Genomic DNA, 72,089 nt, shown 5'->3' with positions numbered 1-72,089 from the left:
TAAACAAATGTGGAGAAATCACATACACTATCTACTACTGTTCTTAGGAATACACAGGGCATATTACCATGTTCTAGGTTCTGAGAATTTGTGCAGTAAACAAAGCTTATCAAATGTGATTAACTCTGCATTTCCCAAACTTTTTTGAATGTGGAAACCCATATCTTATTTATTTACTTATTTTTAGGAGTATCTATTCACATCTCACAGGGTGCTAGAATTCTATGGAACTCTAATTTGGTTAATGCTGAATTAGTCTCTGCTAAGAAGCAGTGCATCTGGAATTAGGGGACATGGTTCCAGTCCTGGCTTTGTCAAGCTGTAGGACATCAGATGAGTGCACGACCTGTTGAAGCCCAGTTTCTTCCTTTATGAAGAGGTTGAGGGAACTGATTTCTAGAGTGTTTTCCAGCTCTGCCATTCTCTCCTCTCAGTCAGCAGAATCAGCAATGCTTCCTCGCATGGTTCAGGACAAGTGCCTTGGAATAGTGCTAGAAGGGTGTGTTCACTGCTTCCCAGGCTTCCCATGCTCCTCGCCTCCCCAGCACCCGCCTCGTGTGCTCCCCACTGCAGAGGACCTGCCTTTCTTGGAATTTCCAGAGCCAACATCCCTTTGAACTCAGATTAAGCATTTCTTCTCAGAGCTGGTTTTTGTGTTTCTAATCACTGTCACAACCAGCTAGGCCAATGATGTGACTGCAGTGAGAAGAACTCACCAGTCATTGTGCCTTCTCTGCCTGTGCTCGTTAGACAGACTGACCTTGAGCAACACGGATTCCCTTAGTTCTTGTTCTATTTTCCTGGATTTATTGCCTCAAAGTGAAAAGAGCACTGAATGTGGAGCCAGAACACTGGGTTTGAGGGCCAGTTGAACCATCTTGGGTCTCCATTTCCACCTATTTGAGACTCAGTTTCCCCACTCTAAAATAGTGGTGATGTTACTTGTCCCGTCACTACAGGGCTCCTGTGTGGATCCAGGGTGATGATAAACAGGAAATTGCGCTGTGTCCTGCAAAAGCCTTGCAAATGAAAGATGCTGTGAAAGGCAAACAATGAGTTTTGTGATTGAGGTTACTTGCAGTTTACAGAAGAGTAGGTTGAAACAATAACTACAGACGCACATGCTGAGGCTATTTATGAAAAAACAATTTCAGGAGATGAAGTTTAAATGTTCGTTCAATCCCAGACCTTGTCTGCCTTCTCTCTCCTGGTGTCTTTTTATATAAGAAGGAAAGACATAGGAATCTAATTTAAAAAAAGTGCAACAGTCATGGGGCTTTCCAGGTAAATAAAGATTAAAGAAAATATGGGGCCAATTTAGCTTAAGACATACTCATAAGCCAAAGTTTACTTTCAGTCAAAAATCTTGTTAGTTTTATTCAACTCAGAAAAATGAAAACTGATGACCTAGAAGCAAAAATTTGTATATTCTCCTACTTAGTCTTGTAATTCACTCATTTCTAAGTCCTTTGTGGATTCATATAATCCTGTGCCAATGAATTAATGAATAATATTCTGCTAAGTGGGTCCTTTGAGAATGGGTTTTTGTGTGTATAGCTTATTAAATCCTTGTTCATATCTATGGTTTTACCATATTAATGAAACTGCCAAACTTATGCCCTTAAAATGCAGAGGAAAAGTTACAAGATTATTATTTCAAAATTCAATAATGTTTCTTGCAAAAGCCCCATGCTACAATATTCTTTATTATGAAAATAATGAGATACAAATCTACCCCATTAAGCTATTGGAACTTGGCTTGGTGGGCAAAGAAGCTTTTGAAATTCTCATAATTGTTACTGCTTTATAACATTCTCTCTGTTTTGAGAAATAGGACTAAAGCAAAATAAAGAGAACCTACCCTAATAGGACTGAGCCACAGCCTGGAGCATCTCGCACTGACGTGATCTGGAATGACAGGTGAGAGTCTCTGATTAATGGGACTGCAGGATAAGAGCCCAAGGAGACTTTGTGCTGTGTGACGCAGCGCAGCATCCCTGTGGCAGAGGCCAAAGAGCGTCAGGACGAGGACGGGCGTGTCCTCTTGTCGTCCCATGGCCCATTTCCACCCTGGGCTCCCAGGCACTTTGGTTTAATAGTCCAGTTCTTTGAGGGTGGAACTTCAGTACCAAATGTTTGATCTGGAAGAGTCACGCTAGAAAATAGCTAAGAAACATCTTGCCTCTGCCTCTAAGGTCCCATTTCCTCTCTTTGCCTGCCTATTTCTCAGTTAACTTTCTTCATCTTGCCTTAGAGGTTACCTACAATGGAAAGCATTTCTAGATCCTGTGGCCTGACTCAGGTCCCCTTTTCTGTGCTCTGAGGGTGCCCTGCCACCCTACATAGTTCTTATACAAGGCTATTAAATTTCCCTGTTTACTTGTCCTCCCCAACTCCCACCCAAACACAACTTGCACTGTCCAGTAGAACCTTCCGCAATGACAGAACTGTTCTAATCTGTGTTGTCCAATATGGTAGCCAGTAGTCACATGTGACTATTCAGCTCTCAAATATGAGTAACTGATGAACAGAATTTTAAATTTTATTTAATTTTAATTATTCATATTTATTTAAATTATTTAAATTTAGTTTATTAAAAATACATAAATTCTACATATAAATTATTAGGTACTTTATTTAAACTGTTTATTAGAATTATTTAAATTTAAATTTAAAGAGGCACCTAGTGGCTTTTGGCTGCCATATTAGACAGCACGGCAATAGACAGTAAGCTTCTCGAGAGCAGGGACTGCATCTTATTCACCTTTATATTTCCAGCACCAGAAGACGGAATCCAGCACTTAGTATGTGCTCAAGAAATACTTGCTGACATTTGAGTGGATGTCAGTATCCTATCTTTATGTCACTATCGTCTCATTGCATGTGACAGCTGAGACTCAGAAGCCTGACATTGGAGCTCATTCACATTTAAGCCAAGGGCGACTGACTCTTTCTGTGCCTCAGTTTCCTCATCTTTAAAATGAGGTATCCTTAGTACCTCCTTCATAGGGTTGTAATGAGCATTAAATGAATTAATACATTTATTAATTCATTAATGTAATAAATGTGTTTATTAGTGCTGAGTGCAGTAATTGGCAGATAGTAAGTTGTACTATATACTATCAATTTTTCAGTGTTGTCTTTTATTGAGAGAATGAATGAGAGAGAGAAAGAAAAAGAAGAGAATGGGGGAAAAAGCAGTACTTTTGTAGAAAGTATTGAATTTTGTGAAGATCATTTAAACTAAACATTTCTGGGCTCTTTATGTATACATTATTTTGTCTGAGATTTTTAACCATCAAAAGGGCTGCTGCTCTGATGTGTCTCATATGGGACAGACTATGGTGTGTGGTTGAGACAGCACAATAAACAAGGGCAAGAAAATGGAGCAATTTTACAATACAGATGGAGTGACAATTTTTAAGACAACTGCCTTACTATCATTTATAATATAAATTAAATTTAATGCAATGGTAGCAAAACGTGTCTTATAAAGAATGTCAGTAAGGATGCTGTCAGGAATGACTTTATCCAAGAGCACTCTTCCATTGCTGTCACTCTGAGCCAGCATGGTTGGCAACCAGGCTGGGTCTCTCCTCTGAAATGACAAAATAAATCACATTTTTCTTTCCTGGTTTGACATCTTTTTCAATACACAGTTGATGACTGAAATTAAAAAATGTCTTAACCCTGAAAATGACTTCCTCCTTTACATTCGGATTGTTATTTTGATTTATTGATACATCTATCTCCCTCCAGGAGAGGGGAATCAGATGATGGCTCTGGGCTTTGGATAACTCAGGCCACGCCCTCCCCATTGTGGGGGAAACTTAGGGCATTACTATCCATCTTTTAGAATAAGAAAACTAAATCTCAGATACTTGCCGTTTGCCCAAAGCCACATGGCTCATAGTAAGTAGGACAATTGGAAGGAGAGTCTGGGTTTTGTGATTTTTATTTCAGTGAGTTTCTGATAAATTTTGAGTTTAGAAGACACTGGAGGAAAAGAAAGGACAGAAAGAAGAATGCCCATAGCGGGCGCTCCTTCTCTCAGTGGAATTTAGCCTTTTATTAGTCACAACGAAAATTTGGTATAAGCTATGGATCCTCTCCCCAGAAAAATGCACATAAAAATTTTTTTGCTGACAATTTTGGGTAACACTAGTCCCTGAAATTCACTGATGGACCCTTATTTAAAAATGCTTACTGTGGAAAGAGTCTAGCTTCATTTCAAGGAATTATAAATAATGCCTCAAAATTTCTCAGACATGGTAATTGACGTTCTGAAACATCTGCTGGAAAAGGGCACACTCTCAGGGGATGCAAATAGACTCTGAAGAGATTTTATCATTCTCTATTATTGAAAACAATAATTGTAGCTTGTGTAGCTAATCCTACTTTTAAATTTGATGTGGTCACAATGACAAACTATGAAGTTAGTGTAATGCCTTGCTTTTCTTTAATAAGGAAACAGTGTAACATGTTCCTCCCGACCAATAACCTCGGAAGTTAGGTAATGTTACTGATTATTACCAAAATGTATACATTTCAAAGGCATTTGTTTCCTAGGTAGTAAAAGTATTCTAATTCTAAGAAGTAAAAGAAGAAGATATATGAGCTATTTGGTCCTTTCAAGTTTATAAAATTGTTCTAGAAAAAAAACAAGATGAGAATATTTGAGATGCTTTTAACAACGCCAGTATTTTAAGAATTTAAATTAGTTACTAAAAGGAATAAAGAAATTGTGTTAGGTAACCATAGATCTCTTTAAATGTGGATATTAATGTTAGACATGCAATCTATTAACCGTGAATTGCTGGTGGGGACAGTATAAAAATTTAAAGAGACATTGTGAAGGTTTCATTTCTGGTTTAAGACCTCATTTTTATTTCTCATTGGGAAAATGTGAAACCACTCCTCAGAACAGTAATTTTAAATTGTGTAACTGAAGAATGAAACAGTCATAGGAAATCATGATGAAGAAATACATGTGTTCAATATCTTTTTAGAAAATACAGTAAGCTATGTAATTATTTATTTCACATCCTCCAAAATGTAGGAAATAGCTCCAGGACAATTTGGATACAATTTATCTTATCTGTCTTTGGAGGGGCTTTCTGTCCATCTTAAAAGCACTGTTAGGGTCTAATGAAGAATTTCATTTTCATTAATAAACTCAGACTACCTTTCCTTGAAGGACAAGCTATTTTCATGCTGAGGGCGGACTGGACATTCATGGGTGGTCCACGTGAGCACACCCGCAGCAGTGTAGTGCAGCACCACTGCTGCCTCCTTAGGAACCGTTCATGGGTGGTCCACGTGAGCACACCCCCAGCAGTGAAGTGCAGCACCACTGCTGCCTCCTTAGGGACCATTCATGGGTGGCCCACGTGAGCATGCCCGCAGCAGTGTAGTGCAGCACCACTGCTGCCTCCTTAGGGACCATTCATGGGTGGTCCACGTGAGCACGCCCGCAGCAGTGTAGTGCAGCACCATTGCTGTCCTCCTTAGGGACCAAACCCACGCCCAGACTCATCCACTGTGTCTACAGAGGGCCACACCCTGGCACCCTGATCATGGTCGAGTACTCTTTCTACGGCCTGATTCAATCCTAAGAAAACAACCTCATAAAACAGATGGACTCACATGTGAAAATACCTGGTAAGGCTTTAATTGTAGTGGTTTTATTTTTGCAAAAGAATGGGGGAAGCCATGTTTTGTTACACTAGTTTTTCTCAGAGCCTAATACAGTCAGTGCAATTACCAGCTCCGTTCAACACCTGCTTGTTGAGCACTTCTAACATGGCAGACCTTGTGCTTTGTGAGGGGGGTACCAAGATGAATAAGACTCAACACCTGCCCTCAGGAACCTCACAGATGAAGGGCAGGAACTGATTCATAAGGACATGATTTTGACACAATGCAGTCAATGCTTTGAGAGATGTGTGCACAGAGTAGAGTGAGTATGTAAGTATGTAAGGCACCGAGCACAGCCTGAAGGGAAAAGAGCGCATAGTCAGTCAAAGTCAAGGATGCAGCGGGTGAGTGAGGGTGTTAGAAGCATAACGGCCAGCCTGGGCCTAAGCATGGGCTAGAAACAGCACAGTGTGATGGGAGCTGCAGGAAGAAGGAAGAGCTTTGTGGCTGGAGAGACGAGCAGGGTCCGTAGCCCATTCCAGAGAGGACCTCATGTGCCATGCTAACCAGGGAGCCTGGGCTTCATTCCATGCCATTATCCATTTATAAGAAAGCAACACGTGGGAGAGCTCTGGGACAGGATTAGAGATTTGGAGGTCAGCGACATGTAGGTAGAAACTGTAAATGGATGTGACCAGTCACAGAGGGTCCATAAAACAGCAGACTGAAGAGAGACCCCTGGAGAACTCTGACACTTAAGAGAGTCCTTGGAAAAGATGAGAAGGAAAGGTGGGGAAGTTGGAGGACAGCAGGACAGCATCACGTCACAGAGGCTGTGAAGAGCCCCAGAAAGTCCGGTGAGATTAGAACCAGAAACTGAGTCTAACCATTAGGAGACAATAGCGGGTTAGTTTCAGACTTTAGTGGGTCAGCGGGAGCAAGAGCCGTAGCGCAGTCCGTGGAGGAGTGAATGGGAGTTAAGTCAGTCGTCTCTCACAAGACACTCGATGAGCACGGACGGAGAGGAGAGGGCGGCACCAGGGAGTTCTTGGTTTTCTCTGAAGGAGAGTCCCAAGCATATGCAAGGCAATTTAGAACTGAAGTGTTCATATTGTTGAATACTTTACAAAAACAACCAGAAGAGGGTGGCCTAGAGACATTAAATTGGAAAAATTATTGTAAGCCAAGTGTCCTGTATAAAAGTTCAGAAATCTAACTTCATGCAAAAATGAGCAACAGAAAAGGAGAGACTTCCAATCGCACTGAAGTTTCTTACGGGAGAAAAGGAAAGGATAAGGAGTAGGGTCTCTACAGACAAGGAAGGCCCGTCAGATCAGACGCGTTCTCACAAAAATGAAAACTGCAAGTTCGTATTTCAAAGTAAGCTAAAACGTGACATGAAAGATAAATCGGAGTGAAGAAAACTCAGTAATAAAGCAGTAGAAATCAAGTGAGAATCAGACAAAATAAAGAATCATTTCAGAAATTAAGACTAACTAGACGCATAACACAAGAGCAAACAGCACAGGTAATGCCTTATAATCAAGGGAAGAGGAAGAGGACGGAACATATAAAGATTAAGAAGGAAGGAAGGTGCCAGGGGCTGGGGGCCTGGAGTTCTGTTTGATGGAGACAGGGATTCAATTTTGTAAGATGAAAAGAGTTCTGGAGACGGGTGGTGGTGACGGCTGCACAGCAACGTGAATGTCCTGGATGCCACCGGACTGCACACTTAGAAATGGTTAAGATGGTAAGTTTTATGTTATGTGTATTTTACCACAGTAAAAAAATTGAAAGAAAAATAAAGCAACAAAGAAAGAGATGAAAAGTATGAGCAAGAGTGTGATACATTCAGAAAATCCAACATGTGCATATACACAGATATTTACATATCCTCCAAGAATAAGAAATCAAAAAAAGTTAGAAGTACGTAATCATGATTTTATAATTCAAGAAAACGTTCATAAAATAAAAAATATTGAAAGAGCATGCTATACACCTGAGAAAACTGACTCAGAACAAGCGTCCAAGCAGCAGACCACGTGATTACGAGGGAAAGAAAGTAGACTGTCATCAATCAAGCTTTCCAATAACACTGCCTTATCCAGAAGAAAACAAAGTAGGACATTTAAGATGTTGAAGGAAAGAAACTGTGAGCCAAGGATTTCCTACTTGACCAAACTGACTTTCACATGTAAAAGCAGCAAACTGCCATCAACATGCAAGAACTTGGGGAACACTGTTTCCATGAGCCTTTCCTTGGACATGGCTCCATGCTCCCACAATGTAGATACAGTGTAATTCTTGAAAATTAGGAGACAATGGGAATAGCATATGAAAAACATTTACAACAGTTTTCCCGTAATTATACTCATAGTAGCTTTGGTATTGTTATTCTGAGAATGTTTTATGTGACATCCCCATTCATTCATCCCCGTTGTCCTTGAGATCCAAGATTCTTGCCATGGACAAAAGGAAATTGGGATGAAAGATACAAGAGTTTGAGTACATGTGAAATTTGAATTGGAAGCATCAGTGTGAACACATAAAGTACTTAATCTTTAAATTAATGTACATATTTACATCTATAGTTGCGTGTATTATGTAATTATATGTTTGTCATATAAGCAATTGTTCACATATTGTATTGTACATATAATTATGCAGAACTATTACAGATCTACTGGACCAAGTCAGGAAAGCGGTATGTGTTCTAAAGGGAAGAATGATAGATATAGGCACATCTACCATTGGATGCTGTCAGAGGCCCGTCCTTCTAAGTGTCTGAGTTCCCTCCTTGTTTGCTCAGCCCTCGGGATATTAGCTGCTTTCTGAGGTCACTACCTTTTACACTTTAGAGTTCCTTTAACGCCTTTTAGTAGCTAACCATCTTTACTTTGTTACCATCTTTACCTACTTAACAATTCTTAATATTGAACCCAGCTCAAATGACGGTGTTTCTGTCCGCTGACTGGACGCTGGCTGATGCCGTCAGTGTTTGTACCTGAGACTACGGGACAGACTCAAACACCGACACGCACTGTGGCAAACTGCTGCAGGCTTCTGAGGAAGCTAACGAAGTCCCTAAAACACTGTGGCAGAACGCTAAGTGTGGCTGACTTATTTGGAAGAGGGAAAGCCAGGAGGCAAGACGTGCCAATGAGAGATGAAAAGAGTGATTCAGAGTGCTGCCAGAGGACATGAAAAGGAGAGAAGAAAGCTGCAAAAATTTAAGGAAAGTACTAAGAGGATTTAGGACTGCTCAGAGAGAGAAGCAAAGGAGATGCTGATAATTTCAAGCCTTAGAATTTCAACGTTATTGGAAATGCTGATAATTTTAAGCCACAGGTGCTGATAAGGACATCTGGAGAAGAACCTGGTGTTGGGAGGGAGGTGGTGATTTGGGTCTTAGACATTTTGGGTTTTCAATGAAAATGAGATATCTGGGTGAGAATGTCTGAGACATTTGCGTACAAAGGTGGGGAGCTCTGGGAGAGGCCGTCAGCCCAGCCTAACGGTGAGCTAAGACTAAGTCTTCCTCTGCTCCTTGGAGGCACATTCAGTGCGTGTTTGCTGTGTTCTGGGTGTTAGGATTTCGAGTTGGCTCAGCACATATGTGGTCTCTGCTTCCGGGAGCACACAGTGGCGTGGGATGTGTCCTATAACTGGGAAGATGCCCTGTACCTCATTCACTCTAACGTCTGCCTTGTGCAGCTCACACTGAGGTCCTGAGGGCCTAATTGGCTGCCCAAAGTTTCTCAAGTTTATTTTCAAGGTTAGAAATTGCATTCAGGCGTTCTCAGATGCTTTCATTTTACCATGCCAGGCTGCCTCTCTAGACACATCAGGCCCTCCTTTCTACTCCACCTAATTGAAATAAAACCTCAGCTCTCAAGTGAGATGACTCTGCATCAGGCTTCTCCTTCTGTGGGAATTTAACTTTCAACAGACATCAAAACCTTACTCTTGGGTTCAAACCAAATAAAAGTGAGTTTGTCAAATGCAGAAGTGCCTCAGTACATCAGGGTAAATTCCAATTCGAATTCTCCTTTCACTCATGGAAAGCTAAAATTCTGATGACAAGGAAACGAGACCCCCAGTGTGTTTGTGATTATCTGGCCAACTAAACGTTTTCTTATTTTATCAGATGTTGAAAATGTAATGAAAGGGAGTGGAAAATACCTCAGTGTGTTTGGAGGTGGACAGTCTGAACACTCGTTCTTTGGTTGCATAAGAACACAGGCGTTGGAATGAGACAGGCTGGTTCAAATCTTGACCCTACCTACTAGCTTTGTGACCTTGGGAAAGTCACTCAACCTTTCTGCGCCTTAGTCCCCTCACCAGTGAAACACCAATATATAATACTAAGCACTTCTTGTGGTTGCTGTGAATGTGTCTAAAGTGCTTAGAGTGGCGTCTGGCCCCTAGTAAACACCAGGGGAGTGTTCACAGGATGACTACTGCAGAGTTGATTGCCTCCCACATTCGTGACTCATTTGCCTGTCTGGGCCCCTGGGTGAGGGCTTGCGGAGGAGATGGCCCTCCTCTCAAGGAGTTTCACTTTGTTTGCAAAGACGAGGTTTGTGCCTAGCAAGAGATAACCAGCAGCCAGCATCAGTAAGAATCGCACTGGCTCAGTCATGTCGGAGCTTGCTGGGCGTGCGGGTGGTGGGTGAGCTCTGGGGTGGGGATTACCAAGGACCAGGCAGTCAGGAAGCAGGTGTGTGTATGCGGGCCAAGGAGAGAGCACAGAGAGGAAGTGAGCCGTGTAGAGGGCACTTTGGGCTACACACCAGAAGCACTGAGAGAGAAAAGAGGAGGCCAGGGGAGAAGGTATGAGCAAGGGAAGGGAACTAGAAAGCCTACATGAGGGATACTGTCCAGGAGGGACAGTCCCTGAATCTCTCTGGCCATGAGGCCGCACATCTGGGAAGAACAAGCAGGCTCTCAGGCCTAGGTAGCAAGCAAAGTGATGGTACCTCTTACCAAAACAGCAAGACCAGAGGCGGAAGCTGGCTTTGAGGGCAACCTGTGTCACTGCTTCCCAGATTTGGTGGCTGGGAGGCCTGGATGAGACACTACATGTGACTCATTTAGCACAGTGCCTGGCGCAGTCAGCGCTCTGTCTGTGCTGGCTACATCATCTCTGCACGGTGGACGGTGAGCTGCAGTAACGCAAGTGCAACGCCGAGCAACGACGGCCACGACTGCATACAGAAATGTGCATGTTGTATTTTCTAACTTTTGTTTGCACACTTGGGTGCTTTGTCCTGAAATAAACAGAATATATGTTTATAGTTGCAGGATTTAACTTGAATCCTCACCATGATTTTAGCTGTGATTAGAAAAACTGGGATAATAAAACAGACTGAACGAGGACTTCCAAGAGGCCTTAGGGAGGAAAATTAGCCGACATTCTGTCACTTTTTCCCCTGATTACAAGTCTCCCTTAGAGTCATTTTTTTCCACCTAGAATAAAGGAAAAGGAAAATCTTGACAGCTTTTGGTTCAGAAACAGTTGATGGCATTGTTAGAACAAGCACATTCATTATGTGCTATAAAGCTTGCTGCCAGTGCTGATGGCATTTATAGAGACGTGGGGGAGCCTCTGAGGAGTCTGGGATGCATTAGAATCCTGTGTATACAGTGCAATGAGCTTAATTTATGAAAAATAAATTTAATAATTTGTTGACTTTTGTTTTCTTTCCAGACTCACTCTTCTGCATTTTACTAAAAAAAACATTTACTTAAATGCTGCATGAGCTTTGAAAGCAAGCATTGTAACTCAAGCATCACACCACTGACTGCAAAATTACAAGCTATGGTGGGGATGATGAGGTGTGAAGGAGGAGGCAATTAACACTATTTGTTTTAAGATGTTTTCATTGAGAGCTGGTCTCCTTCTTAAAACAGTACATCAGCTGTGCGTTTGTCTGTTTTCACTGTCAAAGCAAATGAGACCATAGGCTCAAGATTGCTAGAGCCAAGAGGCGGCTTGTGGTGGGCCAGCACAACCCCACACTTCATAGATGAGGATGCTGAGGGGTTCTAAGACCTGTTCCTGGTCACAGCAGAGCCCAGAATCAGGACGAGAATCTAGATCCTGCTGTCTGCTTGCCTCCTGCCCGCCCCCTCCCACCTCTGAAGCCAATGAATGCTCATTACTGGTCACCAGGTGAGGATGCCTTAACGCTTTAAAGGACTTCAGAATTGGAAGAGGCCTTTGAAAGTATCAACCTCAAAGCTGTGAAGATCTGGGACTTTCTCAGGGTCAGGGAGAAGCGTGAGACAGGAGGGCCTGGACCCTGCTCCCTTGACCGGAGTCTTGGGCCACATCCCTCCCTTTAAACCTCTCCAGATGCAGAGGGCTCAAGATTCAGAGAGTGCCTATCAAAGTGACCGTGACGGGGCCCGTCCTCCCGGAGACTGTGTGCTGCATGCTTCCACCGCCTCCACTCCTCTGGGCCTCGAGGTCTTCTCTGCAGGCTGGAGGGCCCAGGGCAGACGGTCTCCAGTTCTTCTAGCGCAACCACAGGGCACTGGTGATTCTGGAAACGGTGCATGACTGAATTTCCTGGATTCCTTCCTTAACCTTTTGCTGCAACCAGACCAGTTGATTCTCTGTCGAACAATCCGTGACATTTCCTGCCTCTGACCTTTGCAAAGTCATTCTCTTTTCCTAGAACACTCTTTTGCCTCATCTTATTTTATTTAATTATGCTCCCTCTGGAATGTGAGTGCCAAGGGAGCAAAGACTCGTCTGTTTTGTTTGCTGCTGTCCTCCCCCACTTGGAACAGTGCCTGGTGCGTAGCAGGCACTCAGTAAATATGTGCTAAAAGGTGACTGCACATGATGATGGGTGCTGCTTGGTTCCTATCTTGTGAAGCCTGATTAAACCACACGAGGGGTCCTCCATCCTTGCTTGTGGACTCAGTCCCATCTTAGACTCTGCTCAATTCTGACCCAGAGAGAAGAGTCGTCAGGACTCTTGCCAGGAGAAGACATAACTGGGCATCGAGTCAGTTTTGTTAGTCGGGCTGTCTGGGGCCTGGGATCTGGACTCCAGCTTCTCCCCTGCTATGGCCTCTGGACCGGATCAGATACCGGTGACAATCCAGCGCCCTTCCCCACCAGGGGGCTGTTTGGTGCACTTGTCTGACATTTTGTTTAAAAGGTCATGCCATACTTCTGGATATCAAATTCTGCTTGCCAGGCTGACCGTCCTTTGACTCTGTCCCCACAGTGCCTGTCCTACCCTGATGGTGGGTGACCCCAGGTGCCCACCCGCCCTGTCCTGCTCTAGTTAAACCTGTTACCGTGGGATCCATGTCATGCTCTGATTGGGAGTCACCCTCTTGGTACCTTGGTACATCACTGTCTGTTAAGATGTTGGCCTTGCCCTGTCCATGACCCAGAGCTCTCTCCCAAACTCCAGTCTGCTGTCTGACACGTGTCCTGGAGGATGCTGCCTTCTTGACTTTTTGTTGTGGCTGCCTCAGGGTTCCTCTCTTGGTGCTGTGTCTCATCTGAGTCAGCCCTGCCACCTGGAGTTGGACTGGCAAAGACCTGGATGGCCTCTACAGTGTTTCCGCATAAACTCCAGTTAGCAGAGTCCAGCGGCTACACTGGCCTTTCTCCCTGAGCAGGCCGATGGGCTCCTTTCCCAGTCTCCTTCACCTTCAGAGAAGGGTGCTGGCTTCCTTATCCAGGATGGTGGTTAACAGCTAGTGTTCTGGTGTCAGGGTGCCTGGACACCAGTGTGTGGCTTAGGCAAGTTACTTAACTCCAAGCCTCAATTTCCTCATCTGCAAAATGGGGGAGGAGTGCAGGCAACAATAGCATTTTGTCTTGTATGGTCGTACAAGACAAATTAGATGTAAATGTAGACAGTAGGTTCCACAGCCCAGAGTTATTGGGCTCCCCTGCCTGCCTCAGCCCTGCAAACCGCTTTACCCCATGAGCTCCCAGAATGGTAAGTCTCCACTCCACTCACTTTGGATTTAAAGGTGGTATATCGCAACTGTAATTTCCACTTTTAGATTCATTTCTTACATCTCCAGCTTTATCGTCAGTTCCTTTAGGTAAAAATCTGTGTCGGGTACCACCTTATATCTCCTAAGTCTAGCTCAGTGCCCCACATATGCCAGACACACAGTAAACGCTTATTTCTGTTGCTAGTATAAATAATGATCTCACTTATTTTAGAATCAAACACTACCATCCCACAAACCCTGATGAGTTTGCTCACCCTGGAGTGCATTTCCCTTGTCGATAGTGTGTTGGCAAGGACAAAAACCAAGGCAGACAAATGCACTTATTAACCATCCTAGGGACTATGCATGTGGCAGCTGTCCTGGGACCATGTTCCTTGTTAATGACATTCTTAGACTCACTCGCAGCAGTGGTGAGAAGTAACAGTGGTCATGCTAAAAATCCACCTTCTGATTAGCTCAGGAAAAAAGATGGCATCTGGGGCTCAGCCAGTTGGAAACTAAGAAGCTCACTCCATGGTATTGCAGAATACTGCCTCATTTGTGATGGCAGGCTCTTTCCCTCACTAGATGTTTTCAGATTGGGCCATTTAATGGACTGATAATTTTCCTGACACTATACACTTTGACTTTATCTACAGTTACCAGTAATAGAATGAAAGCTGCCATAAGTGTCATCAATAAGTTCAATAACATCACATCAACTTTCTTGGAGAAAGAAATTCAACACAATTAACAACTTGACCCCCAGGAATAATTTTTTTAAAAAAAGGTTATTTGGGTTCTGAGTTGAAAAGCAGCTGGCGTTTGTGCTCTGACACTATAAGGTATCTGCAATGAAAGGATTATAAGAGAGGAGTGAATGAAACAAGTGGAGTGGTCGTGGGATACGCCAGGATTTGGATTGGGGGCTACAGAGTGAGGCTGAGAGCGAGGACCTGGATGCAGACGGAGGAGAGGTAGGCCCCACGTGTCACCCACCAAACTGTGACGGCGACAGTGTCTTTGTCTTCTATAAAATAAGGGGGGAAAAATATTCCTGTCCTGACTTCCAACAGAAGGTTGTAAAGATCATAACGTGGTAATATTTGTGCCAGATTCTTATGAGCTTAAAAGCTGAGTAAGTGTAAGGCAAAGAAGAAGTTTTTGTCGACCACATACCCCTTCTGGACCCGGAGCTCCCAGTCCTGGCATGGTGGCCTGGACAGAGCAGGCAGTGGGCGCAGGGTGTGTCGTGCTGACGGCTGCCATCGCTCAACTCGAGGCCGGCTGATCTGGAGCAGGGCAGGAAGTTCTTATGGGGTAACCCTTGCTTTTCCCTTAGATTGAATTTGCAAGTTCTGATCTAAGGACCTACAGACTTTGTTCCAGATCTTGAGGAAAGGGTCCAGAGGAAACACGGCCAGGGATAGGACTTCTCCTGTCTGAGTCTCTCTCCAGAGAAGAAATCTCTAGACACACTAAGAAATGAATGCTTGTTTTTCTATGGGTCAGTCGTCTTTTGAAGGAGGGAACTTGAGAAAAATGGACTTAACATTACAAAAGAGAAATTGTCTGGCAAAGAGGGGAGAAGGTGATTTTTCCCAAGGAAAGAAAGGTGACAGTAGAGAGCAAGAGGAGTTTTATGTCTGCTTGAGGGTTGGAGGTAACGCAGTCCATTACCAGCAGAGGCCTGAGTAGACTCCTGGATGTTTTTAAGAAAAAGAGTGGTAATTACCTCTCTGAGATGACTTAAGGGCATTTCTTTTCAAGGCCTCTTCAATTTCTTGGCTGAGTCTATAAACTTCATGAGGGAAAATAGAAATCTATGTCCACTTCAAGAATAACGTGACAGGAAAATAGATTGGATCAAGATAGCAGAGCAGGAAGGTCCTTAGCTCCCCTCCTCCCATGGACACACCAAAACCACAACACATATGCAACAACTGTCACCGAGAACGACCTGAAGACCAGCAGAATAGATTTTCCACAACTAGGAATGTAAAGGAAAAGCCACATCGAGATGGGTAGGGGGGGCAGAGATGTGGTCTAGTCAGGAGCCACACCTCTGGCATGGTGGCCCGCAGCGAGGAGGGACATCAGAACCATGGAGGGTGACAAGCGAGGGGCTGAGCCCCACAATAGGCTCCCCAGCCTGGGGGACGTGTGTGGGAAAGGCGAGCCCCTATAACGTCTGGCTGTGAAAACCAGCAGGGCTTATGTCCGGGATAGTGGAGGGCTGCCGCAAACCGAGTCTCTCTGCTCTTAGAGGGTGTGCACCAGCTCATTCACTTCAAGTCCTGGCGCGGCACGGAGGCAGCAGTTTGAAAAGTGCTGGAGTTACAGGTGAAAGAGACTCACTGACTAACTTTAGGGCACGTGCTGGAGGAGCAGGGATCTGTTGGAACTTTCTCTGGGGACGGAAGCACTGGCGGGCACCTTTTTTTTTTTTTTTTACTTTCCTTCTACCTAACTGCCTGGCCCTGGTGGGCACCATTTTTGACACTCTCCATCTACCTTGCTAGCATCGCTTCCCTGCCCTATTGTTCCCCTGTGGACCCGATCTGGCTGACACCCCTCCAACATGGCTTGTGTCCCACCCTACCGTGTGGGGAGCCCTGGCTGGCCACAGAGCCCCTATAAAGCAGCTCCCACACCACCCCACCTCACAGGCAGCCCTGGAGCCCCTCCAAAGTAGCTCCTGCCCCAGGGGCCAGCCCCACACACCAGCACAGCTGCAGCAATCATGGCCCAGGAACAACAGGAGGGCACACACAGCCTACACAGGGGACACACCTGGAGCACCTTACTCTGCTGATTGGGGGGATTGTGTTACTCAGCCCCACACGACACTTTCTACATAAGGCCACCCCTTCAAGACCAGGACACATAACTGATCTACCCAATACATGAAACAAACACAGATAGTTAAGCAAAATGAAGAGACAAAGGAATATGTTCCCAATGAAAGAACAAGACAAAACCTCAGAAAAGGAACTAAATGAAATGGAGACAAGCAATCTACCAGACAAAGAGTTCAAAGTAATGGTCATAAAGATGCTCACTAAACTCAGGAGAAAGATGGTTGAAAAAGTGAGAACTTCAACAAAGAGACAGAAAATGTAAAAAGAACCAACCAGAGCTGAAGAATACAATGACTGAAATGGAAAGCACACTAGAAGGACTCAATAGTAGGTTAGATGGTGCAGAACAAACCAACAATCTGGAAGCCAGGGTAGTGAAATCATCCAAGGGAAACAGGAAGAAGTAAAAAGAATTAAAAAAATGATGATAGCCTAAGGCACCTATGGGACAATGTCAAGCATACTAGCCTTTGCATTATAGGGGTCCCAGAAAGACAAGAGAAAGAGACAGAGATAGAAAACATATTTAAAAAAATAATGGCTGAACCTGATAAAGGAAACAGATCATCCACGTCCAGGGAGAACAGTGAGTCCCAAACAAGAAGAACTCAAAGAAACACACACCAAGACACATTAAAATTAAAATGTCAAAAGTTAAAGAGAGAATCTAAAGGCAGCAGGAGAAAAACAACTAGTTCTGTAAAAGGGAACTCCCACAAGACTATCAGCTGACTTTTCAGCAGAAACTTTGCAGGGCACAAGGGAGTGGCATGATATATTCAAAGTGCTGAAAGCACAAACCTTACAATCAAGAATACTCTACCCAGGGGCTGGCCTGGTGGCATACTGGTTAAGTTTGTGTGCTCTGCTTTGGTGGCCCAGGGTTCACAGGTTTGGATCCTGGGTGTGGACCTACACACCGCTAACCAAGCCATGTTGTGGTGGCATCCCACATACAAAATAGAAGAAGGCTGGCACAGATGTTAGCTCAGACAATCTTCCTTAAGCAAAAAGAGGATGATTGGCAACAGATGTTAGTTCAGGGCCAACCTCTCACACCAAGGAAAAAAAAAGAATACTCTTTGCAGCAAGGTTACCATTCAGAATCAAAGGAGAGATAGAGTTTCTGGGACAAGCAAAAGCTAAAGGAGTTCATTACCACTAAACCAGCTTTACAAGAAATGTTAAAGGGACTTCTTTAAATGGAAAAGAAAAGGCCCTAACAAGAAATAAGAAAATTACTTAAAAATCCTCACTGGTCATGGCAAACATATAGTAAAGTCAGTTGACCAACCATCTATGTAGCTAGTTTGAAGGTTAAAAGAAAAATAGTAAAGTCATCTATAGCTACAATAATTAGTTAAAGGATACACAAAATAAAAAGATTTAAAATGTGATATCAAAAACATAACACATAGTGAGAAGAGTGAAAATGTAGTACTTTTAGAACTTTCTTAAACTTAAGTAACCATCAACTTAAAACAGACTGCTGTATCCAGAGCTGCTCTATATGAACCTCATGGTAACCACACACCAAAAACCTATAAGAGATAAACAAAAATAAAGAGAAAGGAACACAACACTAAAGAAAGTCACCAAATCACAAGAGAAGAGAGCAAGAGAAAAAGAAAGAAACAGAGAAGAACTACAAAAACAACCAGAAAAACAATTAACAAAGTGGCAGTAAGTACATATCTATCAATAATTACTTTAAATGTAAACGGACTAAACACTCTAATCAAAATACATAGTGTGGCTGAATGGATAAAAAACAAGACCCATCTGGGGCTGGCCAGGTGGTGTAGTGGTTACATTAGCATGCTCTGCTTCTGTGGCCTGGGGTTCACGGGTTCAGGTCCTGGGCCCAGACCTACACACTGCTCATCAAGCCACACTGTGGTGGCATCCTGCATACAAAATAGAGGAAGATTGGCATGGATGTTCGCTCAGTGACAATCTTCCTCAAGGAAAAAGAGGAAGATTGGCAACAGACGTTAGTTCAGGGCCAATCTTCCTCACCAAAAAAACCCCAAAAAACCAAAAAACAAGACCCAAGACCCAGCTATATGCTGCCTATAAAAGACTCACTTCATATTTAAAGACATAGAAAGACGGAAAGTGAAGAGATGGAAAAAGATACTCCATGCAAATGGAAATGAAAAGAAAGCTGGGGTAAGAATATTTATATCGAATATTTATAAAACAAAAATTGTAGCAAGAGACAAAGAAGGGAATTATATAAAGATGAGGGGGGAGCCACCCCTGTGGCTGAGTGGTTAAGTTCATGTGCTCTGCTTCAGTGGCCCAGGATTTCACCAGTTCAGGTCCTGGACGTGGACACGGCACCACTCAACAAGCCATGCTGAGGTGGTGTCCCACATAGCACAACAAGAATGACCTACAACTAGAATATACAACTATGTACTGGGGGACTTTGGCAAGAAGAAGAAGGACAGAGGAAGAAAAAAGAAGATTGGCAACAGTTGTTAGCTCAGGTGCCAATCTTTAAAAAAAAAATAATTGATGGTTCATAGGGTGTGGAACTTCATTATATATATAAAAAATAAAGATAAAGGGGTCAATCCAAGAAAAAGACATAACATTTGTAAATATTTATGCAGCCAATGTAGGAATACCTAAATATGTAAGCAAATATCAACAGACTTAAAGGGAGAAATTGATAGTAATACAATAATAGTAGGGGACTTTAATACCCCACTCACGTCAATGGATAGATCATCCAGACAGAAAAAGAGTATGGAAACATTGGCTTTAAATGACACATTAGACCAGCTGGACTTAGTAGATATATACAGAACATTCCATCCCAAAACAGCAGAATAGACATTCTTTTCAAGCACACATGGAACATTCTCCAAGGTAGACCACATGTTAGGCCACAAAACAAGTCTCAATAAACTTAATAAGACTGAAATCACACCAAGCATCTTTTCTAATGACAACAGTATGAAACTAGAAATCAATTACAAGAAGAAAACTGGAAAAAACACAAACATACAGAGGCTAAACAACATGCTACCAAACAACCAATGGGTCAATAAAGAATCAAAGAGGAAATAAAAGAATATCTTGAGACAAATGAAAATGGAGACACAACATTCCAAAATCAATGGGACATAGCAAAAGTGGTTCTAAGAGGGAAGCTCATAGTGATGCAGGCCTATCTCAGGAAACAAGAAAAATCTTAAAACAATCTAACCTTACACCTGAAGGAACTCAAAAAAGGAGAACAAATGAAGCCAAAAGTTAGGAGAAGAAAAGAAATAATAAAGAGCAGAGCAGAAATAAATGAAATAGAGACAAAAAAAAAAAAAAAAAGAACAATGAAACTAAGAGCTGGTTCTTTGAAAAGAGAAACAAAATTGATAAACCTTTAGCCAGACTCATCAAGAAAAAAAGAGAGAGGGACCAAATAAATGAAATCAGAAACGAAAGAGGAGATGTTACAACCGACACCACAGAAACTCAAAGGATCATAAGAGACTACCATGAACAATTATATACCAACAAATTGGACCACCTGAGAGAAATGAATAAATTCCTAACAACAAACAATCTTTGAAGACTGAATCAGAAGAAATAGAAATCTGAACAGATCAATTACTACTAGTGAAATTGAGTCAATAATCAAAAACTCCTGATAAACAGAAATCCAGGACCAGAAGGCTTCACAGGTGAATTCTACCAAACATTTAAAGAAGAGTTAATAGCTAGCCTACTCAAACTCTTCCAAAAAATTAGAGAGGAAAGAATGCTTCAAACTCATCCTACAAGGTCAACATTATCCTGATCCCAAACAGACAAAAATATTGCAAAAACAAAAAAACTTACAGGCCAATATCCCTGATGAACATAGATGCAAAAATCCTCAACAAAATATTGGTAAGCTGAAGCAAAACAGTCACCATTGCAGGCAACATGATTTTATATATAGAAAACCCTACAGACTCTACCAAAAATATTAGAACTAATAAATGAATTCAGTAAATTTGCAGGATACAAAATCAATATACAGAAATCTGTTCTGTTTCTATACACTAATAATGAAAAATCAGAAAGAGAAATTAAGAAAACAATCCCATTTACAATTGCATCAAAAATAATAAAATATCTAGGAACAAATTTAACCAACGAGGCGAAAGATATTACTCTGAAAACTACAAGCCACTGACAAAAGAAATGACACAAATAAATAGAAAGATGTACTGTACTCATGGATTGGAAGAATTAATATTGTTAAAATGTCCATAGTACCCAAAGCAATCTACAGATTCAATACAATCTCTATCAAAATACCAATGGCATTTTTCACAGAACTAGAGCAATTAATCTTAAAATTTGTGTGGAACCACAAATGACCTCGAATAGTCAAAGCAATCTTGAGAAAAAAAGAACAAAGCTGGAGGTATCATGCTCCCTGATTTTGAACTATATTACAAAGCTATAGTAATCAAAACTGTATAGCACAAAAACAGACACATAGATTAATGGAACAGAATAGAGGGACCAGAAATAATCCATGCTTACATGGCAATTATTGCCTCCACGAAAAAGGAGGCAAGAATATACAACGGGGAATAGACAGTCTCTTTAATAAATGCTGTTGGGAAAACTGTACAGTGAAATGCAATAGAATGAAATTGAACCACTTTCTTACACCATATACAAAATTAAATTCAAAATGAATTAAAGACTTAACTGGAAAACATGAAACCATGAAACTCCTAGAAGAAAGTCAGCTCTTTGACATTGGTCTTAGCAATAATGTTTTGAATCTGTCTCCTCAGGCAAGGGCAACAAAAGCAAAAATAAACAAATAGGACTACATCAAAATAAAAAGCTTTTGCACAGTGGAGGAAACCACCAGTAAAATGAAACGGCAACCTACTGAATGGGAGAAGATATTTGCAAATGATATATCAAAAAAGAGTTAATATCCAAAATATATAAGGAACTCATACAACTCAATATCAAAAAAACAAACAATCCAATTAAAAAATGGGCAGAAGATCTGAACAGACATTTTTCCAGAGAAGACATACAGAAAGCCAAGAGGCACATGAAAAGATGTTCAACATCACTACTCATCAGGCAAATGCAAATTAAAACTACAATGAGATATCACCTCACACCTGTCAGAATGGCTGTTATCAAAAAGAACAAATAACAAGTGTGAGGATATGGAGAAAAGGGAACTCTCATACACTGTTGGTGGAAATATAAATTGGTGCAGCCACTATGGAAAACAGTATGAAGGGTCTTCAAAAAATTGAATATAGAACTACCATATGATCCAGCAATCCCACTTCTGGGTATTTATCCAAAGAAACCAAAAAACTGATTCAAAAAGATATATGTATCCCTTTGTTCACTGCAGCATTATTTACAATACCCAAGTCTTGGAAAAACCTGTGTCCATTGATGGGCGAATAGATAAAGAAGATGGGGTATATGTACACACACACACAACGGAATCCTACTCAGCCATAAACAGAGGGAAATCTTGCCATTTGCGATGACATGGGTGGACCTTGAGGGTATAATGCTAAGTGAAATAAGCCAGACAAAGACAAATATCATATGATTTCACTTACATGTGAAATCTGAAAAACAAAACAAACAGGCAAATAAAACTAAACAGGAATAGACTCACAGATAAAAGAACAAACCAGTGGTCACCAGAGAGATGGGGGGATGGGAAAAATAAGGTAAGGGGATTAAGAGGTACAAACTTCCAGTTATAAAATAAATAAGTCACGGAGATGTAATGTATGTTTTGGGAATATACTCAATAATATTTTAATAACTTAGTTTGGTGACAGATGGTTACTAGACTTGTCATGGTGATTATTTTGTAATGTATATAAATGTTGAATCGCTATGTTGTACACCTGAAACTAATATAATATTGTATGTCAACTATACTTCTATAAAAGACAAATAAATAAATAAAAGCAAAAGAACAACCTGACAAGCTATGTTTTACAGTGAATTCTTGCCTTTTAGGACTTTTTATTTTTTAGTACTGAGAATTCCAAGAAATGAGGAATAATATTGAAATTTGAAAGAAAGACATCATGAAAACACATTAGTAACTAATTTGTTAAGCATATCATGTACTTTCCCATCAGATTGGTTGCCCTAAGAGTTAACTCACAGAAATGTAGCCCCCAAATGCTAGCTCTAAAGAGGATGAAAAGCCAAAAGCTAAATATCTCTGAGAGATAGATAATTTTAAAATAGAAGAGATCCATTGTCCAAATTCTCAGGTGCTCAGAGACAGAAACTGCCAACATCAGATGGTCCACCTTTCACCAAGAGAAAGTAACAGGAGCAACAAAGAAGACATACAAATAACTGACCCAAACGACAGCTTCACAGGGTCTCCAAAGGGGCTTCCTTAGGCAGAGATGTCTGTAACACTTTTTCAGGAAAATTCGTCTTTCTCGATGGTATTAACAACAGCAAGGCTTCAAGAAGTACTTTCCATCTTTTCAACTTTGGGAGAAGAACTGTTGCTCGCCACTTATCCAGAGGCAAGAAACAGTCCATGCTGAGTGATCCACTAATCCCTGAACCAGACTTGTAAATGAAATGGTTTATAGAGAAAAGAATTAAAGAATTTACAATCTTTGTCAAAAACTCAAAATAACTGCTGTTATTTCTCTATTTCAAATAAAGATTCATAGGCAGATCTAAAAGAGTAATGATTTTTAAATTAAAATGTTTTTATGAGATTTTCAAGTAGAGAAATAAAGCTAGAGCGTCAGGTTCTTTCTCTGAAGTAAAAAAGGAATGAGGTGGGAAGAAGAACACAAAAACCAAGGAGGAGACAAGGAAAATATTTTGAGGCACACCCTCTAAAAAATATTTACAGAGTATGGTAAAACTATTTAATTTCAACCTTTTATCGCTAAGAGAATGGTTCCCTAAGCAAATTAATAGCATAAAGAAGATTCAGGTAGGATCCAGAACTTAATTATGAGAATAAGTCATGCTTGTCATTAACAGCACAGTTTGCAAACCAAAATCACCTCCCTTAATGCTTAAGTACTAACAACAAAAGGGCTAGGAAGAATCCTGCTTGACCACACTTCGGAAAATCATCAGTTGGGGTTAAATGTTAATAACTATAATCTTAGACTTTTAGAGAGTCAGGGACATTGGAGAAAATCTGAATTGATTCCACCTCTCAATGTATATATGAGAAAATGGAGTCCCTTACAGATGGGATGTTTGGTTAAAGATCAACAGCTAGTTGGTTAAAGGATTTTAAATTTTAGGATCATGTTTTAAAATTTCCTGTTCAGATTTCTTTTCTCTACCATAATGCTTTACTTAAAACAGTCACAGAATGGTAGAATTTCACTCAGGTTGAGAAGAGGCACTAAAATTCATCTTCCTGGGAATCTTTTCATTGAAGTATAACATCTCTCCTGAAAAGTGCATGTCATAAGCATACAGTAAACACTTCCACCCCAGTAGGGAAATAAAACATCACCCAAACTCCAGAAGACCCCTTGAGCCCCTTCAAGTCATGCACCGCCCACCCCATCCCTCAGGGTCAGATACTTCTATACCCAGCTGAAGAATGAAAAAACTGAGGTCCATGTTAGTAAATGATTTTATTTGCCCAAAAGCAAATTATTAGCAAGAACATGAAACACAGTCTTGTGCCGCCTACTTCAGTATTCTTCCATTGATTTAGTTCCATCTAATTTAACTAACAATCTAAGGCTCAGCATGATGGAAAACTGCAGTAAGAGTCCCCTAAAGGATGGTTGAATGAATTAATGGAATTGTTCCTGAAGTTCCTCCTGTTTCATACATTATTTCTGTAATAAATTTTCTGTTTTCTTGGTCTCTCACTCACATTGCAAGGTCTCCTCATACCTCGCTGATGATTCCGTGCTGAGTATTTCTGAGTGAGGTGCTATGGAGCTGTGTGCATGGCTGGTGCTGCCCTTTGTAGGGCTTTCTCCAGGGGAGTTGAATGTAAGCCCATTTCACTGAGTGAACTCTCAAGTCTGCATTTAAAGACCTTTTTCCCGGGTTATTTATTTTAATGGAAAAGAATTCTTCAGTTGCCTGGGGGAACCTGAAGACTGCCAGTACTCCACAGGCAGCACGGGAGGAGTTTTGTGACCCACTCCTTATTGCAGACTTTCACTAAATCCCGTTTTCATTTCCACATCTCACTTCCATTCTCCTCTGGGGATGACCAAAGGTCGATCTGCTTTTTATTGTCGCCATGCAATAGCAGTTCTAAATAATAGCAGTAATAAAATGCTCTTCTACCCTCAAATATTAAGTTGGTCTGATTCTAAACAATTGTTGTGATTGCTTTTAATTTTTTCAGCTTTATTGAGATTTAGTTCACATACCATGGAAGTCATCTACTTTAAGTGTACATTTGACGACTGTTGGTGACTGTGTTCAAGCTCTGGAACAGCTCCGTCACTCTGGAAGGCTGTCTGCACTCCTCTGCCGTTGATCCCCTGCTCCAGCTTCCAGTCCTAGGCAACCACTGACCTGCTTTCTCTAAGATTTTCACCATCCTAGAATTTCATACAATGAATCAAATGGTATGTAGTCTTTTGTGTTTGTTTTATTTCACTTAACATATTTTTGAGATTCACCCATTTTGTTGTGTGTATTAGTATTTTATTCCTTTTTATTGCTGAGCAGTATTCCATTATATGGATATGTCACAATTTGTTTATCCATTCACATGTTGGTGAACATTTGGGTTGTTTCCAATTTTTAGCAATCGTAGATAATGCTGCTGTGAACATTTGGTACATGTCTTCATGTGGACACATATTTTCATTTCTTTTGGATAAATGCCTAAAGGTAGGATTTATGGAACTTATGTTTAACCTTGTAAGATATTGCTATACCAACTTGAAAGTGGCTGTGCCATTTTGCACTTGACCAGCAATGGATGAGAGTTGACATGGTACCACATCATAACACTTGGTATTGTCAACATTTTAAATTAAAGCTATTTTAGAGGTGTGTAGTATTACCTCATCATGGTTTATTTCACTTCCCTGATGTCTTGTGATGTTGAGAATCTTTTCATGTTCTTATTCACCATTTGTTTATCTTCTTTTGTAAAGTGTCTGTTCAAATCTTTTTTGTTTTCCTATTGATGGGCCGTTTGTCTTCTTATTGAGTTCAACGAGTTCTTTTTATATTTTGGATACAAGCCTTTGTCAGAGGTATTTTGGAAATATTCTTTCTTAGTCTAGGCTTACCTTTTTTTGTTTCCCTCAACTGTGTCTTTCTAAGAATAAAAGTTTTAAATTTTGATAAAATACATTTTATCAGCTTTTTCTTTTATATGTTTACCGTGTTCTATTTAAGAAATTTTTGACCCAGGTCACAAAGATATTCTGTTTTCTTCTAGGTGTTTTACAGTTTTACTTCTTATGATTAGGTCTATGATCCCAATTTTGAGTTCATTTTTATATATGGTGTGATTGCGGACAGAGGTTAATTTTTTTATACAGATATCCAGCTGTTGCTGCAAAATTTAAGGTTATTTTTTCCCCACAGAATTACCTTGGTGTGGGAAAGGACTTGGCATATTCCAGGAGTAGAAAGGAGGTCAGTGTGGCCTGAACATAGTGAGAGAGAAGGAAAGTATTGTGTAGTGATGTTGGAGAGAAAAGTAGGGGCCAAACCCTGGGTCTAATGGGCCTTGATAAGAAGTTTGGATTTTATTCTGAAAGCAATATAATTGCTTCAAGTATTTTAAGCAGGGCACTGGATAATCTGATTTATATTTAAAAGATAATTCTTTAGCCAGCCCTGCTGGCCTCATGGTTAAAGTTCTGTGTGCTCCGCTTCAGTGGCCTAGGCTCACTTCCTGGTTGCAGAACCACAGCAGCCATCTGTCCATAGCCATGTTGTGGTGGTGGCTCACATAGAAGAACAAGAAGGACTTACAACTATGATATACAACCATGCTTGGGGCTTTGGGGAGAAGAAAAAAAAAGGAGGAAGGATTGGCAACAGATGTTAGCTCAGGGCAAATCCTTCTCTGCAAAAAAAATAAATAACTAAAGATAATTCTTCATCTGTTTGTACCAATCCAGTGGGACCACTCTGATGAAGGCCACCGCTGAGCATGCAATAGTAAGCTGGTTTGATGGAGTTTTGTTATTTATGTGGTGGGGCAAAATCTGACCCACAGCTCAGCACTTCTTAAGCTGCCAACCACACACTTGCCTTTCCCCCTTCCATGCAGGAGTCTGTATAAAACCAGAGCTAATACACTTTTTTGGATGCTAGCTTATATGCTGCTACTGCCAGGAATTTTTGCCAAGGATATTAAAAATGCTACCTGGTGCTTTATGTCATTTTGGCTTCTCTTCCTTTCACTATTTCTTCATTGCCAAGGTAAACACTGTGCTACTGCCAACAGGAAAAAGCTTAAGAATACTTCTTAGTTATTAGAGATTGCATACCCCTTGGTGATTATTGCCTGCTTAATTTGAAGTATATGAAGTTAACTAAACATGAGGAATCTAGATAGCATTTTTATAATGAAGAAAATTTATAATACATTGTGATCATCCACTGAACTTGAAAATGATTAAATTATCTTAAATAAAAAGAAAGACTGATACAGAAAAACAAATTGTAGAGCTCTCTAATAATAGAATGGCTTTGTTTTGGCAAAATTTTGTTGAAGAACGGTTAACTGATTAAGTTGTACCTAGATTATATTTTCAGCTCAATTCCAAAAGGCTCTTTATTTAAATATATATTTGTGTTTAAACTACAGTAGTTTTAGTAGATGCCTTAACTTTCAGAACATTATATATATTGAAGTTAAGAGATGAGGAAATGAAAGTTAAATCAAGTTACATAAATAGGTTTTTATTACTTTTGCTTCCACTGAATGAATTCTATATGATTAATATTACCTGTTTGGCTGACCAGTTCTACAGATAAATCTCAAAATTTGAATCATAACCATACAATTTTTCTAAAATTGTGCAAGTGTTGGCTAGGAAGATAGACACTTTATTAAGTAAAATGTTGGTACCAGTCTTAATTATCTTGACATTCCTTAATTGTAATTTCTTGATATTAATCCACAATAATCCAAATTTCATTTTAAAGATTATGTTTAGGCTTTTAAATATAGAATTTAGTTTAGTCTTCTAAAGTTTTAACATTTATTAAAATAGCCTTGCTAGAATGGAGTCGGGAAACTTTTTAATTTAAAGAGATGTAGAGAAACTTCCATTACTGTTGGACTAGATATTGTGAAAAGTCTCCCACTCATAGCACCTAGAAATTATGAGATGAATATATTCAAAACAAAGAGAACACGGAAACTGGAGTGGGAACCTGGCACCACAGCCCTGATCTCCCTAGAGGTGTCTACCATGCTAGAAACAGAAGCCAGGGCTTTGACAGCCTCACAGAGGAACAGGAGATAGACCTTTTGTCAAGCAAAATGGGCAGATAACTAAGACTCATGCATAAAGCTGGATGCTCAAAGGGCTTTCCCTCAGTGAAGGTTGAGCTAGGAAAAAATTCCATAATTTGGCGAAAGGATTGACAAGGAAACTTGTAAAATCTTAGTCTTTGGCCTATGGTAGGGGAAAATATCTCCCCTGAAAATTAATTACAAACCTATCTACACATGAGCTCAGGGTTTGAATTTACAACACCTGCTCAGTTCAAGAAACCCCCATGCTGACAATTTAATTTAATGTACTCCCAGGGGGTAGTGCACCAGATTGGCAGAGCACCTACCAGAAGCGTAACCTACTCCTTTGGAGGAAGGCATTCTCAACTTGTTTCCTTCAAATTAAGGTCAGCCAAACACGAGCTCTCACACACAAGGAAACAAACCACAAGGAGTAGAGTCAACAAAAACAGCAAATAGTGAATTAGATAGACATGACTAAGACCTGACACAGGGACATGAGATGTTGAAATTACCTATTGCAGAAGACCATAAAATAAACACGCGTAAAATATTTCTGTAAATAAAAAAAGAATATTGTAAAGATAACCAAGGACTAAGACTAAGAGAATATTTTAACAACTCTGTAAGTTTGGAAATAGAATTTATAGTAATAAAATGTATTTATTTACATTAAAACTCTGGGGATGGGTTAAACATTAGACCAGACACAGCTGAAGAGAAATTAGTAAACTGGAAAATAGATCTGAAGAACTATGTCGAATTTAGTACAGAGAGATTACAAAAATATGGAGAACAGGTTAAGAGGTACAGAAGACAGAATGAAAAGGTTTAACGCACACCCAATTGGAGTTCAAGAATAAAAGAGTACTGATAAGAGGGAGAGAAAATATTTTTAAAAACATTAATAGTTTTTTAAGTGAGAATTTTCCATAATGGAGGAAAGACACAGTTCTTAGATTTAGGAAAACAACAAATCCCAAGCAGAATAAATAGAAGCTAATCTTAATCCTGTCACCTTGTAGTCAAAGTGAAACCATCAATGACAAGAGAAGATTAAAAGCAATTTGTGAAAACAGACAACCTACTTATGAATAAAAATTAGATTGACATCACAGCAGCAAAAATGGAGCCAGAGAGAACAGAAATACCTCTTCAATGTGCTGAGAGAAGAAAAAGTTCATCTAAAATTGGAGACAGTTAAACTGTCTTTCAAGAATGAGGTTAAAATAAAGACGCTTTCAGGCAAACACAAATTAAGAGTCAACCACCAACTTCACCTTAGACTTCACTAGAGGAGTTTCAAAAGGATGTGCTCAAGACAGAAGTAAAACGATCCCAGAAGGAAGATCTTAAACTCAAGAAAGAATGGTATACAAAAAATTGGTAAGCATGAGGGTAAATATACTAAGATTGACTGTATAAAAAAAAGTAGTAACATTTCTATTGGGATAAATGTATAAAAATAACTTTTAAGATAAGAGGGGAGTTGATATGTGTTGAATTGTATCCCCTTAAAGAAGCTATGTCAGAGTCCTAACCCAAAATTTCTCAGGATGGCACTTCCTTTGAAGAGAGGGCTTTACTGAGGTAAGTAAGTTAGACTGAGGTCACTGCATGGGCCCTAATCCAGTGAGGTTTCCTTATAAAAATGAGAAATGTAGACACAAACAACACACAGCAAGAAAGCCATGTGAGGATAAAGGCAGAGGTCATGGTATGCTTCTACAAGACAAAGAACACCAAAGATTGCCAGCAAACCACCTGAGGCATGTGAGGCAGGCACAGGTTCTCCGTCACAGCCCAGGGAAGGAACCACCCTACTGGCACCTTGAGCTCTGACTTCTGGCCACCAGGACTGTGAGAGATTTAAGTCACCCAGCTTGTGTACTTTGTTACAGCAGCCCTAGCAAACTAATACACAAGTGTTTAGAGTACAATTTCCAATGTGATGAGAATTCTAATATCTTTATATTATTTGCAAAGATAGGACTATATATTTTAAGCAAATTATGTATGTTAAAATTTTTCTTGGAAGTCACTAAAAAATGGAAATATAATATATCTATCTTCCACTGCAGGAGAGAATAAATGGAATAAAAAACGAATTCCCTTTGGAAGTACGGCTGATTCCACACCTGGGATGGGAAATGTACAAGATGATCCTGGAACATCTTCATACCAGAAAGCAAGGAAGCTGCCAAAGACTGCTAATAAGGACTCATAAACTAACCTGATTAGGCTGCACCGGCCAAAGATGGGGAAATTTATGCATTAAAAAGATAACTGCAATGGATTGACACATATCAAATACATTTAATTTTGGAAGTTCAAAATGATACTAATTATTTATGATTTATAGAAATAAATAAATTCATTGGTTACCTTTGGAATGTGTGAGAAACGATCTCATCTTGGAAACTAATAAAAAAAGAAAAAACATCAAGAATTAATCCTATACTTCCCAAAAGATTTCCTGTGCAAATACTTGTTGTGAGAGTTTCTCTTTACAGACTTATTCCAGAAAATAATGTAGAAATTTAAAAAATTCAAACATCACCATTTTAAAAACTCCTAGTGAATTAATGGACCTGGGTAATGATCATCAATGGCAGATAAGACATAAAAGAGAGAGAAACCAAATGTTCTGTATGTCCTGGTAGAAGTGCAATACACCATCTATGTGATAGCCTTGGCAAAAAACCCACAGAAAACAAAAGGAACCCTGAACCTAAGTCTGGTCAAGGCTTTAAGTCTAGTTAACAATTTTTAGGAAATACAAGGAGATGGAGGAATATGTCAGACAACACCATGTGGAGGCACTAACAAAAACCAGATCATAGGAAGGCATAGGACAGATGCCAGCTTATCTAACACGCTAAATTAAATGAAAACTAGTTACGACAAGCGAAATTTAAAAATGAATAAAATAAAAAATATAAAATAAAATCAATAAAATGGAATGAAAAATAAAAGTAAGATAAATAAAAAATAAAATAAAAATAGATGGAAGGCGAACATACAGATTAAGAGACTTAGGAGACATACCAACCAAGAGGTATAGATCTTATTTGAATATTTTTTTAAAGTAAAAAAATGTATAAAGTCTTGAGGGAAATAGGAACATTGACTGGCTATTTTGTGATATTAAAGATTCATTTTTAATTTTCAAAGATGCAATGATGGTGTTGTGGTTCTGCTAAGAGAAGAGCACTTTAAAGTAGTCTAGGAGAGGTGGTGGTGGAGATGATGCTGATTGGGGAAAATGAGTAAAGGTCTAGAGAGAGAATAATTGGCCACGTATTGGTCATTATTAAAGCTGGGTGATGGGTACATTGGGTTAACTATATTATTCTGTCCAGTTTTATATATGTTTGAAAATTCTGTGATAAAAATTAAAACAATAACAATCCTTACTTCACAGGGTGATAGAGTCAAAATTAATTATTGTATTTACTAGCAAAGAGGATCCCATGTATTTATACTCAATTTTTTAAAAGCCTCAATCAATAATAAACAAGGGAGAAAAGAAGGAAAAATGTAGAAAATTCAGGGAAACACAGCATAAAATAAGAGAGAAAAATTCAAACTTATTAATAAAAATCCAGTTCAAAAATTTATATGGAAGAATAAAGAGTCCAAGAGCATTTGGGCAATTTAAAAAAGAAGAGGAAGAAAAAAGAGAAAGTACTCTATGGAGTACTTTTTATGAAACTCAAATTGTTAAGACAGTATGGAATTGGTGCAGGAACAGACAAAATAGTGGAACAGACTAGAGTGAAGAAACAAACATATATCTTACTTAATATATGATAAAGATGTCATTGTAGATCAGTGAGGAAATGACGGACTATTCCACGAAGGATAGGCTATTTAGGAAATTACCAAGTTGGAAAAATAAAATAAAATCAGATTTCAGATCCCTATTTCATATAAAAAATATGATAAAAATACCACATAAAAAGTAAACTCCAAGTGGATTAAAGACCTGAAAGGAATATCATGCCATGTCACATAATATATACATTATGAATTCTGGGTAGAAAGGACTTCTTAAGACCTACAAGGTAGGAACCAAAAAGGAGAAAGATTGATTAGATTTAACAATTGTATCTTTTACCAAAGTAAAAGAAGATTATATTTACAATACATAACTGATAACTGAATCGATAAAATGGCTAACTCAATCAATTAAAAAAGACCGATTATGTATAAATGAAATCGGCAAAAGAGACAAACCAGTAACTCACAGAAGACAAAACTAAATGGTCAATAAATACATAAGAACAAAACCTCAAGAATAATTCAGTAAACTCAACGTAAAATAATGAGGCACCATTTAAACATACAAAGTTACCAGAAATTAAACAGGGCTGCAATTCCAAGAGTCAGTGAGGAGGCTGAGCAACACTGATCAGCAGATCCACTTCCAACGTACACCTATGTACAAAACTCTCTCACGTACACGACGGCCATATTCAAGAACATTTATAGCATCATTGTTTATAGGAACAAAGTACTGGAAACAAATGTCCATCATAAGAAAAACTGATAAAGAGAGAGAGTGAATAGTCACACAACAGACTATAGGACTATCAAGCAATCAAAGTTAATTAACTATAGTCAGAAATATCAATGTGGATGAATCTCATAAACGTAATGTTGAGGAAAGAAGCCAAACCACAGGTTAAACAAACATTATGATAATATTTACATAAAGTTTAAGCACCTCCATAAATAAATATAACAAAACTACAAAGAAATGCACTGGAATGCTAAATAAAAATTCAAAATGGTAGATATGGGTTGGGGAGAAGTGGGCCTGTTCTGTAAATGGATTGGCAATATTTTGTTTCTTAATCTAGGTAGTGGGTGCATGGTTACTATCATACAGAACTTTTACATAACATAACTTTTATTAATTATTAAAAAGTAATTTAAAACTTATTACAATTAATAACTTAATAATAAAATATTAATAAAAACAGGTAGAAAAATATAACTACTTTCACTGAGTTTCTTAAAAGTGCTAGGCACTGCTAGGCACTGGAAAGGAATATCACGTTGAACTGTTACTGAACCTGAAGTGAGTTCGCTCACCCGTCGCGCAGCAAGCCAATCTCTGACACCGGGTGTGGTGGAAGAAAGTAGGAACTTTATTTTTGCACAGCGCTGAGCAAGGAGAGAGAGCAGCTAACGCTCAAATCCCAAACTCCCCGAAAAGCTAAAAGGAAGGGTTTTTATTTGGGGTTTTAGGTAGGGGAGGGGGAGCATATGGCCTTGCTGGTCAGAGCTTTCCCACTAGCCTGTCTTTGGCCTTGAGACACTTGCAGAGAGGAGGGAGCTCATGACCTTGCGGGTCAGCAGCTTTCCCACCAGTCTGTATCTCTTTGTGGGGAGGAGATAGTCCAGGCGCTTGTCCTTGATGGTGTCTGTCTCCATGGAGGATAGTGGATTCTGGAGCCAGGAAGCCAGGGAGTAAGCAGGGAATGAGTGTTTTGGTTTTAACCCCATATATGCTGGGTTTAATGTGGGGAAACTGATATCAGGGTCGATATCAGAACAAGAAGCACGTAATCCTTAGCTGTACAGACCTGGAAACCTGTCCAGGAAGAGAGACTTTAAACAAATGCCACCATTCTAGAAGATTCACCATTCTGAAACGTATGACTTTTTATGAATTCCTGCTTTCTCCTGACCCATCTTCCACCATGAGGTCTTTGTGACTACAGTTTCCTCTGCTGTCCCCCTGCAGGATTGGTCCTGCCTTCCTCTCTGAGATCACTGTGCTCTCCTTTGTAACCTCTGAGTTACAATGATTAGTTTACCATTTGTCCCTGCCAGTAGTCTGTGAGCTCCTTGAAAGCAGGAACCACTTTCTATCTATCACCATGGTGGCACATAACAAATGTTTAAAAGCTGTGTTGACATGGAAAGTGAAGTTCTGAGGCAATTAAGTAGGTAAATACAAGCTTAACATGAAAGAAACATATGAAGTCCTTTGCCTCATAAATTAAAACATTATTGGGCAAAAATTTATTTTGACATAGCAAATATAAACACAATGGTACCATTAAACCACTAACGGTTTTTTAAGTTGTAACAAAAAAACCTATTTTATTTTATCCTATTCTCTTTTTGGTGTTTTCTTTGTTGAAACATTGACTTTCTCCTGTGCATGGAACTTCTTTTATATGCCATCAAAATAAGTAGGTAAATTTAATGGAGACTTCAGGACATTTTGATGAAAAAATTCCCATTTGAGGATATTTTTTCTATATTTAACTCATGCAGAACTTTGTTCATTATTGACCAATTTCCTGGAAAAATACTTTTCCTTTATAGCAGTAAGAAAAACATTAGGATTTTTTAGCTAGTGTTTTCCTTGAATCGTTACAGTGTTAGAACTTCTCTTTGAGTTGCTTTATATGTATAAGTGTCAATATCTTGTTATAGCATAATTTGTTTTACTATAAATTTGATTACTACTTTGGAGAATGTGCTACCTTGATGTAACACAACTTTTTTCAAACTACTCCCAAGGGTTAAGTCTTATTAAAAAAATTTTTCAGAAAATCTATTAAGTAGTTATATTGGAGTCCTTGTGATGAAAAAGATACCAATATGTTATTATTTATGTTCATTTGTATGCAACAGCAACTCGAAATTGAAATGATGGCCTTGGTATTACACGCATTTGGCCAGAACATGTTATAAAAGATACACTCTCTGCTGCTCTGTGACTAAAAATCTTTTTCAAGGTTTCCCACACCAAATAATCTCCTATCACATACACATTCAAGAAGAGAGTGAATCCAATACCTTAAAATCATAAAAACACAGATGAATTTAGTTTTCCATTATCCTACCAGTAACTGGAATCTGGCTTTTGCCCTCGGACTTGCTCTCACAGGGCATATCCTATTTCTGTTCCCAGGACCTCTATGGCTTTTATTAGATGACCTCATCAACACAGAAGAAGGAAGACAGCCATTTGGTACAGGTAATTCAAAAGAATTTCTCCAAGACTTCTTTGAGGTAATATCAGAAAGTTCCCTTGATTCTACCTTAAAAGAAAATTGGATCTTAAATTTAACTCCACAGAAACACATCTTTTGAACCATCACAAATGACACAGGTTTCCTGCCTGGGGACACTTGCTCCGGCAGACTGCACTCACTCTCCTATGGAAAATGGAACATCGCTACATTTACCTGTCTCAAAAACTGCCCTAGGAAAGATGTCCACTGTCTTCACTGTTATTTCAGGTTGAACTGGGAGTATTGGACAGTGCATTCAGACATGACAAAAGTGGTAGACGCATGAGAATTAGGACAAATAACGGAATAAAACTGTCTTTATTTGCAACTGATGAAATAATATTCTTGGAACACCTGAGAGAATCGATAATAAAATTAACACATACATAAGTTCTGTGATGTAACAAGATATAATTTTAACATACAAAAATCAATAACCCCATATAAATAAACAATAACCAGATAGAAGATATAATGGAAGAAAAACTCCACTTATGACAACAAAAAATATAAAATACTTAAGCATAAACCTAAAAATAAATGTGCAAACTCTTATGAGGAAAACTTTAAAATACACTTAAAAGGCACAAAAGCAGATTTTAATAAAAGGAAAGACATTCTTCATTCTTAGATAGAGTGATGACATTAAAGAGTTAATTTTCCCCAAGTTAATATATAAAGTAAATGTGATCAAACAAAATCTAAGTTTTATTTCTAGAATTGGTAAGTTGATTTTAGGGTTAATATTGAAAAATAAACATAGAAGAGAAGCCAGGAAAATTCTGAAAAGAACAGTAATTATTTTTACCAACTATTAAGCACATACACACTTCCATAATTAACATAGAGAGTACCATTGAGTGAAGAGACAGATCAGTAAAAGGAATAGCACAACAATTTCAGAAATAAACCCAAATACACACAAAAACTTAATATATGACAAAGGTGCCATCTCAGACCACTAGGAAAAACCTGGGCTTCTTAATAAACGATGTTGAAACAGCTGGAAGGCCACCCATACGTCACATCATACCAGAATAAAGTCAAAATGGTCAGAGATATAAAGTAAAATACAAAACCATGCAAGGACTGGAAGAGAACTGGTGAAGTTTTTAAAAAGCCTGTGGGTGAGTTATGACTTGAATTCCAAATACAAAAAAAGATTGATGCATTCAAGTATATAAAAAAACCTTGTATGACCAAAAACACCATAAACAAAAGCAAATGACAAATGGCAGATAAGAAGAAAATATTTGCTATATTACCATCAATAAAGGACTAATATCTCTAATATATAAACATGGCTTAAAACAGGTTTTTAAAAAGACCCACAACCTAATACAAAATGAGCAAAAGATACAAACAATCAGATAATGGAAAAAAGATATACGGAATGCCCTCAATATATAAAAAGGTTGATAACTTCTCTCATAATAAGAGAAATGCAAATTGAAACTACAGTGAGACACTATTTCTCACCTGTTAGAAGGACAAAAATTTAAAAGATCAGTAACATATTTTGTATGCGGGGCTACGAGAAACAGGTTCCCAAAGAATTCAAAATGCTTCAACTTCTACGGAAGGGGTTTGGTAATATCCAGCAAAATCATGCAGGCATTTACCCTTGACACCACAGCAATTCACTCTGGAAGGGATTTACTGAAGATACACTTCCACAAGTGTGAGAAAAAGACCAAAATACGCACAAGGTTATTCATTGAAACATTATTTTTAACAGAAAACTACTAGAAACAACCCAAATGCCCAACCACAGGAAACTGGTGGAGTAAATTATGATGCATTCCCACATGGAATACTATTCACTATAGAAAAAGATGGAGCTAGAGCTCTATGAATTGATAGGAAGTGATTTCCAGTACCTATGGTATACTATCTTTGTTTTAAGAAAGAGAAATGAGACTACATACATATATTTTTATATAGATATAGATAGGGTGTGGTGTGTGTGTGTGCATGTATTGCAAAATAGAAATACAGGAAGGATAAACCAAAAACTACTAAAAATTTTTACCCATAGCAGGTTGGCGGGAATGGAGAAGTGGCAGGGAGAGTGCTGGGTATGAGCCTCGTAGGAGTATATAGTTTTAACTTTTGAAGAATATAAATGGTTTGCATGTTCAGAAATAAAATTAAATTAAAAAGAATGAAAAAAATAACACAATTGGATACCAAAGGAAATAAATGAATCTAACTGTATATCAAATTGATGATATAATCATACAGAAAAAAGAAATTCATTCAGGTAAATTTTGAACATAGTCCCCTGACAGTATATCATTAATAGGTTTTTTTTAAGTACAAGAAAAACTGCAAAGAAATTTTGAACTTTATTACTGGTTTTGTTGTGGGTATGGTATTGATGCAGTAATACTGAACCTATTTTGTATCTGTCATAGAAAAGAGAAAATTAGTGAATATATTGGTGTTGTTGGGAACCAACGTTTGCACTGTGAGAGAAAGCAGATACCAACTGGGAATGAGTGAAAGTGATTTGAAATTTATTTATTAAAATAGTTTACAGCTATCAGTGTAAACTCCTGATTTAAATATATGCATATTTCTTAGCTTTGTTCACTGACTGGGTTTAGAACGACATCTCACCAGCAATCAACACATCGCCATGCTCATCTCAGTTTCTAAAGACATTCCCCGCTAAAAGGAATCGGGGAGGTTCCTTGCAGAAATGCCTGGTTCTGAGAAGGGATCAGGAAAGTGGAAGGCGAGCCTGGGACGTTTGTTTGTCAGAAGTATGGGGACGCATCAAAAGGATCCAAGAGCTGTCTTAACTGAATCCCCACTTGCCATGTTTGTGACAATTTGAGCATCAAAAAGAATAATGTAAGTAATGACTTACAACATAGTGAACAAAAGAAGAACCCATAAAACCACAGTGATACTCATAAAAAGGCAGAAAGGTATGAAAAGTACTTCTTTATAAAAGAATGCCAGCTAATGAATGTAGAAATAATAATAGCATTAGAAATTTCCATTTTTCAAACACCAATAATTTATTCAGGCAAAAATCATCAATGGATGAAAAAACTATTGAGTGAAAAGTTGTTGGGCATAGAATATTCACACAGACCCCCCCAAAGTATTGCCCCACAGATTCCATATTAATTTCAAAATATAAAAGGTTCCTTTACAATGTGAGATCTGGGGAACAGCACCATAACCATGTGATCAATGTTAGCATTACCAATAAGGGAACAAACCAGCACCTATACCTGCCGACGTGAAGCAGTGCAAGTACACCTATGCAGTATTCTTGCCCAAAATGTTTAACACTAACTTAATCATAAAGAAACAATCTAATTAAAATTTGTGACACTATATAAGACAATTGGCCTGAACTGTTAAAAAAAAAAAAGTCAGTGGCATAAAAGGCAAAAAAATGGCGAGGGGGAATATTCTAGATTAAAGGAAATTAAGGAGAAATGAACACTACTGCAATGAGTGATTCTTGATTAGATCCTGGAAAAATAAGAGGGATATAAGAGACATTCTTGAATAACTGAAGGCATTTGAATACAGATTTCAAACTTGATGGTATTACTGTGTCAGTGTGAACGTCCTTGTGAGTGATAATCTAATGGTATTGTGGTGGGAAGACGCTGTGATTATGAAGGACGATGTCCTTGTGACACGTGCTAAAGTGCTCAGTGCTGAAGCGCCATGATGTCAGTAACTTGTTCTCAAACGGTTCTGCAGGCCTTGGAGTGGGGGGAGGGAGGGAAGGAAATACGGAGAAAAAATGAAAGTGAATGGGTGAGTCTAGGAGAAGAGTGCGTGGATATTTATTGTACTATGCTTTAAACATTTTTTACTGTTTTGACTTTTTTTAAAATAAAAAATCGAAGCAAAACAAATCAGACTGCAAAAATAATATTTTTTTCTGAGTGTGTTTCTCCTCTGTTGAGCATCCTAAGACAATTTCAGATTGTTTTCAAGTAGTTTATGGCAACTTTCCCTTAGAGACTGCAATCAGATTGACCCCATCTCAAATTACAGGAGTGGAAATTTATATTCTCATTTTTCTGTTTCCTTTTCTCAACCCTTCACCTCCCCCTTCATCCACAGCAACACCCTCTTTGACCTCAAATGCCCAGTTCTAGATGAGGAGAAAAATTATGTGGTAGAATTTCCCTAAAGTCACAGAGGCTTTATTTCTTGTCATACCTCCTTAAAGTTTTACATTTTCATGAAAACCGTGGAAAAGATAATAAAGGGCTCTTAGATTAGGAACATATTTTTGAGTGGGTCCAGCTCTTCTCAGTGTGCCTTAAAATAAAATATCTGTATTTGAAGACTCTTGTTTGTAAGGCCACCATTGACGGAAATAACCTTGCCTCTTTGACTCACATTATTTCTTACCATTTGGTTTCCATTAAAGGTGACTAGATTAGTAGTTTGCACTTCAAAAAATCATGAGCTGCTCCATGGCAATTTGTGATCCCTGAACAGTTTATTTCCCTAAACATATTTTTTTAGGGTTTTTCCTTAAATGCACTCACCACTTCTCCAAATGGCAAATATACGACTTAAGGTATCAAAGCCCACCTAAGCCTATGTAACTCATGACCGGGGCCAACTCACCTGCCGGGGAGAAGAGAGCCATTGTTTTCCAAATAGTGGCCACTAGCCTGGCCCAGAGAGATCACCCTTCAAAGCTTTTTCCTTCACCAATCTTCTGAGAATCAATTCTGATCACCTTCCTTGAGAGAAATGAGACAAAATTCAAAGCATCATTACCTTGGAACAATGTTTTTATTCTGTTAAAGCTCAGAACTTCCATTTCTGTAGATGACATACAGTCACAAAGCATGGTGGAGGAGGGGGGAATCTCCCCTCGTCTCCCTTCTAATTCTTGTCTTTTTGTCCAGGATTGGGCCTAGCGCAAATTAGAATGTCTATCAAAGCTAGTGGAGCTGTGTAGTCACCAAGGGACCCTGGGTTTCTGGAGCCTGAAGGTTATATAACTTTCATGACTCATTTTAAGAAAAATAGTAAAAAGTTATGAATGGAAAGTCAGGTACAAATATGAACGTTTATTTAGAATGAGAAAGGAGTCACATCTAAGTATAACATTTAAGAGCTAATACCACAAACAGAAAAATCCTGAAAAATAATATATCTTTTATATTAATCAACTGCATAATACATATTTTATTTTTTGTCTGTAATCTCTTGATCACCTTTTCGTGGAATGTCAATTCTGTAGTATTTTTATAAAGAAAATAGGAAGGTCACTCAGTCCTTCATCAACCACTGATCAGAATTTATAGAATTCAATTTTTCAGAAACTTTCTGCGACCACAACTTGTTATTGGTAATGCCATGAAATTTTAGGATTGGTTTCAAATTTGGAAAAATCTCTACCAAGTTTCTTTCATGTATGACTTGTAAGACCTCAGGTCATTGTTGAGCAGACTTTAGATAGGAGGGGACTGCTGTTTTGATTGAGAGCTAATAAAAACCAAACCTCACTCACATTTTGTGCAGCTGATTATTGGAAGAATCTTCCACAGACTAACTTAGTTTCCAGATATTTCAACCTTCATTCCTCCCTCAGTACCCACAGATTCTGGGACTAGGAGTAGTGGCACCTTTGTGTAACATGCTGGGTGAACTGTGGCAGGAAATGGGAGGAGTTTTTTCTGGAAGCACATCCTATGCAGGGTAGCTGGCAGTGATGTGCCTACGCACGAAATGGACTGTGAACCACGTACACATATTCCCCTCAACGTAAGACTGCACAGCTGCTCCAGGACCTCCTGCCAGGAGGGGAAGTATGATGGAGGAGAAGCTGCAGCAGAAAATGACAATAGTTTTAACCGATTGCAATAAAAATATATTGCCTTGCAAAATTTTCTAAATAATATAACCATGTGACCATACTACTAGGGATTGATCTTCATTAGTTTCATGCTAAGTCTCTTCTGGCTCTTACATACAAAGCCTTCTTTTTCCAAGTCTTCAGCAGAATCTGCTGGAGAGCCAGGAATACAGGGACCACGCTTCGTGGCCCTCTCCATCCACCCCACGCCACACACATCTGAGTAAGAGGAGGAGGAAAAAGTATGTTTACTCTCTATTAGTGCTTCTCCAAGTGTGCCCACATGAAGAGAGGTAGGGATGAATAAAATTAGAAGCTTTTTTGGGTACCTGGTGATTATATGGCCTAACAATATTGTTCAAAAACTTTTAATTACAGAATCACTTGTGTGCCTCATAATTGTAGAGAAAAATATTTCAAAAAACATTTTCGAAAGTAATAAAGGTTTAGTATTCAACTGAAAATTTATTAGGTGGAAGGGACTAATTATAATCTCAAAGGAAAATGGGAGGGATTAAATATAATATCCACAAAAGCAAAACTATATTAGTATAACACTACAAAATCCAACAGAAATACTTGTAAAAAGTAAGGGTAAATACCACTCCGTGCATTTTCACTTCCCCTAGGGAAGAAGATATTTATGTAGAGTAGAAACTCTGATGCGATATTTCCTTTATGAAGGAGGTGGCAGGTGGCTGTCTGTTGGAGAGTGAAAAACAAGTAGAATCATTTGGACATAATTTGAAAAAAATTAATCACAGAACAAAAATGAAAGTGGGGAATAATTTCCCCCTCTTCCTGAAAATATTTGTATACAGACATTTAGGAAGACTTTGGAATCAGGGGAGACAAAAAGATACGTATCTCAGAAATCATAATTGCCAACAAAAAAGATGAATTATTTGGTAACATAGAAAAGATTATCTTTCAAAATATACTCAATATGGTTTTCTTCTTTACCTGTGATTTTAAAAATTATTTACGCACAAGTCTTCCAAAGTACAACACATGCCATACTGCAGTGCATTCTCCCATCACAACCTGAAGAAACTGACGAAGATCCATTTTTTAACTTGACTTCAGTAGAGTCTAATAAACCAGCCTATTTGATTTTGTTTTCACGCAGAGGGTGTTTGTATGAGAGCCTTCATACCATTAGATTGAGAATCTGAAAACTTATGTTTTATTTCTACTTCTGTCACCAACTAGTTCTTTCATTTCAGGAAAATTACTTAAACTCAGCCTCAGTTTTCTTATCTGTGTAATGAGGATTAGAGTATATAAAATCTAAGATTTCTTTAAGTTCCCACATTCTATGAGTCCCTGTATATCTGACCAAATATTAGGACTCTTTTACTCAGGGAAATGCATGAAACAGAATTCAGGCTACTGAAAAATGAACATAATTAAACAAAATCAATTAAGATTACTGATCTAATAACTAAAGTAACTAGTTGGTGAGTATTGACTTGAGATTATTTTGGGCTTTCACCCAATGCTGTCATAGTCTATTTTCTGACAAATCCCAAATTTATACACCCAGCGTGGACTTATCTGAGCTCCAACTTGAGTAAGCAACTGACTACGCAGTTATTGTATGTTTCTCAGATATTCAGATTTAGGCCGTACAAGCCAAACTCCCTACCCTGCCTCTACGCCTCGACCTGGAAATGGCACATTCCATTCTACCTCTCTAGGCCTCCATGCTCCCAGCTGTGCGAGTGAGAAACCTCAGCATCACCCTGGATCCTTCCGTTCACCACCAATGTTCAAGCCGACGAGTCCTGTTTTCTCTCCCTCCAAATTATGTCGTGAATCAGCCCTCCTCTCTTCATTTCCAGTGTACACATCCTGGTCCACACCACTCTATCTTTCCACTTGGGTTTTTTGCAAGTTTAGTGGCCTCCTGCTTCCACTTTTATCCCTGTATAGCCAATTACCCTCCCAGCATTCAGACTACACACTAAAGACGTCCTTGTTATAAAGTAATATAAAGACATAAACTATCCGAGGAATACAGAAAGGTACAAAGAACAGTGTAAAAGGTTTCCTCAAATCACACCATTTGGAAACATTGATGAATATTATTGTAAACATCGCTTCATACGTTTCTTTGATATGTGACTAGACTGCAGAAATTATTCTGTAAAAAGAGATACTATTTAATATGATTATATTTTTCTATTTTTAGGTTGTTAAAAAACTCTGACTTGATTAGCCATGATTTCTGGATTATCTGATTGAAACATGGCCTGTTGACTTCCTGCCGTGGTAAAGAAGATTCAGCTGGCTTAGACTTCCCCTCTCTCTCCCGCCACAGTAATTATTTCACTACTCTTTGTTCCTCTTTTGGACACTTTTGTACCCCCAGGAATATATACTTTCCCTTGATCTCTGTTCCAGCAGTGACAGACAGTCTGCCGTGACCCCCTACCTTGCAGGGGAGGCCCTCACGTCCTCGCCTCTTTCAGTCTCTTAATTTGAAAGCTTTGTTTTTACGTTCATGTTGGCAAAATGAAAACTTGCCTTCTGTTCCATAACCACAGTTAAGTTTTCTATGCTTTCCCTTTGTTTAGATTTTAGAAGTCGAAAAAATCAACAAGGGTTGCTTTACATCATCCTAACTATGCAAATACGGTCCACCACTGATTACAAGATCACCTGTGCCTGTGGTGTGCAGGGCCCTCCCCTTCGAATCTCTAATTGCCTTTTTCTTTAGCCAGTCCTTAAGTTTGTTCTTCACTTCCAAGGATACTACCAAGTCTATGGAATATTCCCCACATATGTCTTCTTTTAACTATGTATTTACTTCTGGACCTACTTCGGGACTGATCTTGCTGCACAGCAGTCATCTTAGGTCTTCCCTTCATTACTGTCCCAGGTTAGACTGTTTCCTACATCCTATGCCTTTCTCCTTCTTGGTTACTTTCTTGTTTTCTCTGACTCATCCTAAGGAACCTTGTAAAGAAGGATGCATGGGAGATAAATTTTCTGAGTCCTTAGATATTGGAAATACTTTTATTCTATCATCACACATGATTAATAATTTGGCTAGGTAAAGACTTTTAACTTTAGGGTCAGTTTTCATCAGAATTTTGAAGTGATGCTCCTTGCAAGCTAGCTAGTCAGTACTGCTGTTTCTTCCCTCTGAAAACTTCTAGGATCGCCTCTTTAACCTTGGTGTTCTCAAATCTCTCCATATTAGGTTTAGAAATGGGTGTTTATTGCACTTGGGCTGGATATTTCCTGAGTCCTTTCGATCTGAATACATATTTCCGCTCTCCAGCTGTGGGATGTTCCTATTATTTCTTTGATATTTTTCTTCTCCCTAATTTGTTTTCAATAGTCTTATACTAATTTTTTAAGTGTTCTTTCTTGCTATTTCACTTTCCTTTTTCTTACATCCTATTCTTGCTATATGCCTGTAACATCTCCTAGCAAATCTCTAGTATAATAATTAGAATATTTAATTTATTTTTAACTGATTTCTTTTTTAAAGATTGGCCCTGAGCCAACATCTGTTGCCATCTCCTTTTTTTCCTTCTTCTTCTCTCCAAAGCTCCCCAGTACATGGTTGTATATTCTAGTTGTGGGTCCTTCTAGTTCTGCTGTGTGGGATGCTGCCTCAGCATGGCTTGATGAGCAGGGCTGGGTCCGCACCCAGGAGCTGAACTGGTGAAACCCTGGGCCGCCGAAGCTGTGTGCGAACTTAACCACTCAACCATGGGGTGGCTCCAGAATATTTTAAAAGTTCTTTTCCATTGCTTAAATTGTCTTTTGTTCTCTGGGGAATTTTATCATGTTTATCTTGGTCTTATTCTTTAACTAATTTCCTTGAACTGTCAGATAATCCATAGTTGTTCACTGCTTTAGAATAATGGAAAAGTGGACTGAAAATTATGTGTAAGTGGCTTCCTTAAAGGCGAATATGTGGTAATCTGGCCCTTAAACTGAATAACCTCTAAATGAGAAGACAGAATAGGTTTTATCCAAAGTGTCAACATCTCTACTTTGCTTTGTCAGATTATTTAATTTCTTTGGAAAAGAACTGTCTTGTTTAGTTTTGATTTGGTTTTGGGTCTAAGGGTAGGTGAGGGATACGGGGTAGCTACTGCATCTTTACAATTTTAATGAATTCTTTTTATTTTTATCAGCCCTAGTCTCCACAACTGCCCCCACTCCCACCACATCTGCTTTCTCCACATCCAGAGCCCTTCGGATGCTTCCACCTTGCCATCTGCTTTTTGGATTTCCAGAAACTCTCTGAACTTTTGTCAACTACTAGCCCTTACCTTGTTCTCCTTAATCTTTTTGATACTTTTACTATCACTTTAATCCAGTCGTGGGAGAGCTAGTTGATCGACACATGTGCTCAGTGTGTCATCTTGAACCACTACCAGAATCTACATTGCTTTTCATAAAAAATAATTTTAATTGACATTAAGACACTGAAGTTAAACATGTTAAAGTTTTATGACATTTATATTGTTTTGTAACCACAGTTCTCACTGTTGTTCTTAGTTCTATGTTTAAACGGATTTAAAGTTCATCACTATCTTTTCTTTTACTACATCGTCATTCCTAAATTCTAAATTTTGATCCCCTCTTGTATGGATTGCATTTCAAGGAATTTATAAAAAATACTTAGTAAGTGCTGTGTTCCCTGAGTTCTTTCATGCTAAAGCAGACTATATGTCTATTGCCCTTCCACCTGAAGAGCCACATGGCTGATTATAAAACACTTGGGTCACACCTTCCCGTGATGCTGTGACATTTCTGTCCTCCAGCATCTAACCCAGCAGGAGTCACCCTTACCACGGTGTGTCTATTCATTTCTTGATCGACTAGATTCCATCACTGAGTCATTTTTTTCCCCTCAAGAAAGCTAATACGTGCTAATTATAGCAACTATTTTATTCTTTCACATTTGAGAATATCTGTTTGTGGTCTTTTCACTTGAATGGAATCTTGGCTGGATGCAATATTTTTGGATCACATTTCTTTTCATTTCAATTTAGTAGGCATTGCTCCATGTTCTCTAGCCTGGAACATTACTCTGGAGAAGATTGAGCCCAGTCTGCGTTTGTTCTCAATTATAAGACACTATATTTCTCTGGATGCTTGAAGAACTTCTTCTTATCCTCAAAATTCAATAATAACAAGAATACAACTTAGAATTGGTAGGGTTAAATATATTTGTCTTGGAATATGATATAAACTTTTGAGTTGCAGAGTCTCTTACTCCTGTATTGCAGGATTGTTTTTCTATTTTCTGTTGGAATAACTTTTCTGATTCTTTTATTGAGTTCTTTAACTCAGGGACACATCATCTTGTGTAACGTCATTTTTGTCATTCCTCCAAAGCTATCATCTTCTATTTCCATTAATCTTTTTCCTTTGGTTTTACTGTGCTTATCTCAAGCCTTTCCTCTGTGTAGGTAAATTATTTTTCAGCCATGTCCATTCTCTTCTTTTCAGTATGGAATTTGTTTATTAGTTCTGTAATGGTGTAATTTTAGTTTCAATTTGTTTCCTTATATTTTCAATTCCCATTTTTATTTCGTTCTGTGTTATCCTCTTACATTTAAGCTTTTGTTTTATTTAATTCATGTTTTTAACGAGCTTTTCCATAGTGTGGAACACTGGTGAGGTGTTCTCCTGTGTTCTTTAGACTCTGGTTGCTATAGGTTTTCTTTCATTCTCATTTTTTGTTCTGTTTGCATATTTCCCATGTTATTCTGTTTTCATCTTGTTCACATGTCCAGTGAGTACTCTTTGTAGATTTTTTTTTGTTCTGGTAGAGTCTGAGCAAATTCTCCTTAAGTCCCTTCCTATATTCTCTGAGTTTGAGGCTCTTTCCCTGCAAGATACAGCTTGAGAGCTTGTTACTGAATTCTACTCACTCCTCGGCAGTCTGAGGATTTGCAGCTGCATTTTAGGGGTGGGTAGGAGGGGGAGAGAGCTCAGCTGGGATGGGTACAGTCTGGTTGTTCAAACATTCTATATTCTCACTTGCTTTTTCTATTTGATCTATTTGTTTCTTACTGAAGGATTGACATCTCCTACTATAGTTCTGGATTTGTTGAGTTTAATTTGTCATCCTGTCAGTTTGCTCCATCTAACACAATGTTATATTATTAGGTGCAAAATTGTTTTATTGTTTTGCGGATTACTTATTTATTTATTTATTTTGCAGAGAAAGAGTCACCCTAAGTTAACATTTGCTGCCGGTCTTCCTCTTTTGTTCTTTCTCTTTCTCCCCAAGGCACCAGTGCATGGTTGTACATCCTAGTTGTAAGTCCTTCTAGTTCTTCTATGTGAGCCCCTGCCACAGCATGGCTACTGATGGACAGGTGTGGTTCCATGACAGGGAAGTGAACCCAGACTGCTGAAGCCGAGACAGCACTGAACTTTAACCACTGGACCATCAGGGCTGGCTCTATTTTCTAGTTTTTGTAATGTACCTTACTATAAAATCTATTTAATTTTTTGAAACTTTATGCCCAAATTTTCTTTTTGGTTTGGTGTTAGGTCTGCCTTTTATAAGCAGCATATTGCTAAGTTTATATTAGTGTGATCCCATCTCTTTTAATAGGTGAGTTCTATCTACCCACATTCACTCTGATATCTTATGCATTTGAGCTTATTTCTACCACCTCCTTTTGTGTTTTCTGCTTACCATCCACTTTCTTGTTCTTTTTCCTGCTCTCTTACCTTCTGCTGGATTGATAAAGGGTTCTGTATTTTTCTTTTTCTTCTTCCTCCTCCCACACTCCCCCCTCACCAGTCCTTCTGTTTTTCCTCCTGTTGATTCATCTAGTGGTTTGGAAGATATCCAGATTATTTCTATATTGGTTACCTAAAGTTTGCCTTTTTTCCGCCTTTATGTATAGCAAACATACAGGAATGAGCATATTTATGTGCATAAGGGTATACCTTCATGAATTTAACTTTATCATAAAACAACACAGTCATATGTCTCCATTGTGTTCCATGTGTCTATTTCGTGGTTACTACCGAACTGTCTTAACTACCGCAGCTGTGCAGCACATCTTAATAACTCTCACAGAAAGCTCTCTATTTCTCTCATTCTTCAAAATTGTCGTGTTTAGTCTTAGTCTTTCACGTTTCCGTATACAGATAAATTAGATTCTATTTGTTAACTTCCACGAAAACAGTTGAAAATTTACAACATACAAGCTTAAATTAATTATAAGTAAAATTAACTACTTGTAAATAAAGTATAATTTTTTCTAAAAGTATCTGAAGTTATCTAGCATTTTTATCCTTTTTATAGCTCTTTTCTCCTCAAATATTACTTCTTTGCGATTCTCTTTGTTCTTTCCTCTTAGCAGTCTTATTTGTCTTTCAGTCTATCTTATATATTTCCTAACACAGGGTGACCATATAGTTTATGATCTAAATTTGGATGTATTTGGGAGTCACAGGGAGTGCCACTAATAATTACATCAGGACAGCAAATGTAAACTGGAGCTCTCCCAGGCACACTGGAGGGTATGGTCTCTCTACTAAACATGCTTTCCTATTTTATTCCCTGTGCTGTGATCAGGTGAATCCCCAGGAATATTTTCCAATTTATTATTTTTTCGTTCATCGTCTCTGTTCCAAAGTTTACCCCATCCTTTGAATTTTATTTCAATCAATAGGTTTGTAATTTCCAAGATGTCTAGTTGTTCTGATTTTAATTTACCTGACTTTTTCATTTCTGTCTTTCTCCATATTTTTTTCTTGAAAAACATCATATATTTTTTCATTTTTCTCCTTAAGCAATCAAAGCATACTTATTCTAAAGTTTTGGCTAGACAGTTCCATAAAATTTCACCTGGAATGAAATTATGTTGCAATTGTTGATTTTTGGCTGGACCACTTTGAGAGCATTAGAATTCTCCATGTGTTTTGAAATTCTGTTTGCAGCCTCATTTTGAATGAGATTTTTTTACCCTTCTTCTTTTTCTTCACACTTCTCTGTCTAGTGGTTTAGCAGCTTTGTTCTCTCAAATTCCTGAACCCCACCTGCAAACCAGATATTGTGAGGCATTGCAGGACCCCTGCCGGTGGTCTCAGCAGGTTACGACGTCAGGTCCCAGGCTGGGGCATTTGGCACGGGTCTGCAGGGGCACTTTGCATTTGGTCCTCCTGCTTCTGAAGCACTCTACAAAGCCATCGCTGGGCCGGTGGCTGCAGACTTCCAACCCCCTTTCACCACGAGGAGCCCCACCGAGACAGTTTTCACACTTGGCTCCAGTCTTGTGATTTCCACGGAACACCTTCAACTTCCCTTCCTGAGTTCCCTGCTGCCACCGCCTACGTCAGGACGGGAGCCCAGCATGGCTGTGGCCTCTGTGTTTCTCTTCTGTTCCTGGTGCACAGGGATGCTTAAAAGGTTTTGAACTCAAACATGTATTTTGGGTTTTTCCTTTCATATTTTTATATACTTTTGCTGTGTATTGGATCAGAGGAGGCACATTAAAGCATGAACTAACTGTTCTATTTTACCAGAATACATAAAATACTAAAATGAAGAAATAAATTGTATTTTTCTTAAGCTAAAACAGGTGATTGTAAAATATCCAGATTTACCAAATTTGGAGGACATTCAGAGACAGATTTTATTTGTACCAGTCTCTGAAACCTTGTTATAAATGTAAAATAGTGGTAGTACTAATGGTATGAACACAATCTTTTGTCCATAGGACCATTTAAAAGATTTTTTGCCAATCTGCAATTATTTATTCCCTAAATTACATCATATGGAAATCTTTTCTATGAGCTGAAGCACTTTTTGGTGCTATATGACACTGTGACTTGGCTATTTTGAAACTGGACATATTTTACTCAGTTTAAAAAACAAAAAATTAAAATTTCCGTGTAAAAGTAATTACGTAATCTGCTAAAAAAAAAAAAATAGAAAGAAAGAAGAAAGGCAAGCACATTCACTCCAGTACTTTGACTAGTGCCTGGCCTTTAGTAAATTTTTCTGGAAAAAATGAATAGATGACTATCTGAGGCCCACGCCGTTGGGAGCTGACACAGCTGGAGTCGAGGAAATGGGGCAGGGAGCATACTGTGGATGGACAGGGATAACGACAGCATTGGGGCTCAGAGATGGAAGGTAAAGGATCAAGTGGAAGAGAGACGTGAAGGACAGAGTTAGTGTAATTGTCAGGGTGTTGTTGTAGAACCTGGTTGTAAAAAACAGTGATTTTTTGATTTTGACATTTTTATGTGGTTGTGAGTTTTCTGAGTCACATCAAAGCCATTATGTCAACTCAGCCATGTCTAAATGTCCTGCTTCCGTTTCGAGCCTATTCCCTGAGCTCTGCTCATCACTCAGAGATGAGGAGAGACAGGCCGCAGGGCGAGGTTATGTGTGGATATCCTGCACACTGTGACAGGACACGTTTGTAGGAAAGAAGTGCATGAGTCACCCCCTCCCCGGTGCAGTCCCTGGACTGTGGGTCCCAAAGAGAAGGCCCATTCAAGGCTGTTTTGGAGTGGGCAGTTAGCAGTTTCCAGAAGGCAGCTTTCCCGATCCTTACCCCACCCGAGCCCTAGAGGAGAAACAGAATAAGGCTGGATCTTGAGGAATCTCTGCCAGGCAGACTGGCTATGATCAAGTCACTGCAACCGCAGCCTCTGCTCTGCTACCCTCCCAGCCTCTACCCATCAGAGCACAGACCCTCCTTTTCCAAGCTGCAATGTGGGAAGCAAGGACCTCTCTCGGGATTGCTTATTCCTAAGACCCACTCCCAAGAGAAGAGCTGTTCAATGACATTGACTCAACTCCTTGTTATATAGAAGGAAACCAAATTTAACAATAGGATGTGTGCCAGTACTTCGATGAGGTCACACTCAGCAGCACAGTTTTCTCTGGGCCCTTGTGCACTCTGAAGCCGAACATGAACCTACTCCCTTTAACTCCTGTTCAGAGCTTGACACTTGCTCTCAGTTTGTGGTTAGCCAAAGACTGTCGACAGCAAACAGAACTTTGGGAAACTTCCTGAATAGCTGGGGAAACCAGTTACAGGAGGTTCAAAAGACTCCTACTTCTTAGACAGGTTTCTAAGGACTGGAAGTCTGATATAGCACTGCGAAGAAGCTGGGCCAGGACTAACCAATCACAATTAAGTACTGAACAAGAAAGACAGGGAGGGGAGTTAATGCCACCAGTCCTCACTTCTGTAGCATTAACGTTGAAAAGGGGCATAGTTGCTTCTTTAATTTCCATGTTGTTGAAGAGGATTAGCCAGGGCAATAGTTTACTCTTCCCTGTGATTCATAGATTATCTCAATGGGGAGCAAGGGAGCTTACGTTTAGCCCCTTGTACATGGGATTTTCCTTACATTGTTGTATCCTCGTATCAATTTTATCTCCCTTTTACACATACAGAAATTATAGGTGGGAGGTAATTAACTTGGCCAAGGTCATCAGCTTTAAGGGAGAGAGCTAGGACTGAAACTCTAGAAGGCCCTATAGCATCACGGCTCATGGACTGTGGGACCCAGCTCTCAGTTTAGCCACAATTCTGTAAGACTTTCGTCAAGTTGCTTCACCTTCTTGTGCTGAAGTTAACCCAGTTTGAAACTGGGAATAATAACCATACCTCCTCCTAAGGTTGTTATGTTATGAGTTATTTTAGTAAAGTATTCACAGCATAGTTTGACACACAGGCATTTTCATTTGTTATTGGAGGGAGTATAAATTGGCGTTCTCTCTTTGGAAGGCAATTTGCAAATACTTAAATGTGACATTTAATATATCAGTATTATTATAATTGTTAAAATTTGTGGTATAATTGAAAAATATATGGAAAAATTTAAAACTCTAAATTAAAAAAATTTTAAATGTGCATCTCCTTTGACCCAGCAATTCTGATTTAGGAATATATCCTCCAGATATACTCACACATGTGTACAAAAGCATTTATACAGGGTGTCCAATTCAGCACTGTTAATAATAGCGAAGACTCAGCCCAAAAATAGAAGCATCAATGGGAAGCAGGTTAAATAAACTAAGACGCGTAGAATGTACTGTATGAGCGCCAAGATATGTTGCTAATTGAAAGAAAAGGTGGCATAGGATATTATCTGTGCAATTCTGTCACTTGGGTAATACAAACATCAACACTTGTGTGTGCATCAAGTCTATCCTGAGCTACGCACAAGGAGCTGTTTACCCCTGCCAGTCTTTGGAGAAGGAGGCTGGGGAGTTTCGGACTGGCATTGAGAGGAGAACCACTTTTCACTGCATGTTTGTTTCCAGCTAATTTTTTATGCAAACAATTTTTTTCCAATGGAAAGGAACCAATTAAAAAACACTACCATACTGCATTATTGAATGAAGGAGAGCTGTTAGAGGCTAACATGCAGGTGGACTGAGATAGCCCCTCAATCCCGGGGGCAGGACCCCTTCTGTGCAGTCTTGGGGGTTGAGAGAACTGGGCTTCCCCTGGCAGGGCAGCATGGAGTCACGTCCGAGATCCAGAGGACTCCTCTGAGTGTGAAAGAAAGACTTGGACTCACCACGCTTCTATCAGTGGCATCATTAGAATTTAAAACAAGCAACTGGAACACATTTCTGTCTTTCTTTGACATCTTACGACTCCTCTCTAAATCCTGCTATCTTGTCATATAGATGGCTATTCTCTGCCATCTCTGTGTTAGCCAGCTCAGGCTGCTGTAACAAAATACTGTAGACCGGGTGGTGTAAACAACAGGGATGTATTTCTCCTAGGTCTGGAGGCCGGGAAGTCCACGGTTAAGGTGTTGGTCGCCTCAGTTCCCTGAATCCCCAGTGAGGTCCCTCTCCCTGGCCCGCAGATGGCGGCCTTCTCTCTGTGTCTTCACATTCTGGGGCTGGGGAGGAAGTAAGCTCTCTGTGTCTCTTCTTCTAAGGGCGCTAATCCCATCAAGGGGCCCCACCCTTATGATCTTGTTTAAACCTAATTACCTACCAAAAGCCACATCTCCAAATACCGTCACATTGGGGCTTAGGGCTTCAAGATACGAATTTGGTGGGGACACAGTTCAGTCCATAGCACATCTCTAACCTTAGTTTGAGCTAAAATATTGGTTAAGCTTATTAAATTTTATAATAGGATATTAACTGTATCACCAGCTTGCTACTTTCTAAAATTAATGAAATTTCCCTGATTAGCCATACAGAAGGCCTGCATTCAGGTCAACATCCTAGAGTATCCAGTCTTAAGCACCCTGCTTAAATGGAGCATAGTGGAAGTCTGACAGAGGTAGTCAGGAACGATTGTCTTGGGTTATGCATCTGTCACTACTCTGTATACTCCAAGTTCTCCTCCTAATGTCGTTTCCTCAGAAAAGATCTTCCCTGATTCTAGATACAAAAGGTCACCTCTGCATGCCTTAAACTCTTGATAGCAATGTTAATTTTCTTCTTAGCAACTATCATAGTTCATAATTATTTCATTTTTATATCTTTGTACTTTACCTTTTTTTTAAAGATTGGCCCTGAGCTAACATCTGTTGCCAATCTTCCTCTTCTTTTCCTTCTTCTCCCCAAAGCCCCCCAGTACATAGCTGTCTATACTAGTTGCAGGTCCTTCTGGCTCTGCTATGTGGGAAGCCACCTCAGTGTGGCCTGACGAGCAGTGCTAGGTCTGCGCCCAGGATCCGAACCTGTGAAACCCTGGGCCGCCAGAGCAGAACACGCGAACTCAACCACTTGGCCACAGGGCCTGCCCCTTACTTTACTTTCTGACTCCTCTATCAAAACGTAAGCTCCATGAAGGCAGGGACTATGGTTATTTGTCCACAAAATGTCCCAGGACCCAGCACAAACACTTGTTAAATGTGACCCAGTGTCCTGGGATCAAGTCGGACTACAAGAAGGCTACACGTTTGGACAAAGACATCTTGGTCATTGCTGTGGTAGAAGTGTCTCTCAGTTGCTGAACATGGTTTTTTATCTTCGGCTGCTCTCAAAACTGGTCATGCAAATTTATCTATTTGGTGTGAAGCCAATATTGAGCTTATTATTGGTTATATCTTATTCCCTCTATTGTCACACAAGAGCTGTGTCCCTAACCAGGAAAATTTCATCCCCTGAATACTTGTCGGTACCTATTTCAGCCAATGACATTTAATGAATGTTTTATAATTTATACCGTTTCCCTCTCCATCACAGCTAGAAGGAAGCTCCAGGTTTTATGCTCAGGCAGAGCCACCTCTTGACCCTTACGGTTGGCATATGCCCCCTCTCTTTCAGTTCTATTTTATAAATCTTACTATAAATATCTCCTCCTTCTCTTTTTGAATAATCCATCTTAAATACTTTCTAGATAAAATAAAATGTAGTACATTAAATTGATGAAAATGAATTCTATTTTTTTCTATTTGTGTTACTATTTTTCCATTTCACTAGATCTTTACTGCTAAGATTTGAGTCCACGACATATTTTGGTTTTTGGCTCAATACTATCACCATCTGGTCTCTCTCTGTCCTTAATCTTTTCCCTGTTTTCTCCTGTTTCCTCCCACCACAGTGCTGTCACCAAAGACATCTTTCTTTCTCATTAGCTCCTGTTGATCACACACTGCCCCATACAACTGGGCGGGGTGCCATGGCAGTCTCTTCTTCAGCTTGTGTCCAGCTTTGCTGTCTCTTCTTTGTCCTATTTACAGCAGCCTCTGGCTTCATCTTCTCTTCATTTTACACCACCTCCAATGCTCTCATAACACACTTTTCTACCAAGATAAAATCTCATGTCATTTGTTTCCCCTCTAGTAACAATTTTGAAATCCATTTACTGATAAAAAGTCTTTTATGCCTCAGAAATAATACTCATCTACCACTACTCAGATTTTATGAAGTTATAGATTAGAATATAATTAGAGTGCTTTATTTTATTAATTTTATTGCTGAATAGTTCTATGGAGCTGTAAATAAAGCAGTAGCAGTAGTCCCTTTACCCCCCTGCCTCAACCAAAACTATGAGTAAATAATTTAATATACATCTGTATTTTCCCCAAAGTCCTTTCAGGATGCTGTAACATAACAAACCTAGTGGGAGACAAAATCAGGATGGTGAGAGGCAATTAGAAAACTGTAAAAACATGGCATCAACTTGGCAGCTGATTACTTTTCTGCTGCGTAGAGGAGGAGAAGTAAAGAACCAAGACGAAGAACAAAGTCTGAAACTTAGAGGCTAAGTTTCCTCAAATGTGCAGGAATTAAAATGAATTATAATTGGGCACAGTGTTCTAAATGTATTACTTGGAACAGAACACAGCACGTACTAAATTGAAGTGAAGAATGAAACTAAAGGAGGCATCACAGGAAAATAAAGTGGAGTCTTATAAAATTCAAGACTCCGTTTTTCACATAAATTGTTTAGTAGAAGTTGCTTGACTAGGAGAGGGGAAGAAAACTGCAAAGTCTCTTTACTTTAGACATGGTTGTTTTCACAGACACGCTTCAACCTGGTGATAAATCAGCTTGGGAACCTTTTACATAAAGAGATGTTGCTATCAGTTAGCGTCTACATTTTATCTTAAGATAAAATCTTGATAAAATATTTAATCAAGACACTAAAACTGTCAAAGTAGGTAGATAATTTGAGACCTGGTGTTTAAAAAATCTAATTCTTCCATGTTGGGAGTCTTCCTTGTATATAAATTCTGATCTGTGAATTTATCAGAACTTGCCACAGTAACAATCAGTAGAGAATTTGTTCACAAATTATAACCATCACATATGCTAATTACTTTGGTTAGAAACTAACAAGAGCAGACTAAATTTAAAGAAAATAACACACCAAAATGCTTTGTCCTATTTTGTTCTGCCACACACACACAAAATTCTTACCATGCAGCTTGGTTTTTTGACTTTTTAAAATTTATCTTTCCATATATTTCTCAGTTATATCACAAATGTTAACAATGATAATAATAATGACAATTAGACTTCACATACAAGACTGAATTTGACCTTTGCCACACCCCTGTGAGGCAGGGAGAGGAGAAAGATAAGAAACTGAGCCTCAATGGGTCACTGGGCACCCTCCTGTCCTGGCTTTACCCTTAAGAAGCAACAAGAGGTCATCTTCAGGCTGTGTGCCAGGCCCACCCTCTTGCCTGCCTCTTTCTTGTAGCAGGTCCTGCTTCCATCTTCATGGCTCTTTGATGCTCAGGCTGCACCCGTCACTTGCTGCCTGCCTCAGGCTCTTCTGCCTTGGTCATTGCCTCAGCTGTGCATTTCTGCCTTTGACATCACTGTCTGTTCTTTGCTTCCATGCAGCCACAGGGGCCATAAGAGCCACTTCCTGCCATCAGCCCCAGTCCCTCATGCCTATTTGAGCCAGGCCAGGTCTGTCCAGCCTCCACCACGAGCGATCAGATACTCAGCTGGGGAACACTGAAGTCCAGACGATAACTCAAGTGAAAGCACTTTTAGAAAATGCCATTCAAATTGTTGAAAATGACAACCATCATAAATTCTTGACTATTATTAGTCATTACCAGGCTGGCTACCTTGATCCAAAAGACAATTATTATGAAGGCAGATCTGTGAATTCCTCTTACTTTTTAAAACTGAAGTAATAAATTCCCCAGGTATACACTTCAAACAACATCTGTTGACTTAATTAGAGAAGAAATACTTCAAGGATGAATTCTTTTCCTAAACTTGGTTGTCTTTTCAACAGATGATACATCTGAAACAACAGCAGGGAGCAGGTGTGTGATGGTCTGAGTCTTAGCTTGCACTTGGCAAAACTGACTACAGAGTGAACCCATCAGACACTGTCTGTGAGACTGATGATGTTATGCATTTTGAAACTGTCCTTGACAAATTACATAAAATGCACAATTCTTCTCCAAAGACACATCATGAATTTTAGCAAAATGTAACACATAATACACTCTCTCTCAGGGGCAAGGATTTTATTAGTTGAGTGAGGCACATTCAGATTGAGGGAAGACAGGTTCTGAAATAATTCTACTAAAATATGTCATTGTAAACAATTCATAGAGTCAGGTGAAAAGAGAAGCATGAACGAACTGAGAGGGGGCTACTGACACAACACACAAACTTTTCCCAGTGTACCATCCCCCGTTCCATGTGGACTGGGGCCCTGCTGTGTTGCAGAAGGTGGGCCTTGCAGAAGCAAATCCCAGGGACTGTGAGAAGTCATGGTAATAAATCTGGATCCAGAGTGCCAGTCCAACATGTTGACCTGAGGTTCTTCAGAAGAGTGCATTTGCCTTGTGCATCTGAAGAAAGCAGGGGCACATCTTTCTACATGAGTCAAGTTCTTCACCTCCCCTGCCCCCAACGATAGATGATTTAAAATACTATTTTATATCAAAACACATACATGATGAAGTATAATTTTAAATTTTCATAGATTTTTAAAATGGAGATAAGAATTCAAAGAAATCTTGTGCTTGTAGTAATTGGCCATCCCTCCAACTAATGGTATGCATCTACCTGCCTTTGACTTAAGGATACTTATATGAGCGTGCTTAAAAAGAATGGAAAGACACGAAGAAAGTGTGTATCTGCATGGAGTCAGAATGGACAGGCAAAGCACAAGCTCGGGAAGCCTGGTGCGACTCCAAAGACCAAGGCTGAAATCCATGCGAGGCTGCATAAAGTTGCCTTCCCATTCCCTCCATGCCTCCTTTCTTTCCATAGAACTAGAGCAGAAAATCATTGCGTTTCAGGGTTCAGAGAGATTTTTTAGGACCAGCAAATCCAATCTTCTTATTACATAAAAATTCTACAAGAGTCTTAAAAAGTGGTTTTCAAATGTTTTCTGGAATAATTTCTATGACAGGAAACTCATTACTCTGTAAGGAAGCTCTTTCTACCTTACAAGAATGTGAATTGTTTAGGAAGTGCAGGCTTGGTATGAACATTGACTTCTAGGGTCAGAGAGTAAGCAGGAATGTTGGCCTCAGAAGTCCATTTATCCTGACTTTTCATTCAGTGCTCTTTTCATGAAACTCCAGTGGAAATAGCTGACTATGAATTGGTCTAAAGGAAACTGGCTTGGCAGAACTCTGGAGGGGAAGTCCTAATTCAAGCCAGGGGAAAGAGAACAAATGACATCAAGGGAAGTTGTGAAACCTAATCCAGTAGAGAAGTGTGCAGAGCTCCTGACTACCTCCTAAGACTGGGACAGAAAGTTCTTGGTCCACTTTTGGGTCATAGGGCTTGTTTACTAGCGAATATTTCCTCCTTTGTTCCTCATCCTCCTCTCCTGGGTTCCAGAGCTTGCAGGTGGCCCAGACATACGCTATTAGCACACAGGGGAAAATATTTAAAAGCTATTGTCCTATTTTTGAATCAAACAAATTAAAGAATTTATAATAAATCACAAGTGATTCTACAAAAAAATCACAGTGATTCTGTAATTATCCTCAATCCTAGCGAGTCAATAACATGTCACTTTCAAAAAAACAAAAAATCTTAGGACATTATTTCAAAGTGATACAAACATTTCACTTGTAATTAAGCAACAGATTCTTCTCTCTAATCAAGTGCAGAGCTTCTGTAAAGACTTTATTTGTATTTTGTACATTCTTTTCACAGTATCCACCACTCTAGGATATCACCACTCCCCTTTAGTGCCTTATGAACTGAAAATCTATAAAAAGGATATGCTATGTATGAAAGCCAACCACATCTGGGGATCAGGGCCTGACATTCAGCTCCTGCTCACCAGCCCCTAAAGTGAAAGCTTACTGTGGACGTTTCTGGTCCACCGATGCGCATGGAGTTCTCAGTCACTATTTCTCATGAGAGACCTGTGAAGGAAATCATCCTATTCCTACAATAGCAGAAGAAACTCTAGTGACCCAAACTTGTTTTAAGCATGACTGAACATCCAAGGATAATGAGGCGCGTGAGAAATGCCAGCAGCATTAGAAAGAATAAGCAAGGCCAACATATAGAAAAACCGACTCGAGGAGCTAGAGATAACAATCTGGGTCGTAAACTATTCCCGGTCTACATCTAACAAGTTCCATCAGTACAACAGCCTTGTGGGGCAGGTGCTGTACCACCCCGTTCTGCAGATGAAGGCAGTTAAGGCAGTCCACCCGCCTCTCCCTCCCGCACGCTCACAGGCCCAGCCCCAAGTGCGGGGGACCATCTCCTGGTTCTGCAGTGCCCCCTGCACAAACACCTAGGCCGCCTGACCACAGTGGCCCCAGTGATTCTGTGAAAAAAGTTGGTTGTGGCACAGAATGATGGCTATTTTTCTACTTCAGCCAGAATTCAACCTTTTCAGCTTCAAAACTGGAAGCAGAAAGCGAGTTGGACTAAGAAAGCAAAGTTCATACATACAGCAGGAAAATTTTAAAATCAAGTTATTAACAGACAAAGATGAACACAGTCATTTCCACAATCAAAAAAAAAAAGACTTCAGAATTGAGCACAGTGTGGTGGAAGAAGTGAAAAATAAATCATCAGCAGGAAAATAGAAAGAGCAAAAATCCAGCAGCAATTGGCCAAAATACACGATGTAGAGACTTCAGCATCAGTTAAAAGAAGTGACGCGTACATCTGATTTTGTTGAAAAACTCAGAGAAATAACAGAAACAACAGAGAACACCATGAACACTTTAAATAAGAGCAGAGGTTGACATATAAAGAGCTTATTAAAGAAGAGAAAGCAACTAATAATGAGTCGAGTGCCATATCCAGAAAAACTGACACATGGGCTTTGAGTCCCTCAGAAACACAGAGAGCTTTCAGAGCAACGTCAAGTGAAGCTCCTGCAGTCATCACGTCCTCTTCCAGAAGAAATGGTAGATTCTGGAAAACTCTTTCAGCAAATTGGGGGGGCAGGTGAGGGGCGGACGACAAAGACATGGGGTGGTTATGATCACCAGACCTTTGTAAAAGTGAGAAACAAACACAGACAGATGCTAACACTTACCGGAGAAATTCTAGAACATCAGCCCGGAAGAACACAGGATGAGGTGCATGAGACGCTGTATAAAATTTCTGACTCTACAAGAAAGACAGAAGAGTCTACTCAGAATTGGAAAACTAAAAGCAGCAAAAAAGGAGGAAAATTTCAAGTTAAGGACAGAGGATATGCTTACACTTCTTCACAATAAAACAAGATGATGATCAAAAATAAAAAGAGAAAAAAGAAGAAACAGAGACTGCCAGCAGAAGCTTGGAAAACCAGAAAGTATACAAATGTCAACGAAATATCTTTCTTACATTTAAAAGAAGTTAAAAGAGGAGGAAGAGAAAAAGGAGCAGAAAGAGCACCAATGCCAGTTTAGACTAAAATTACTTTAGAAAGTTATACCCAGGAGAAGAAAAAACTTGGAAGGACTTTTGAGGCTTGAAAAGGAGATAAGGGAAAAGGCAGAAAAGAAGGAAAAAAGGAAAACTGCTGCTGATAAAATTTCCAGGTGTCAAGAAAGAGATTTACACAAACTTGAATGGAAAATGCTAAATAGACAGGCAAAGGAAAATGAAAAGGCAGAAAAACAAAGAGGACTGGAAAAATCAAGAGTGAAAACACATTCGTAGAGATCCCTGTGGGCTTTACAAACTTATCAAAGGTTGGAGAGAGCGGACCACAGATACGGGGGGACCGTCAAATTCTGGCCACCTGTACAAATTCCACCTGGCGTGACTCCAACCTGGAGACAAGGAGACTAGAGAAGAACATGAGATCATGAAACTGCTATTGTTAGCACACTGGGTTACCGTGGGAAGTACAGTGACTCACCATGTTCTTTAAATATCACTAGCCTAGTCAGTTGATTATTAATTGTGCTGTACGTGAATTGACAGGTGTGAAGTTCCATACTGACACTGCCATTAGTATTTCCTGTTTATACTAAGAGGGTATTAGTTTATATGTTGGCCTATTACTGATATAAAGCTATTGAAATAAGACTATGTTGCAAACATTATTTCATTTAATGCACTGAAGATTTTTTTTTATGGCATAACAAAATTAATTGGGACAATTTTAGAGCACCATTTTTTAAAAACAAAATTCGCAACTTTTAGAACTTGGAGGTAAGTTAGCTTCAGCAACAAAAATGTAGGTTTTTCTTTTAGAGTTATAAAGTAAGTTAATGCTTTTTCTAAGTTTAACTTGGTAGTTTGGCAATTACTGCATTTTTCTACAGCAAGCATTTTGTATTTGCTGATGAAATGAAAAAGAAAAGAAGCTAAAGTACAGACAAGCTCCCCAAGGACACTGAGCGGTACAGAGATGACCCAGACCAGCCGGCTGGGTCTGGGGCTCATCTTCCCCACCTTGCAGGCAGCCTCCTCTGCAGGGGACTGCAGAAGTCTAGCTTGTGCTCTCCTGGACCCCAAGGAGGTACCACAGCCTGAAACAAGAACAGGATGCTCTGAGAAAGGCATGGACAGACCAGCAGAGCCCCTGGGCGCTAAAAACCTGCAGGAGGAAGTAAACCCAGACGCTCCCCTGCAGCTCCTGGTAGCGGTAGGTGGGATTCCACTGGTGCCCCCAGATCTGAGCACCCCTGGACGCAGAGACGGAGTTCCCGCGGCTGTGGGGTTGTCCTGGGCACGGCCTGCAGGACAACCACCTGCGGACACGACCCCCAGGGTGCCCACTGTACCTCCTGCTGGTCCCCGCAGGGCCGAGGAGCTCTGGTGCCACTGACTGTCCCTGTGATGGGGTGGAAGAGTCCCCTCACTGCACATCCCACACGCAGCCACTGTGGAGTGACCTTCTGCTCCAGTCTGCACACTGCAGGACCACCCAGCCTGGGAGACACTGGCCTTCCTAGAGCCGACCCTGGCTCCACCTCGGCCTTAGCCTGGGCCCACTGTCCCTGGCCAAGGAGCCACGCCAGGTACCCGGCCCCTGGTCTGTCCCTGGCCCCGCCCTCCCCTAAGCTCCACCCCCCAGCCCTGCCACAGCCCCGCCCCAGCCCCACCCTCCCCTAAGCTCCACCCCCAGCCCCACCCTCCCCTAAGCCCCACCCCAGCCCCACCCTCCCCTAAGCCCCGCCTGGCCCCACCCTGCCCCTCAGACCCATACCGCAGGCCACACCAGGCTCCGGCCCCTAAGCCCCACCCCCAGGACCAAGTCCCACTCCTGCCCCACCCACTCCCCCACCCAGCCCTGGCCCCCCCCACCCCAGTCCCACTCCCCAGCCCCACCCCTGGCCTGCCCTCAGCTGCCCTTGGCCCTGCCCCCGGCCCGCTCTGTCCGCCCGCCCCAGAGCTTCTACCTCAGGACGACTCAGGGGCCTGCACGTCCTCAGGAAGCACTGGTTCCAAGGGAGCCTGGTCTCGCGGGATCCCGCCTAGGCTGCGCAGAGGGTGCTGGGAGGACACGCGTGGTGCCGGTGTGCCCCGCCGCTTCCCACACTCCCGTCCGTAAGGAGTCAGCTTCCCGCCTCCTGTCGGGACGGGACGCCTGGGCCTCCCCTCCGCCCGCCAGAGGCCCGGTGCAGGGGCACGCACCTGGGCAGGTGCGGAGGTTCCCACCCGACCGGAAGGCTGTGTGGGAGGGGAGGGACCCTGAGCCAGGAAGGGAGGACTGCGCTTGCGCAGGCTGTAGCCTGCAGCCTTCCAGGAAGGTCTGGCACGTGTTCCAAAGATGAGGAAAGAAGGCCATCTCCTAGACTTGTCGGCTTGGAATTTCAGATCACGAAGAAAGACAGGCCTGTAAGAGCTTCAGCTGAAGAAAACAGTATTTCATTACAAAGGAACGAGAATCCGTCTGGCATTAGCAACCGTGGAGGCTAGAAGACAGGGAAGCGATGCTTTCAAAGACTATGACCAGCCGAACTCCCAGCCAAGGGTGAAAGCAAAACAAAACAAAAATCCAGACAGGCAGGAATCAGGTGGTTCACCCCCATACACGTCTTTTTAGTGGAAGTTACCTGAGACTGTACTCCAGGAAAACGAAGGCATATCCAAGGAAAAGAAAGACAGGCTCTGGAGACAGTGATCTCAACGTGGGAGGGCAAGAAAGAGAAGTTCTAGGATAACAGGGATGCGGAAGACTGGAGACGAAGCCAGGCAGCGTGGAACAGGAGAATGGAGATCTGGGGAGACGGGGAGCTGCACGGCCGGTGTGATGTGGAGTCTGAAAATGTGAAGGAGGTGATCGAGGCAAATGATGCAAGAAAGCCAAAAAGCAAGTCAATATTTTAGGTGAAAATATATAAGGAAGTCATTATTTAGAAACGAAGGAAATTGTAATGTTGCATGATTTTACATAATTGGGGGAGTACAAGAAAAGTTAATCCATTTGAAGTTCAGGCTTGGAGTTGTCCAGCAGCGGCACAGGAGTCCTGTAATTGGAGAAAGAAGTATAACTCCAGACCTCTGTTTGGCTCAACTGTGAACAATATTTACAGAGTAATAGTGATATAATGCTGTTTGTTGGTGCCATCTTTTAGCATGAATCTGTATGTGAAGCAACAGACATCTGGTTAGTGTAGAAGCTTAAAAGTGTAATGATCAAGAGTAGTTGGTGCAAGAGAGGAGGTGGAACGGGAGGGGACAGGACTGTTCACATTCTTACGTTACAGAATGAGGAGGTAAGGAATACTGTTGAAGGTTGATGGAAAAAATTAGAGATTAATTCTTCTTACTTAAAGTCACAAAGATAACTGATAGCAAAAAGTGATACAAATGGTAGATACTACCAGATGAAGAGAAGGAGATGAATGTTAAGTGAGCCTATTTTCACGTTTTACATTGGGAAATCGGTAGACATTTTCCTTAATGTGATAACTCATGAAATAGAAATACATACTACTATTTAGTCGTGGAGATAACCAACATAAATAAAGAGGTGCTTCAGATCTGTGAGGCTCTGGGTGAGGAAGACTTGTGCAGGGGAGCACAGAATTTTCTTTGTGAACTTTCTGAACTCTGATTTATTTCATGTGCAGGTCTCAATTTTATAAAAGTAAATACAAAATTATTTTTAAAACTATCAGCATAAAGATGGCAAATTAAACCACAAGAATCAATTAAATTCCTTTGAGAGAGAGTGCAATGAGGAGTGAAGAGAGAGACCCAGGATAGACTCCCACTCCATGTCGAAAGTTAAAAGGTAGGCAGGCACGGCAGTAAGGACGCAGTGGAGGCGCAACAAGGAAGGCAGGGGAGCAAAAGAGGAGGATGTGTGAGGAAGCCAGGAGAGAAGGTGAGCTCGACTATACCAAATGCTGCTAAGGTCAAGCCAGATAAGGACTGGAGGGTCCTTTGGGTTTGGTGACATGGAGAAGATTGATGGGAGCCCTAGGCAGAGAACAAGATGTTGACAAGGAGGGTGAGACACAGTAGCAGCAGGTTTAGGTGATGCCGAAGTTTGAGGGTGAAAGACAGGAAAGTAGGAAGTTAGCCGCCAAACAGTGACATAGGATCAAAGAACCATTTTGTAGTCATCTTGTGTAGAAAGAGATGGACATGTTCAAATGCTGATGAGAAGGTGGCAGTGGTTGGGCCTGGCCCCATCCATGGCCGAGTGGTTAAGTTGTGAGCTCTGCTTTGGCAGCCCAGGGTTTCGCCACTTTGGATCCTGGGCACAGACATGGCACTGCTCATCAAGCCATGCTGAGGTGACGTTCCACATAGCACAACCAGAACAACCTACAATGGGAATACACAACTATGTGCTGGGGGGCTTTGTGGAGGAGAATGGGGAGGGGGAGGAAGAGGGGGAGGAGGAGGAGAAGAAAAAAGATGGGCAACAGATGTTAGGTGCCAATCTTTAGGAAAGTGGCAGTAGAGAGCGAGAGGCTGAAGATGGAAGGACATGGGAGGGTGGACTCCAGAGACCAGTGAGGGATTCCGCAGAAGGGGGACTTCCTCCTCTGCAGCAGGAGGAAGGACGGGGCAGTTCATGCATAATTATGGTAGGATGTGTGGCGGGCAGGTGGGAATTTGGAGTTCCTGTCTGGCAGCTTCTAATTCCTCTGTGAAGGAAGATGCCCGCCATGTCTGCTGAAAGAGAGCAAGCCATGGATGGACTGGAACTAAGTTCATTGTGTGATTTTCTCCAGCACTCAGTGATCCAGGGCAGAGACAAGGCAGGTGGAGAGCTGGGTTCATCCAAGATTGGGGTTTTGCCAGGTGGGTGCAAGAGGTGAATAGGTATTTTCTAGGAGCACAAGGGGAGGAAGGCAGAGGCAGGCCAATTAGCAAAAAGTTTATTAGTCAAAAGCTAATTCTGCAAATAGTGAAAATAATTTTAATTATGTAATAAACTTTTCTCTTTTAATGCAAAGCAGGAGACAAAAGGGTGGTAAGGTGCAATGTGAATAACCAGTCCAACCCAAATCATGTTTACATTCAGGGTTTATTGACGTAACTTGGGCTAGAGGGAAGCCCTGAATGCCCCTTCTGAAGCCAGGCAATTGAGAATTCCAGAATGTAGGGGTTCTCTCCTACTCAAACTCGATCTTAGTGGGCAATATAGAAGCATCTTAGAAAAATAGGCCCAGACATCAAATAAATGGCCTGAAAAAGCCTCGTGCTTAGAGGCCAGTTCAGGCAGGGAAGCATTTGATTGAGGATGGCTATGGAACTACTTACTCCCTTGTGGTGGGAAAGATGCATGAGAACCTGGTTATTCTGGAAGAGGCTTCTCCTGGAGGCAGCCAACCGGGCGCTGTGCTTTCCTGGCCTCAGCGCAGCTCAGCTTTTCTGGAATAGTCTTTTGGCAGCTCAGGTCCATCCACAGGCATTGGTGGGATTTAGATGATGGTGCTGGCTCAGAAGAGGGCCCTGCCAGGTGATGGTGAACTTCAGTCCAAAGTCACTATCGTTTTGCAATGATTCCAAGAGCTGCTTTTGACTCCGGTCAAAAGAAGATCTGGCAGTCAGAATTTTATGGCTTGGAAAAAAAGAGCTACCCATATTGGGGTATGTTGGGGGATACAGGGCACTTCTGAAGGAGATTGAGATGTGCAGTGGCCCCTGCTGCTATATACTCTGTAAAAAGGTCCTGATCAAAGGCTGTTGTTAGAGACTGATTCTAGCCTCCTCTCTGTTGACTGCTATTGCCTGCAAGCTCAGAAGCACCCTTTGGCAAAATACTGACACGTGCTTTTTCTGCTAGAGGTGAGGCCAAGAGGAGGAGGAAAGAGGGACCCGAATCTGAGTCTGAGTGACCCTGACAGAACTCCCAGAGAACAATGAGTGGCAGCTTTACCTTTGCGCTTGGTGGATAGTAGGATGATGGCTGGGTAACCGACCGTGTCCTCGTTCCTTTGAACTCCCAGTGACCCAGAGAGATGCATGTTCCTTTGTTCGCGCCTTTGTTCATTTATTCATTCGAACATTTGTGTAGGATTTTTATGTGCCATGTGCTGTGGTAGAAACCAGAAATGGAAAATGTAATAAAGACAAGACCCTTCTTCATGAGTGCTCAGGGTCCGTTTCCTTTCTTCTGAACACGGCACTTTCTCTTGTTCTCCTTTGACACTTTTATCTCCCTTCGCTTTGAACTACAGTTATTTATTTAATTTTCATCTGTTCTCACAGGCTTTTGACCAGAATTTGCAAAATGGCTATAGTGGGCACTATGACCTACAGATGTGTTGTTTCCTTTTACCTCACATAGAAATTAAACAAAAAATAGAACAATCTAGAATCAGTAGCCACATATAAAATTTAGAAGACTTCACATAAAAATCTGGATTTCTGAGTTTTCTTAAAAATCAGCAGATCTGCAACACTGGGTGCACCTACCTGGGGCTGCGCACAGCACTTTCCAGTGCACCCCAGTCACCACCCAATGGCTTTATCTACCTGTCGAGCCTTTCTTTGCCTCTGGAAATCTTGAGACTACTAGGAAAATATGATTGCAGGTTATGTGTGAGTCAGTAATAACTTGGACGGCTCCAAGTGGTGGCTGGAAAAAAATAAGAAAGGAAGAACACAAGAAAGAAAGTATAAAGGAAGGATTTTTGAGATTTAGTGAACAGTGCAACTTGGCTTGACAGGAGTAGGAGTTGTGACCCTAAATGGCCAGGGGAGTGGTGGTGTTTACAGGAGGCGTGGCTGGTAGCCAGTCAGGTGCCCTTTACCAGATGGTGCATGCATCCCACAGCTGCTTTCAGAGTTGACTGGTAATTGCTCCCAGTTTCCCCCTTCTCCAGAAAATTGCCATCCACTGAAGAATGGGGCATAAACACTGAGCTTACCCAGAGTGCTCTCTGGGGAGGCAGCAGCCCATGGTCAATGATTAATGGACATGGATGTGCAAAAGGCCGTCCTTCTTGCCTCAAGTGGGACCAACTCGGGGTACAATTTATGCTCCAGAGCTCCCATGGATCAGGCTTAAGCCAGACCCCAGTGGGCCCCACAGCCTGGTTTGGCTCATTCCCCTGCCCTGTCTTGCCTACCTCACTCCTTTGATCCTGAGAGCACTTCCTCAATAAATCATGAACACCAGCATCTCAATAAATCCTGTGTTTCTTGGGAACCGAGCCTTACACAGTGCTTCTAACAGACTTGGGAAATGGCTGATGGTGGGGAGATAAGATCCAGGAGCTCTTCTCTGTGGGGTTCTTTCATAATCAGGGTTTTATCCCTCGCTCAGCAGCACAGGGCCTGGCATCTGCAAAGTGTGCAGTGAATGTTGTTTGTCAAATGAGTTTGATTTTGGAGTCTACTGAGTTTGAGGAAACAGTAGGACATCCCATGTGAGATGTGGACATCGGCACAGGATAGAGGTTGTGGCCGGATGTTTAGGTCTTTTACAGGGAAAGAAACAGCTCAAGAAAGAGGCAGTAATTAGTATCAAGGGCAAATAAAACCTTGATTCTTTTCGATGTAAAGCAGCAGCATTTGTCTTTAGCTCAATGAGTACATAACTCCAATTAGTCTAGGTCAATGCTTTACAGTCCTTTAGTAACATTGAGGCAAAATTCCAATTAGTGAGTTTTGCTCGTTGCTAGTAAGCAGGTCTAGTGGAAAAGATTAGCTTCGATGGGCGAGTATTGACAGATTTTATGTCTTCTGTGTTCTATTGCCGAATAATTGAGTGAGCCACCTGAGAATCTTTTAGAAGAAGGGAGTGTGCAAAATAAATGTTTATTGTACTTACACTTAAGAGATTTGTGTCTATCTCTCTTCGTTAAACTGATTACATTTTTTAAAAAATAGAAATTTTAAAAAGCAGACAAAAGGATTCAGATGTCCCAAAGGTCACCCTGTCTTTTTAAGTGCAGGTCTCCAGGATCCCAAGGAAGATGGTTTTGAATGCTCTAAATCTTGGTTGCCTAATTTCATCCCATAAACTATAATTATAGCTCTTTATAACATGCTAAATAATTCCTCCCCTACTGGATGTTTACACCTCTCAAATATTTATAGACTGTCATCATTCCTTAGTCATCTCTTCGCAAAGTTGCACATGTTTTGTCCCTATAATATTTTTCATAAATCAGTTTCCTCCGTACGAAGCTGCTTCTCTTAGTTCTCCATTCGGTTTGTCTCCATCTTTCTGATACAGTGCTAATCAAAGATAATGAGATATTCCAGGTGCAATTTATCTTAAGGTTGTTTGAGAGGATTTAAAATTTCCTCACCTGGCTTAGAGTCCCTGACATAGATAGCTCAGAATAGTGCTTTTATCATTTTACTTTGAAAATTCATAACTAATTTCCCATGTAATGGCATTCAAAAATCTTTATCTCATCACTATTTCTTCCCTGATGATGGAATATGCAGTCACTAAATGAGTTCAGAATATATTTCTGTAATTTGCTTCTTATTATGCAATATTGAATCACATTTCTCGGTTCTTTATATCCATAAACTATTAGTATTTCTCAGTGACCTTCCAAATCAGTAATATCTGGAAACTTAAAAAATATTATTTTCATTCTACATGTTCAGAGAGATATTAAATTCTTTCTTGCAACTGCATTTTTAGTCTTTCAACATGAATACTTCCTTCCAATAATGTTTCAGTTGACCTGGCGGTGCCATTATGATGACAATTTATAAGGACAGTTGCTTTTGCTTACTGTGTCATGGGCATCCCACTGATGGGTCACTATACATCTACCCTGTCCAGTCAGGAAAACAGAAACCACTCTAGGTATTTCAAATGGAGGGACATTTCATACATGGAAGTGGTTTCAACAGTGTTGGAAGGCCTGATGGGGCAAAAGGCACAAGGTGGGGTAACAGACATATAAAAATAGCATGAAATGCTCAATATTTTCTTCCTCAAGTAACGTCGTTTCTCAACAACCACTTCCTGTGTTTATGTATTTCAAATTTTAAAACATTTTCATATCCCTTTTTAGTTTAAAAGTTTCATATGGCTTCCACGTGCCAGAAGGGGTAATAAAGTGGGGTGGCCCCTGAAGGTCCCGCTCTATCCAACCCCACTCTACTCTTCTGCCCTCAGCTCTCTTCACTCAGCCGCATGAGCCCTATGCTCCACAACGTGTGATGAGTTCTCTGTGCAGCCTTTGGAGGAGTCCCCGCAGAATTAATTGCTCCCTCCTCCCAGTACTTGCTGCCTTAACTTGTATCTCTACGATGGCACTTGTTTCACTCAGAGCTTTAATGTTATTTGTGTACAGTGCTGTGTCTCATGCATCATTGTGTGAGCTTGTTTCTCCCCTGCCCAGTGCCTCACAGGAGAAGTACTGAATAAATAACACTTGAAGAGTGGCACCTCCAGAGTTTCTACTTAGACAGGGTTTGGGGTGTAGTCCAGATGGAGAGAGAGTTGGAAACTAAGAGGTTTGTTCTGACACTGCGTTGGCAGAGCAAGCTCATGGCATTCACTTAGATTGCTTATTGGGGTTGGCTCTGGTGGCAGATTGTGGGGGATATGGGCCTCTGTGCACCCCTTGGTGCTGAAAGCAATCAGGGAGGAGGGGCGTGAGGACATTCAGGTCCAGAGCAGTGAGATGACCTGCAGAAGTTACCCGGGGTTAGAATCCGGGGCTCCAGTTTTCACTCATGGTTTTGTTCCCATGATTCATTACTTCATTTTGCTCTGGGTGTTTCCCTTAACACTTACTTCTTGACTCATATTGACATCAGACAGAGCAGATGACATTTTTCTACCCTCATGAAATCTGTTTGAAAAATAGAATCACCTTCTCCTACTCTGACCCCATAGCCATCAGTGTCCAGTCAGGAAAACAGAAACCACTCTAGGGATTCCAAACAGAGGCGCATTTCATGCAAGGAATTGGTTTCAACAGTGTCGGAAGGCCCAATGGGGCAAAAGGCACAAGGTGGGGTAACACAGAGTCAGTGACTAGGGGAAGTCACTATCAGCCCTGGCTGGAGGGACACAGGGAGGAGGTGATGTTGCCAGACCCAGGGGGATGCCTACAGTGGACACTGCTGGAGGCCAGAAGCCACACCGCTGCCAAACTCGTTGTCATCACTGCTGCAGCTGCTGAAAGCTTTGTGGCTGCATTTTGCTGCTGGAACTCTGGACAGGGCTGGAGTTGCCACAGCCAGCAACAGTCCACACGGCCAGAAGGCACTGAAGCCTGAGCCTGCCCACTGCCGTCAGAAACAGGAATTTTTAGCAAAGAAAGTAAATTTTTCCTTTTCCTTCAGCTTTCCAATCTCCTGCCAGTGTCTCTTTATGGAAGAACTCTCCAGAAGTCATCTGGCTGAGAAATCTGGGGAGTTTAATTTTCAGTGTTTCAGGGCCAGAATATGAAAAGATAGAAAGGAATCCAAGAGAAAAATGGACACATGAGTATTGCATTCCCCTAGCCCACCAAATCCTTGGCATAATTCTAATGCTCTACTTTCTCCACTCACAAAATAATGACAGCAGGTTAGGTTTAAATAGTAATGTGTATTAAACTTTATAACCTGGTAAAGGTAGTTTTAGCCTGTACAGAATTTGTGGATATTTCTTTAGATGATTGTTTCCTATGCTGTATTCTAGAGGACGGAAAGGGTCTGTTGGTCAAATGAGTTTGAGAAACTCTGCACTTTAAGGCCCTCTCTTGGAATTTCACACTTCGTATTAGCACATTAAAGGCTCTGAGAAGTTCACTAGTCTCGAATAAAATTTGATATTTTTGACTCTGCAATTGGTATGCATTAGTGAAAAAAATGGTCACAGTCCCTGCCACCTGGACTTTATGAGGAAGAGGCAGAGAATAAAGTAATCAGAGAAATGTGCGTGTGTCCATGAGTGTAACTTAGATAGGTGTTGTGAATGAAACCAATAGGATGCAGTGATAGAGAATATTATACAGGGGGGTGGACCTCATTCGATAACATGGCCAGGGGCAGCTCTTCGAGGAAATGACATTCAAGCTGAGCCCTTAAAGAGCAGGTGGAATCAGCCATATACTCAGTGCTCCAACGCCGGCTACCAGGAGCCCGCGTGCATCCCTGTCAGCAAACTGTTCTTGAACTGCCATGAGATCTGTTCAGAAATTGAGAATAAGCATTTGAAACATTTATAGTAATTTGATGGCTACCTTTATGTCTGTTAAATCTAAAAATGACATATTTCTTTAAACATTTTTTCTTGTAGTTGATTTTCACTGTATTTTACAAAGTATAGTTCCACGACAAATTGAGGGGGACAAAAGATCTGATCCCTTACTGCAGATGATTTGAGAAGCTCTGCTCTAGCAGGAGTTAACTATGGTTGCAAAAGCTCTGAAGAAGGAAAGAGGCGGCTAAGTTTGAGGAACTGACAGGAGGCTCATGACTGAGAGTGGAGTTGTTTGCAGAGCTCTGAGGGCAAAAAAATACAGTGACTGGGTTTTATTCTAAGTACAGTGGGAAGCTACTGAGGACTTTTAAACAACTTCAAGACACGTGATAGGCTTTAGACTTTTAAAATAATCATCCTAACTGCTTTATGAAAAATGAGTTGAAATAAAGTAAAGAGTGTAAACGGTGAACAGCTTTCAGCAGTTTCGGGGAGAGACGAGATGGCCATGGCGGGTGGAGTGGGTAACTGGGGAGAAGTGGAGGGGGGTTGGCACAAGGCTCCCTGACCAGTCGCAGGCAAATGGGAAAAGAGGGGTGGGGAGGGGGAACAGAAAGATGCCCAGGTTTCTGTGAAGAGAAGTCACGGCTGGATACGCACATTCAGTATTTAGTTTTCATAGCCATAGGGATCAGATGATATCGAGGAGAATGAAAGGAAAGTGTTGAGGGCCCAGGACTGAACCCTGAAGAGACTCTTCAGACTTTCCAAGGCCCTGGGGAACCTAGCTTGAAGAGAACGAATTACCTCAAGGGCGTGTTG

General features: G+C 40.4%; 1 pseudogene; it reads left to right on the top strand.

Moving 5' to 3' along the window:
* The first annotated feature begins 58,718 nt into the window (after nucleotides 1–58,718).
* On the top strand, nucleotides 58,719–60,503 carry LOC106848523 (coiled-coil domain-containing protein 112-like; annotated as a pseudogene).
* Nucleotides 60,504–72,089: the final 11,586 nt, after the last annotated feature.

Source organism: Equus asinus, chromosome 8 (genome assembly GCF_041296235.1).
Source record: "Equus asinus isolate D_3611 breed Donkey chromosome 8, EquAss-T2T_v2, whole genome shotgun sequence".
Classification (NCBI taxonomy): Eukaryota; Metazoa; Chordata; class Mammalia; order Perissodactyla; family Equidae; genus Equus; species Equus asinus.
The sequence above is the reverse complement of the archived record's forward strand: the minus strand, read 5'-3'. Positions and strand labels throughout refer to the sequence as shown.